Source organism: Miscanthus floridulus, chromosome 11 (genome assembly GCF_019320115.1).
Source record: "Miscanthus floridulus cultivar M001 chromosome 11, ASM1932011v1, whole genome shotgun sequence".
NCBI classification, from domain to species: domain Eukaryota; kingdom Viridiplantae; phylum Streptophyta; class Magnoliopsida; order Poales; family Poaceae; genus Miscanthus; species Miscanthus floridulus.
In genome coordinates, this window is record NC_089590.1 from 52,607,596 (window position 1) to 52,679,684 (window position 72,089).

Genomic DNA, 72,089 nt, shown 5'->3' on the forward strand with positions numbered 1-72,089 from the left:
GACGTCACAACTTGCTTCAAACTTTCTCAATTTTTTACCACGGCCTCCACATGAGATAACAAGACACCTCGACAAGTTTCGTGATTTTCGGACTTCGTTTAGATTTTATATAATTTAAATACACTTTTCTGGCAAGTACATCGCCATGTTACGACAACAAGATGCTCGTAATTTCATGCGAGTTCCTGGATATGGCCTCAACATACGCCAAACATCATGAATACCATTTTTTGAATGACCAAATTCCATTATTTCATGTACATGCAGTTCAAATTTGAAATAGTCGGAAAAATTCAACGAAACAAAAATAATTAAGGAAATATAGTAAAAAAACTCAAAATTGTCCCAAATTCTGAAATGGAGTTTTAATTACTGTAGCAAGACCCCAGAAAAAAATGGGCGAAAAAACAAAAAGAAAAAAATTAATTTGCCAAGCGCCAACCTTGGCACTCGGCAAAGAAGCCTTTGCCGAGCGCCAGGTCACAGGGTACTCGGCAAATAATTTTTAAAAATAAAAAATAAAAAACCCTTTGTCGAGTGCCGCTGGGCCCGGCACTTAGCAAACCTTTTAAACTAAAGGCCCAGAACGGCCCGGCCCAACCCCACCCCCTCCTCACTCCTCTCCCACCCGCCCCCGCGACCCTACCGCACCGCCGTCGCCCCCTGGCCGCCCGCGCTGCCCCCGCTATCGTCCCCCTCCGGCGAGCTCTTGCTAGGCCCGCCCCGGCGCCCCCGTCCCGGCGGCGCTCGGCCCGGCGCCCGGCCGGAGCTCCCGCCCGACCCCGGCGGCCCTGCGCCCACGCCCCGGCCGGGTCCATGGCCGCCGCCCCGAGCTCGCCGGCGCCCCGAGCTCCGAGCTCCTCGGGGACAGCGACCCGGCCGGCCCCGAGCTCCCCCGCCGGCCCCGAGCTCCACCGACCCCGCCGTGCCCTGCGGCCGGCCAACAGAGGGAGAAGGAGAGGAGCAAGAGGAAGAAAGAGAAGGGGGAGGAGGAAGAAGAGGAAGAAAGAGAAGGGGGAGGAGGAAGAAGAGGAAGGTGCCGACACGACCGCCCGTCAATCCTCGTGCCGTTCCGACCGCCCGTTGATCCTCGCACTGCTGCGGTCATCCCCGCCGTCGTTGCCGGCCCTCGCTCTTGCCGTTCTTGCCGCCAAGGTAAGCCCTACCCTTGTAGGGTTAGTAGTAGTAGTTAGTAGTAGTTAGTTGTAGTGTTAGTAGTAGTAGTTAGTAGTGTTAGTTGTAGTAGTTAGTAGTGTTAGTTGTAGGGTTGGTAGTAGTAGTAGTTAGGAAATAGTAGTAGTTAGTAAGTAGTAGTGGTTAGTAGTATTAGTTAGTAGTGTTAGTTGTAGGGTTAGTAGTAGTAGTAGTTAGTAAATAGTAGTAGTTAGTAAGTAGTAGTGGTTAGTAGTAGTAGTTGTTAATAGTTAAGTAGTTCTTAGTATTAGTAATGTTAGTAGTTAAGTAGTTGTTAGTAGTAGTTGTAGGGTTAGTAGTAATTGTTGTTGTACTACTTCAATACTTTCATCTGCATGGAAAAAGAACTAAAGTGCATGGCTCCTCTTGATATATTGGTGGTTGTTGGCCTTCGTGCCCATGTTTGGTATATATGTGGTTGTTGGCCTTCGTGCCATGTTTTTTGTAGGTTTTGGGAACCTCCCCGTGCAAGGGAGGTGCTGCCGAAATTTTGAGTCGACACTAACCATTTTTGCCCTTTTTTGTAGGAGGACCTGTGGGAGGGACTCGGCGACCCCGATCGTCTTCGTTGGCGCTGCGGGTCTTCCTGCACCGCGTCGACTCACCACTGCACCGACTCTCCACCGCCCCGCTACCCTGACCTCACCGGCACCCTAGGTATAACCCCTCTATCCATATGTGGTCTTTGGTCGCATAACCTAGTTAGGTGTCTCCCGTCCGAAAGAGATACGGTTGGAGGTATGCAGATCTTTGTATATCTGTGACCGTATCTGTTTCGGATTGTCCACGTTTTTTAGACAGCCCGCGGATGCGTAGATGGGTTAATTTTCATGGTTCGCTCCGGTCCGAGATGGTGTTTCAGCATTACCCCCTGTTGTTCTCCGGATACACACTCTCCCTTATAGGACATGTATTGGGAGAATAGCGGGGAGGTGCTGCCGAAATTCTGTCTCGGATAGGAGCGGAGCATGGAAACTAACCTCATCTACGTATTCGAGGGTGGGATTAGGACCTATCCTCACCTATTAGAGAGTAGGGACACCACGTAGATGCAATTGATGGTCACCTGTGGAGATGTTATATATGCTAGAGGATGGAGGACCGTCAGTGGATGTACACGGGCCGAACAAGTCAGGGTGATGTTAGCATTGAATGGATGAACAAGACCGATCGTTTCTTGAAGCGTGCATTTGGCAAGGCCGCTAGATACCCGAAAATGGCTTTGTGTCCCTACAGCAAGTGTGGTAACAGGAGAATGCAAAACTAGGAAGTCATGGGTATACATCTACACAAGAATGGGTTTACGCCGAACTACACCCAGTGGGTCCACCATGGTGAAGCCGATCGTATGAGAGAGGAGGTGGTGAGACCATGCGTCGAGGCTTTTGATGCTGATGCCGGGGTAGCAGACATGGTAGATGACGTTCACCAAGCATAATTTGCTAAAGGACGTGAGGAGGTGGAGATGCAGGCAGCCGTAGATGCGTTCAAGTACATGATGGACTCGGCGGCGAAACCCCTTCATGCTCATTCTGAGGTCTCTCAGCTGGATGCCATTAGTCGCTTGATGGGGTTGAAGTCCGATTTGAACATGAGTCGAGAAGGCTTTGATAAGGTGTTGGCCGTGGTTGGCACCCTGCTTCCAAAGGACCACATGTTGCCGAAGACCATGTACGAGGCATAGAAGCTCCTTAAAGCACTGAAGATGCCGTATGAGCAGATACATGCTTGTCCGAATGGGTGTGTCCTATTTTATGAAGAACACAAGGAGGCAAATAATTGTCCGAAGTGTAAAGCTTCTAGGTTCCTAGAGGTAGAGTCTGGTGATGGTGGTGGCCAGAAGAGGCAGCTTAAGATACCCGCCCGAGTCTTACGACACCTTCCCTTCGTGCCGAGGCTTCAAAGGCTATTCATGACCGAGGAAACCGCAAAATAGATGACATGGCACAAGAATGGCAAATGGTACAATCCTGACAAGATGGTACATCCATCTGATGGTGAAGCATGGACCAGCTTTAATGACAAACATCGTCTGAAATTCGATGAGGCTCATAATGTATGTGTTGCACTGGCAACAGATGGATTCAATCCTTATGGCATGATGGCCGCCCCTTACACATGTTGGCCCATGTTTGTTATCCCCCTCAATCTTCCCCCTGGCGTCGCCTTTCAATGACATAACATGATCTTGACATTAATAATTCTTGGACACCTGGGGAAGAATATGGGTGTGTTCATGGAGCTTGTGATTAATGAATTGATCAAAGCTTGGAATGAAGGGGTATGGACATACGACCGAGCTACAAAGCAAAGCTTCAAAATATACATCTGGTACCAATACTCCATGCATGACTTCCTGGCGTATGGGTTATTCAGCGCCTGGTGTGTTCAGGGGAAGTTCCCATGCCCAATATGCCAGGAAGCTATGAGGTTCATTTGGTTGAAGAAGGGTGGCAAGTATTCGTCGTTCGATCAACATCGTCAATTCCTAGATTCCAACCATCCATTCCAACAAGACACCAAGAACTTTAGGAAAGGTGTCGCAGTCATGGACCCTAGACCGCACTTGAAGACTGGTCCCGAGGTTCATGCTTAGATAGATGCTCTCGTGCCTAATGAAGAAGGTGGTTTTGTGGGATATGGTGAGCAACACATGTGGACTCATAAGTCCGGCTTGACGAGGCTCCCCTATTTCGATGACCTCTTACTGCTCCATAACATTGATGTAATGCACACTGAAAAGAATATCGCGTAGGCACTTTGGGCAACACTCATGGACACTAACAAGTCTAAGGACAACCCTAAGGCTAGAGTGGACCTGGCGACGTTGTGTGATAGACCACAGCAAGAGATATGGCCTCCTGCAAACGGCAAGAACTAGAAAAGGCCTAAGGCCGATTTCATCTTGAAACCTGAACAAAGGAGGGAAGTACTACGATGGATCAAGGCGTTAATGTTCCCTGATGGGTATGCAGCGAACCTGAACAGGGGAGTGAACTTAGGCACTATGCGAGTCAACGGGATGAAAAGTCATGACTACCACGTATGGATTGAGCGGCTTCTTTCGGCGATGGTACGAGGCTATGTTCCTGAGCATGTCTGGCTAGTGCTTGCAGAGTTGAGCTATTTCTTCTGCCAGCTTTGTGCCAAGGAGCTATCTCGGACTGTGGTTACAAACTTGGAGAAAGTGGCACCTGAGTTGCTTTGTAAGTTAGAGAAGATCTTTCCACCTGGCTTCTTCTTGTCGATGCAGCATTTGATTGTGCACCTCCCATATGAGGCACGTATGGGGGGGGCCTGTGTAGGCCCGTTGGTGCTATCCAATCGAGAGATGTCTGAAGGCCGTTCGCAAAAAATGTAGAAATAAAGCCAAAATTGAGGCTTCCATTGCAGAGGCTTCCATTCTAGAGGAGGTGACAAACTTCACACAGCTATACAACACAACGAACCTTCCTAGCGTGCATAATCCACTCCCTCGCTACAATGCTGACGAGAATGAATCCAACCTTAGCATTTTCCAAGGGCAACTCAGAAGCACAAGTGGATCGACCAATAAGAGGTTGGATAATGAAGAGTGGCGCAGTATCATACTATATGTGTTGCAGAACCTAACCGAGATGAAGCCGTTCATTGAGTAAGTTCTCAACGAACTTGTTTCAATACGCCGTCACTATTCTGCATCCAACTGATTCTTTCTCGTTTGCACAGGAAATTTATTCGTGTATCCTAGCATCAACCAAGGTGTCCTACCCCATGACAAACCGATACCCTTCTTTCACAGGGTCCAGGAGCAGGAAGGCCTGATTTCATTTCTTGGTTCAAAACAAAGGTATTGTCCAATTTACCTCGTACCTAGTTTGAGATTTCGAGTTTCGCGTACTTAGTCCGGCAATCTTTCATTCTTGCGCTTGCAGGCCCAAACCGATGCAACTATGAGTAAGGAGTTGAGACAGGTTGCAAATGGCTTCGACAATAAGGTGGAAGCTTATTCAGGTTATGATGTGAATGGATATCGCTTTCACATAGCAAGCTACGAGCGAGCTCGGCCCCATAAAAAAACCACAAACAGTGGAGTTTATACTCCCAGCACTGATGGCCTCGAGTATCATGGCATAATCGAAGAAATCTATGAACTTTCATTTTATGGTTCGAAACCTCTTCATCTCGTCATGTTCAAATGCCACTGGTTCAATCCTCGACTAATGAAATGGAGCCCTAATATTGGTCAAATCGAGATTCGATAAGATTCCGTCTATCAAGGAAAATATGTCTTTATTGTGGCTCACCAGGCTGTGCAGGTTTATTATTTGGCATACGTGTGCCAAGGCAACAAGGCTCTTAAGGGTTGGGCTATTGTGCACCAGGTATCGCCACATGGTAGACTAGCTGTCCCAAACGATGAAGATTACAACTTCAACCCAAACACATATGAAGGAGAGTTCTATCAACAAGATGGGCTACTAGGGAGGTTGGTGATAGACTTAACCGAGGCGATCGGAATGGAAGTAGACAATGAAAGGGTCGATGACGAGGAAGAAGGAGATGAGGTGCAAAATGCCAAGGACATAGAAATGCTTGAGCGATTACATTTAGACGATGATGATGAAGGCAACATTGAACCTTCGGACAGTGTTGTTTATTTGGACAATTTTGATAGTGATGACGAGACATATGATCCAGATAATCCCAATAATGATGATTACTTCTAATACATGTAATACTATGTTATTTTGTAATCGTGTTTTGTTTTTTTATTTAGCATCTATTTTTAACACATGTACTAATATGTCTTGTTTGTTTCTTTTTAATTACAGGTGATTGAACAAAGATGGTGGGCAGTCGTGTGCCAAGGAACATGAACTCGAGGTTCATGAGGGCACGCGATGCAGATCCGAATGCAGAAGAGGGGTCGTTGGATGGGAGGAGGCAGAGGGCTAGGAGCAGCGGTAGCAGCAACGGCAGCAGGAGGGGCCAGCCTCCTCTAGTCAGGCCGCGTGACATGCTGGAGGAGGAGCACCGTACCTCGGACTCCTCAGACGAGGAGGAGCTGGATCGACAGACGAATGATGAGCGAGACGAGGCACAGCAGGGCGGCGAGGCTGGAGGCACAGCTGGTTTGGACTCCTCTACTGTGGCCAGCATCTACTTGCGAGGTCCCTCGAAACTCCCTGGGCCTTCGCTTCTTCCCCTATGCCTAGTGATCCGCCCCCAGGGGACAGGTAAGTAACTTTAAATTTTATCACAGCTACTTCATATAACCTGTTGAAAATTGTCAGAGAAACTAATAATGTTTGTTAATGACTTGTGCAGGCACTGGCTGGCTGTGTCGCCTGGTGACTCACGCAACCCCAACCACATCCTGGGTCTTGTGTGCAGGCACTTTTACCCTAGCATTGTCACGCACAAGGGGAACACTAAGCCAACCAAATCATGGGACCACTACAAAGATGCCCCCGACGCATGTGGAGATAAGCAGGAGCGGGTGAGGAGAGAGTTCTGGGTAAGTCTTGCTCGCACAACTTTGATCAATACATCGCATTCATTTGACTTTTTTTGACATAATGAATTGATACATTGTGTCTATCTGCAGACTTTTTTCAGATGTGAAGAGGGACAAGAGGACAGGGTGGAGAAGGTGATGGTGAAAAGTGCCAGTAAACGATTCACCGACATGCACTACGAGGAGCGCCTCACTTGCATCGTCAAGTACTACGCCAAGCACCTTGGTGAGAAGATCACCAAGACACAGGCAAGACAGAGGACGCTGACCCAGGAACAGTACCTTGAGGTAAATGAAGAAGAATAATACTGATTTGTTTTGAGATTAAGTAGCTTTAATTTGGTCTTCTTACATCACAAATTCTTTATGACATGTAGACAATTCCATAGTGGTGTGAGTCGTATCGGGACTGCTGGGAGATGGTCGTGGACAGGTGGTTCACGGAGGGTTATGTCCAGAACCATGAGGTGGGGCGGGAGTGGCGTATGGCAGCGATAGGCCCCACACACCATCAAGGCAGCCGCAGCCTTGGCGCGTACAAGGAAGCATGGGTACGTGAATTTTTAGTATTCTTACGCTCCATTCTGCATGTTTCTTCTAATCATCTTGTTGTCTTTCTCGTAGTCGGTGTCACATGGTGGGCAGTCCATCTCCAATTTCATGGCATATGGTCTGGCCCGCAAGGGTAAGGCAACATCCACTGTCACCTTCACCCTGGATGACCCGCCCAAGTCCTACAGCAACCCGAGCGTCCACACCCGCATCAGTTCGTACGCGTCGGAGGCAAGGTCGGTCCATGGGCCAGACTGGGATCCAAGCACCGACGACATCGATGGGACGATGGTCATGAGGCTCGGACAAGGCAAGAAGCATGGGCGGTACTGGATAGGCGATGGCACCCTTGAGCCCAGCGAGATTCCCTCCCTCTCCCAGATCCGAGCGCAGACCTCGAGCGGAGGCCCAGCCATACGCCAACGGCCGTCCCCTTCACAGCAGCGGGTCGACGCACTCCAGGTTAGTCCCGTTTAACTCTTCATACATTGATCTTTAAATAACTTAGTTACCTTTGCATTACTGAAACATTCGATTGAAATGTTGTAGGCCGATAATGAGAGGATGGCTCAGGAGCTATGGGACCTGGCGGCGAGGACCGAGCAGGCTGAGCAGGAAAGACAGGCCGAGCGGGCCGAGCGGGAAAGGCAGGCCAAGCAGTTGGTGGAGATTATGACATTCCTAAAGAACTTTGGGCAAATGCACGGTGTAGCTGTGCCACAGTTCGCTCCACCGTCGCCGCCAGTTATAGCTAGTCCTATAAGTATGAAACCAAATTGCTTCAACTAGTGCTTTCATTAGATGACCACTCTAACAGATGCAATCTCTTGTCCTTTATGCAGCCTCCATCGGTAGGTTCGAATAACCCATCTCAGGCGCAAGCAAGCGACGACACTTTTCCTTCACCAAGCACTCAGTTTTCTCCCCACCGGTAGTTTGTATCTCTTTTTCACCGCTTGATGGACATGTGATGCACTGTGATCAACTATCAACTTGTTTCGATGGATATTGGACCTATTATGCTTGTGATGTCGTGTATGTGAGATATTGTGTGATCAACATGTGATATATATGTGGTATTGCCTTTGTGATGAGATGGATGTGATATATATGCGCTATATTGTGTTTGTGATGTCACAGATGTTATATATATCTCTTTTATGTTGTGTTTGTGAATATAGAATAAAAAAAATTAGTCTCTTTGTCGAGTGCCCTGACCCTGGCACTCGGCAAAGCTGGGAATTCTGCATAGGGCACTCGGCAAAGAAATTACAAAAAAAAATATTTGCCGAGCGCCGACCTGGCAGGGCACTCGGCAAAGAAATTATTTAAAAAAAATCTTTGCCGAGTGCCTCCCCTGTAGGGCACTCGGCAAAGAAATTTTGAAAAAAAAATTTAAAAAATCTTTGCTGAGCGCCTCTGAGATGACACTCAGCAAAGCATGTGCTAACGGAACCGGTGCCATGATGGGCACTTTTCTTTGCCGAGTGCCGAGATTGCACTCGGCAAAGACTTTGCCGAGTGCCCGATAAAAGGCGCTCGGCAAAGAATTCTTTACCGACGGATTTTTTACCGGAGGCGCTTTGCCGAGTGCTGCCCTCGACAAAGGCTTTGCCGAGGGCAAAGTAGCCTTTACCGAGTGCATTAGGTACTCGGCAAAGCGCCTGAATCCCATAGTGTAAGGAGATAAGTTTTCCAATGGCACTGGCTTGTGTTAAAATTCCATCGAAGCCAATGAAAATCGTTAAGAAAAAGTCTACATCCTGAATTTGTTAGGGAGTTACGACATCATCTTTTGTCCTATTAGACCATGTAGCGTCTTTGAGCCACTAGGGGTGCGTCTAGGGGCTATGCATGCCCAACGACTTTATAATCAGTAGTCGTCCTCCATATTAGGATTTGGGTTTTTACTTCAGATTAAACCGTCTTTAAATAGTCATCATTTATTATTTTGTTAGATCCTGACTTTGAGTGCTTAATCATAATCAACAATTCATATTGAGATTGTGTTTTTTTGAGTTATTGCTCGCGTTCTTCGATTTGTAGGTATGGTTTAGCCTTCTCGGCGAGATCAATCGGGTAGTGACACGATTAATAACTAGAAGACATGTGGTGCTAAGAGCATCCGGAGTGGTGAGTCGATTTATTCAGGAGAGAGAGTGTAACACCCTTGGTGCTAAATACCTGATTAGCGATAGGTTAAAGATAATAAAACTTGATTAGTAAGTTTCATGTGCTCTGTAATGATCTTTTGTTTGTAATACTAAAAATGTGGAGTAAAAGTTCTTTTAAATTATGGCCAACTTAAATCTTTTTAGGGAAAGACAAATCTTTTGTCAGTAATAAAATGTGCATGAATAGTGTTGCTTAAGTGCTTTGCATGAACCTAAGTGTATTTTGATCGTACGTGGTGTTTGCATAATGTTTGAAATCAAAAGAACACAAAATGACAAGTCTTTCTTTGTTTGAATCACCTTTTGTTAATATAGGGTCAACATGTGTGATGTCAACCAACTTTGTTTTCATGCTTAAACATCTCTAAATGAGTTTGTGAACAAAAGTTATTTAGGGTTCATGTTGGAAAAATGTGGAGAAAATGATAAAAAAATGCCAAAAACCTTACCTTGTTTTAATTGCTCGGATAAATAAATATTTTTTTATATAGAAACTATAAAATATATTGGTATGAAAAACTTAGTATAAGTTATGAAAATTTGTGGTGGAGTGCTTGTTGGTGCTTAGTTTGCATGTTTGATAGATTAATTAAGGCTCCAAAGTTTGAATCAAACTTAGTTTTATGGGAAACTTAGAAAAATTTCTATCTCTGGAATCAGCCTGACACACCAAAGTTTGAGCATGTTTGTCTCCTAATCTGTTGCGCTGATGACAGTGGTCTCTTAAGCATAGTTGGAGTTTGCTATGAGTTGAAGATATTTTGTACAGGATACGAGGCCCGTAGCTTGACCAAACTCGCTGCACCGGACGTCAAAGAGGGGCACATGGCCACTGCCGCGCCTATGCCCTGCTCTGACCTCGCCCATGCCCTGCCTCGCCCACATCACGCCCCTGCTCGCACCCATGGCCGCCCATGTCATGCTGCTCCCTCTCCCTGCCTTCTTCTACATGCCCAGCTCGCCCAGCTCACTCACTCGCCCTCGCCCTCCCACCCTCGGCCTCTCCCTTGCTCTGCTGCTCGTAAGCACCCGCCATGGCCACACTGAGCTCTAGCTCGAGCTCCTATCACCGCCGTTTTCACCGCTCCGCCCTGCTCTGCACTCAACAAAGGCACCCCCGGCGCCTCCTCGTTGCGTGCGTGCACCGCCACTGTGTAGCCACCGCGCGCAGGAGGGTTGTCGCGTCCCTTCGCGCTGTTGCCGCCGCGCTCTACCTAACACTGTGGTCCTGACCGCGCGTCACTACCACATGGACCCCGTAGGCACCACGCCCTTGCTTTCTGTCTGCTCCGCCGCCGCTGGCAGCGCCGCCGTCGCTGGCAGCGCCGCCGTCGCCTACCGCCACCGCTGCGCCCGCTGTGGCGCGCGGCCCCGTCACTTCGGGTTGTGGCCGTGCGTGCCATGTCCTCCTGCACCTGTGGCCAGGACTGCCGCCGCCCCTGTGCGCCTCTCCGGCCGTCAAGTCGCCGTCGTCGGAGCTCCACCGGTCGGAGGTGAGCCGCCCGAGCACGTCCTCTGCTCCGTGCAATCGAGAGGAAGAAGAAGACAGAAATAGAAGCTTTTCTAGAGTTCCAGATGTAAATCCATGACTCACATGAATAGTGTTGCATAGTGTGTGATGTACTGCAGGTTGGTTTGATAAAACTACAGGGACCACAGTACAAAGTGTTTGTCTTTTATGATTTTTCCTTTTCTTTTATGTTTTATTCGGCTGAAACTTTGAAAATTCATAGTAAATCATAGAAAATCATAAAAATGCCAGACTAGTTTTGTTACACTCCACACAACTAGATCTATGCAGTAGATATATAATATGACATGTTTTAGTACAAAAGTTTTGCTATAGATATTTGTCCATGCTTTTTAATGCTAAATTCATATCTGTTGTTATATGAATCCAATTGCAGTGAAATTTTTATAGTAAGTTGTTCTTGATGTGTGTGTGTTGTGGGAAAAATTTCATGTCCAGTGAATGCATATTTCCTGAGTTATTGATTTATCACGTGTCACATGCTTTTATTACCATTAAGTCTTAATTAAATGCTAGTAAATAATCTGCTTATCCAAAAAATATGAAATTCATACACTAGCTTTGTTTAGTTAAGATATGCCTTCCATAAAATTTTCACCTCCAAAAGAGATGCTTGGTGCACCACCTTTTTATTTCTTGGTTATAATTATTGAATGCTTTTATATATGTTAGGTGTTTAGATTAGGGTTAAGATACGTTTGTCTATACTACTTGTATTACATGATGACTAGGCAAAGTGTGATTAGTAAGTAGAAGTGCGCTTGGCATGTTATGATAAGCTTTCACTTGTATGTTTAAAATGCAAATGGTTGTTTTACTCGCTTGTGTGATAATAGTAACTCGCTAGTAGAGGCTGAGAGTCGAACGTCGAACGTCCAACGTCCAACGTCCAACGTTTAGTTACCCTTCACCGTGATGACGTGTTGCTTGTCTTGTGTTTGTAAATGCCTTGCTATGCTTGTTGACTTAAGCATGCATTGCATTATTGCATATCATTTAGGAACGATGATCGATCGATGGATCAATTGAAGGATGTTGGCGTCAAGCGAGAGAGGGTGTCATGGTGATCAATCCTAAAGATGATGGTTGATCATGTTGAAGATGGAGCCAACTAACTCAGTGTTAATAAGTTACCCAGGCAAGCCCCAGTGTATAACCCTTATTTTCAAGCATTTGTTATTATGTTGATGTGCATTAAGTTACAAGAGTTGATTGAAACCCACCTGCATAAATATTCTGTCCTAAGAGTCCTACTAGTATGATAGGAATCGTGTAGTATGTTATGCTATAGGACTTACGGTAGAAGCCGAGTGATGGGCTGTCACTCGCGAGAGATAGGTCCTTATACTACTACTATCACAGGGTTTTGGATTCAGAGATGGATAATAAATTGGAGACCGGGCAGGACTAGAGACTTTGGATGTGGACTTGGTTGGGCAACAGAGCGGGGCTCTAGTTGCATTAGTCCCGCCTGTGTCGATCAATGACCGTACCATTGGCTAGACCACTGGTTAAGTTTGAAGGTACTGAACACATAACATGGCCCTGAGTTACAGTTGACCATGAAGCTAAGAACTTTCCTACGACTTAGGGTCCCTAAAAAGTTTATTGGAGTGTTACACTGACCATTCGAGGAGTTGTTAGGAGGCGGGGAATGTCCATGGTAAAACTTATGAGGGGGAAACCCGTCGTCGCTCGGCGGGGTGGGCCTCATAGGGTGGGTTCCCCAGGATGGTCGGGTCGCTTTCAGACTTGGGTCGTACGAGGGGAAAGGTAGCCTCGTACTTGCTCCTTCGAGAAGTACGGGCGTGTGTTTGGGATTGCCCAGCTGGATGTACATCGATTGTAATCGTCGCCCTTCTCGAATATGGATACCACTTGCCACTATCTAGCGTCGTAGTAACAATTGGAATATGGGGATGCTGATGAGGCTACTGCCGGATCATGAAATATATTCTGATTGCTTACCACATGCTTGAAAGTAGTTCAGGTACTTACCTAGAATGGTTAAGTAATGAACTTGATGTGGCTACTAAAAAGTTTGAACACAAGGATGCATTATTAGTAAGCTTCTCTACAAAAATAAAATTAAACATCTAGCCAATATAGCCTTAGCATATTCTTGAGAGTCGGGAGACTACTTCCACCTAGTCGGGTAAGTCTTGCGGAGTACATTGTGTACTCAGAGTTTTATTCCTCTGTTGCAGGTAGCAGGTGGATGCTGGAGCTAACTGTTGCTGTGTGTGGACATCTTCTGGTGGGCTCAGCGAGGCTTCCTTTATCGTCGCGATCGTAGCATTTTATTCTTATAGCTCTACTTCTGCTTCAATATTCAAAACTGTTTACTTCCGCTGCTTTTGTAAAATGATCTTTCTTCCGCTGTTTTTATGAAATTGCTCTGTCAAACTCTGATTTTTGTTATCTTGTGATGTATGAAATGATTAATAAATGATGTAAGCTTTATTCACTTGTTTATGATCATGACGAAAACATGGATTTTCGAGTTCTCCCGCCGGGTGTGGTCGACAGACTACCGGGTTTAGCTTAGTCTCTTATATACTTAGTGTCAAATGGCTAACAAGTATACTTGAGATTAAATTAAATTAGGTGGTTGTGCAATCGATGCATCCAAAAATTGACTCAATGTCCTACAATGGTGAGTCGACTTGAGCTGGGACATTGGGGCGCTCCGACGGGACAGCAGCAAAGAGGAGACAACCTCCTTGGCCCTTTGTCGGATGAAGAAATCATTTTTTATTGCTGATGGCCGTTGATGAACCGATGCAAGAGTTTGCATCGACTCTTCTCTCTCCTTCATGGGTCGATATACTCCGGTTCATCACTCATTCCATTCTGGTGACACGTAGGACGTTGCATTGGTTTGTTTTTGCCACTGGAGAAGCCCTAAGGTTGTTGGAAACTTGGAATTTGGTCTTGTGATATGAAGTCGCATGGATATGTCAAGCCTTCGCCGAATTGTTGTTTATCTTTGCTTAGCCGGAGATCGGTACCTCCGTTCACGTTAGCGGCTGAGGCGCACGAAGACATGGATGGCGGCTTGACCACCGATGGGGATTGGGAAGGAAATTGAGAGGAAATGTGGGTTTAGGGGTGATATGCGGAAGGAAATTGAGCGACCAAACTTCTAGTCAGATCATGGGAGGAGGCAATGAGCGTAGTGTTTGGCACGTGTTTTAACTGTCGACGTGGCAAGTGACAAGGAAAAGAGGGATTATGTACATATTTACCATCGTTATGATGTGAGTGGTATAAAAAGTACTATGTCAGTGACTCATGTGTCAGTGACATAGTGTAAGATGTCATCCGTAATAATGGTAAATATGTAAATGCCCCGGAAAAGAGAAGCTCTGGCAGCAAGGAATTTTGGTTCCTAGGTGGTGGTGTGCTAGGCCTTCGCGCACACGGCTGGCTATGATGCATGGTCCCGGTAGAGCTTGACTCAGGACCGTTTTCACAAACTCTGCTCCATAAACTCCATCGCGGAGCAGCTTTAAAAAAAACTGGAGTTTGTGGAATACATCTTTAGGTGCTCTCACAACTCTATATTTATTTTCTTGAATAGAGTGCGTAGAGCTGAAACCGTTTGGCTAAAAAACATGGAGCGGCACCTCCTTAGTTTTCAATGCATGTGAATAAAACAAAAGACTTACAATAAAGCTTTATTCATCAGTTTCCAAAATATTGACAAGTTGGTAAAGGTGTGCGCTAGGTCCTGTTCGTTTGAACTACTTCAGCGGTACTTTCAGCGAATAAATAATGTTTTTCTCTCACAACAAATCTGCATAAGCATCAGCGTAAGCCAAATTTCAGCTAAACTCATCTTCTCTTTCTTCATAATTTATATGCCATATTATTATTTTTAGTGTTGTTATTAAATAAAAATGAAATTCTGGACTAGCCTACAAGAGCATGTTCCTTCATCCAGATGGTTTGGTTCTTTTTGGGATCAAGGCCTGTTTTTTCGGCAAAATATTTGGTGGAAATCACCTACTAGGTGGAACATAGAAACCAATTAAAAAATATATCTTGGTTATTCAAAAATTTGAAACTTGCCACATCTATAGTACATACAAATATGTACTCACATACAAAAGTTGAAATTTAAACCCACATTTAAAAAATTCATACAAAAATGATATTTTTTTTTTGCTCATGTGCACTAAAATACAAAATTCCTGGATTTCATCTTTTAGTGCACGTGAACCTCATATTTGTGTGATTTTTTTCTAGTTTCAGTTGTCATCTCAATTTTTTTGTGTGAGTACATATTTATATGCTCTATGGATGTGCCAAGTTTCAAAAATTTTGAATGAACGGAATACATTATTTGAGTTGATTTCCATATTTTCACTGGTTTCCATAGATATTTTGCCTTTTTCTGTGCCGGTCATCGAAGTTTCCAATCGCGTTGCGCACCACCCGCATAACATCGCGCTTCTGCACGGCCGAGACCTTCTGTGACGGTTCGGGCACCGACGTCCCGTCCCGGGCCCGGCTGTGCGCGAACAGCGCGAACGCGTGACATATCGCAAATGCAATGGTGTCCGGTGTCCTGGTGCGGATATACCCCCACAGCTCCAAGAGGTCAGGACTCAGGGCCTCCTGAGTCTCTCTCGAGTCTCGACCCACAAAAGCAGAAGCGGCTCGACTCGCCGAGTATACGCGACGCGACACGAAGCCAAGCGCGGACCAAACCCTACCCCTCCAGTCCTCCACCCCGATCCACCCACCTCGTCGGCGATGAGTTCCTCTTCCAACGGCGGGAAGAAGCCGGCGGCCGGCGGCGGCCGTGGGGGGCCCACCATCCGCACGCTCTCCGACTTAAACCGCGGGCCCGCCGGCTTCCCTGGCGCCGGAGGTGGCGGCAGTGGCAGCGACGACGACGAGCCCCAGGAGTACTACACCGGCGGCGAGAAGAGGTATATCTCAGCCCCTCTCGTGGGCCAGTATTTCCTGATTGACTCTGCTGGGATTTGCCTGCGATCGTGCGTACGGGCATCGGAATCGCCGCCTCCTAGTTTTGTGATCTAGTTAGGTCGTCTGGCTAGAGTGACAATTGGCTTCAACCTTCAGGGTGAAATCTCGGATTCTCTGAACTAGGTTTTTTTATGGTGTTTCGCGTGTTACTTTTGCTCGGATTTGACTTTGTTTTCCATGTGAGCTGTGCTATATAGGGCGGCCGTGACTTGTGTAGATGTGGTATGAGCAGTAGCAGTAGCCTTTGATGCTCCCAAGTTGCAACATACCAGAAATCTGTGTCTTTCAGTTTATGTCTGTTTTTTTATTCTTCAGAAGAACTATGCACTATTTGATTATCCTTGGCGTGCTTTGGGAGTGAGCCTTCTTATAGATTTTGGATTACAGGATATTTCTGTCTCTGGACACGTATCAGGTGAAATTGCGAGTGATCTGAACTAAAGTTGTTTGCGCATTGAACTGACAATGCAAAATCAATACAACTGGTACATAATAAAAAAAACATGGAGCTCAAACTTGGGGCACATGTGCTGACTGAAATCGAATGGAGAATTGTCCAAGCCCTGTGGTGCATTAAATTGTACATACACCTCAAATCATGATGATGCAAATTTGGTTACAGATGTTCCATTCAACTATTATTGTCTTTAACCCATAATGTACTTATCCTTATTGCTTTTAAATTGCATTGTGCTTTCCGCGAGGAATAATAAACATCCGATGCAGTTAACATAGTCAGTAACATGATTGATTTAAAAGTTGCAACAGAGGAAACTTGGCCTATGCATTTATTTGGGCACATTGCTTGATTATTTAAATTTCAGTGTAGCTTGCGCACAAATACAATTATATGAAAGAATACATGTCATTCCTCTGGCGTTAAGGGAATGGATTTGGGTAATATCGAATGCCAGTTCGAGGGTGTGCTTTTAGGTCTTGATCGAGTGTGCTTCCTTTTGTGCCTTGGTTAGCTGAACTGGAAATGCCAGGACTATGGGGAAGGGTCCCTCGGGCGAGACGCGAGATGGCTAAATGTGTGTGACGAATTGTCTATCTGAGAAAGGCGCTGATTACAGCTCATTCCTTGGATGGACCATAGGCCTGGTGCTAGAATCTGGTACTGTCGACGGACTTATTGATCTGGTTGACACTCTTAGGTGTGTTGCTGGAGGAGGGTTTTTATGTGGGAGTAAAGCCAAAGGGCGCCTAGCTCGAATGGTTAGGTGACCCAGCGGCACTCCTCAGGTCCTGGGTTCGACTCCCCGTGGGAGCGAATTTCAGGCTGAGGTTAAAAAAATCCCCTCGTCCGTCCCCATAACCAAAGCACTAGGGGGGGCACCGGCCCAATTCTCACTTGGGCGACGGAAAGCCACCGTGTAAGGGTGGGGGCGGGGGTTCGGGGGTTTTCTCGGCCGGGTGAGAAGGTCCTTCTTCTTATTTGTAATGCTGCAGGGGCAGTCTTAACACCCCCGGTCGAGTTTTTTTTTGTGGGAGTAAAAAGGAAGGCAAATCCCCAAAAGACGAACAACAACTCTTGAGCTTATTTTTTAGGCTTCAGATTGATTATGGAATGAAGGGCTATCAAATAGAAAGTAATATTCATAGTTAGTGTTCCACTTAAAAGTGGTTCTTTTTTTCCTTTGAATGACAAGGCAATATATTGTAGCTTTACGGTCCATTACTTGCCTTTCAAAGGCATCTTGTTCTATATTTTTTGGACCACGCTTTTTTCCATCTAGATTTCATGCAGAACATTGAAAAGAAGATCTCCTTAATGTTGAGCTCCGCATCACAAATTAATTGGGGATTTAAGTTTGTATAAGTTGACCTTGTGCTCTTTCTTTTGTTGCATGAGTAATTTTATATTTATCTTTGTAATGTGCAGTGGAATGCTTGTTCAAGATCCAACACGAAGAAATGACGTGGATGCGATATTTGAACAAGCCAGGCAGGCGGGTGCTATCCATGGAATGCCCCCTTTTCTTGGCGACGAGTCTTCCAGCTCTAGGAGCTTTACAGGGACTGGCCGACTTCTTACAGGGGAGACAGTGCCATCTGCTGCACCTCAGGAACCAGCACCAGTTCGAATACGCCACAATATACATTTGTGGAACAATGGCTTTAGTGTGGATGATGGTCCACTGAGATACTACGATGAGCCTGAAAATGCAGAGTTCCTTGAGGTGATTCCTTTTACATGATATTTCTGAATGATTTGATCTATTCCAAGTATTCCCTCTTTTCTCAATAAGATACTCTTTAAGAATTTGTGCCATCGAACTTTAGAATATTTGAATACTGTGTGTTGTTCCGTAGATGACTATTTAAATACTGTGTGTTGTAGAAATTTATTTTCCCCATTAGTCCTGATTAACTAATTTTTGAATACTGTGTGTTGTTCCGTAGATGACTATTTAACAGTAATCACTTCACTTTATTATGCTTGTACTGCTCATCTCATGCTGTTATTTGCATTTTATTGTGGAAGGTTTGGACCATTTGCCCTTCAGATGTTCCAGAACATTTTGGTTGATGACTTAATTAGTGAGCTATCATGTTCAGAATGCCAATTACTCCCTCTGTCCCAGAATAGTAGACATTTTAGGATCTAATATCACGGATACCATTGCTCAAGGCAAAAGACCTTAGTACCCCTAGAAATATAGATAGAGATGTATTGGGAAAAGAAAAAAATGGTATTGGGGAGAAGAGAAAGGTACATTGAGATGTAAGAATGACAACTATTTTGGGACAAAATTTGAATGGTATAAGGTCAAGTATTTTGGGATGGAGGGAGTAGGTTACTTCCATTATTACTTCAATTGAGGGAGTAGGTTACTTCCATTATTACTTCAATTGGTTCTCCACCTCTGCAACTCAAAACTTGACAGACAGATCTCAACTTTACTGTGCCATATTGCTATCTCTTGTGCCATAAAATCATGAACTGATTTGTCTACATCCTATGGTTTCGTTTTCCTAATAGGCCATGCCTTAAAGACCATGTATGCTCATAGTGTTGGGCTGTTTGTTTTGTTCTCTTAGGCATAAAGATTTGTCGAGCTATTATTAAGTTCTTAGTTAAGTAACAGGACATCACAGTATTTTTTGAATGGGACATGCAAACATGAATAATTGAATGCCTTCATCGTTCTTACACTAATTGTATGCTGTTTCGGGTTTTCAGAGCCTTAAGATGTCAAAGTGCCCCAGGGAGCTGGTGCCTACTGATGGGGAACATGTTGATGTGTCTGTTATTAAAAGGATGGAAGATTACAGGGTGAGCCCTCTTAACTTGCATCCTTGCATATGGGCATATGACTGTATTCTCATTGATTTATGTCCCTTCTGGTTTTGTTCATGTAGGAACCTGTAAGGCCTCGATCAGCTTTCCAGGGTGTTGGAAGAACCCTTGGTGGTGGACCTTCCCCAGATGAGAGTGCAACACCTGCTCCTGCATCAGCGGCCCCTGCTGCTTCGAGGTCCGTTGGCATTGTTGTGGATGACTCCCAGCCATTTACATCCATACAGCTGAGGCTGGCTGACGGCACTCGCATGGTTGCCCGGTTCAACATGCACCACACCGTGGGAGACATCAGGTCCTTCATCGACGCATCTCGGCCTGGAGCTGCAAGGCCTTATCAGCTGCAGACGGGTTTCCCACCCAAGCAGCTGGCTGACCCAACGCAGACCGTGGAGCAAGCTGGGCTGGCAAACTCGGTTATCATGCAGATGTAATTCTTCAGCAACCTGGGAACTCGGATGCTGCATCATACTGCGTCTTTTGAAAACTGTCTTATTATGGTTGATCATGTTATCATCATTCATGGTTATAGTGATGCCTCATTGAGAGCTTAAGAGTTTATAATTCATCGATGAACTGAAGTATGCTTTCTGATTTACAGCAGATACTGAACTGACGAGTTAAAGACCATCGTTGCTTGCATGACTGTTTTCATTTCTTATGTTATGGTATTATATGATATTTTGTGTTGACATCCTTTGCAACTTTGCAAGTTGAAGCGCGACTTGCTACATATAACATGAATGGAATAGGGAATGGCGAATCGATTCAAGTTGAAGCGCGCGACTTGCAACATATAACATGAATGGAATAGGGTAAGGCGAATCGATTCAAGTTGAAGCGGGACTCCAGCAATGGGAATTGTATTGGGAAGGACGAATCGATGGTTAGGTTTGGGATTAGAGTCTTGAAACCTTTCCTTTGTTTGGAACTTCGCTACCTTTTCGGCCCAAGACTCGACATTCGTCCACAATCCCTGGTGTGGCCGAGCGCCCTCTGAGAGGTGGAAGTGGAAAGCTGGGAGTTTGGAAGCATGCCATAGAGGCAGATCGCAATTCTTCCCCGTGCGACCTCCTCCCTCATGTTGCCGCCGCTCTCGCACCTCCAGCGTCGCCTCCTCGCGGCGGGCCCAAAACTCCTTGCTCCGCCCTTCTTCCGCTCATTCTCCAGCGCCACCGCACCGGCGGCACGCAAGCCGACCACCGCCGTGGCCGTCCTCTGGGACCTGGCCGCTTCCCGTCCCCCGTCTACTCTTCCGCTCTACGACGCAGCCGTGCGCCTCCACCTCGCCGCCACCTCCTTCGGCCGCCTCCGTCTCTCCGCGGCGTTCCTCCACCCGTCCCACCGCCTGCCGGCCCCCGCCGTGTCCGCCGCCACGACCCACCTCTGCCGCGTCTGCGGCCGCCGCTTCCGCGCTCGCGACGCGCTGCTTCGCCACTTCGACGCCATCCACGCACGCGAGCACGCAAAGCGCGTCGCCCGCATCGACTCCGCCCGCGGCGGCCGCCGCGTGCGCCTCGCCGCCGCGCTGTCCCTCAAGCTCTCCAAGTACGAGAAGGCCGCGCGCGAGCTCACCGCCGGCGCGGGCACCGCCTCCCCGTCCGACGAGCTCGGGCGCGCCGGCGTCCGAGTCGAGCTCTCCCGGACCCCGGCGGCGTCCCTCCGGGAGCACGCGCAGCTGGTGCTCGACGAAGGGTCCGCGCGGTGCTTGGTGCTCGTCTCGGGCCACGAGGAGCTGGCACCCCTGCTGCGGGTGGCGAGGGAGAGGGGCGTGCGGTCGGTGGTCGTCGGTGGTGAGTCCGGCCTGGCGAGGTGGGCGGACGTCGGGTTCAGCTGGGCGGAGGTGATCGCCGGGAAGGCTAGGAAGGCCGCGCCGTCCGTGTCCGGCAAGTGGCGGGATGGAGACGTGCTCAAGGGGCTGGAGTGGAGGTACGATGAGGACGATGACGAGGAAGAGGTGGTGTTCGAGGACGATGACGGCGAGGAGCTGGCACGGAAGGCCAAGGGGAAGCCGTGGTGGAAGCTGGACTCTGACGACGAGGACTCCAGCGTTGGTGGTTAAATTGAACGATGATTTGATTTGCACATAATGTGTTTGCTCGTTTGCCGTTTTGGGATCTTTGATTTTGTGCGTAATGTAGTGGTTGCACTAATGATCTTGTAACCCTGCAGTTGCAAAAGGCAAATCTGTGCGAGAGCGCAAATCTGGTCTCCCTGGTACAACATTGATCGGTGCTGCAGCACCTTTCCAGTGACGCGTACCAGCACTGCAGCAGAGCGCAGGCACACGATTGGCATACGCTAGTTGTTTGGATAATCTATTCACTACTTGAATACGAAGTCGACACGCTGAAGTATCCGATCGCATAAGCAGTATAACCAAATACAACCTCGCCTCTTTGACGCAGTATACAAATTTTTTTGTTAACAGTGGATCGACCGATCGTATAAGCAGTATAACCAAATACAACCTCGCCTCTTTGACGCAGTATACAAAATTTTTTGTTAACAGTGGATCGACAGTACAAAAGCGCGGTTAACTGTGCAATCTCTGCAGCCTGTTCAGCGTGTTCAGTTGGTCATAAACGATCGTTGATTATAAGATAGAATGGTATTTTTTTCTCACACCAAATCAGCCAACAATAATAATTCATGATTGTTTCAGCTCAAACGAACATGTTGTTGTTACATCTCAGTACATGCTATGTTACATGTACCAGTATTAGTGTACTACCCAGAGGTTCAAACCAAATGTGCCATCGCGGTTAGATTCCGGCCTGCCCGCTCCAAGAACGCCAGCATCCCCTCGCACTCCGCGATGATGGCCTTGTCCAGCCCGCTCCGGATCACGGGCGCGAAGAAGAGCCACGACCCGGTCCCCGTCACGAACGCCAGCGTCAGGGCCGTCGCGACGGGCCGCGGCGGTCGCCACACGGCGCCGTGCTGCCGCGCCAGCCACCGCTCGGCCACCGCGCACGCGCCGTGCAGCGCGAAGAACGCGGTGACCTCCCCGGTGCCGGCCTCCAGCGTGATGTAGTAGAACATGACCTCGTGCATGGCCCCGGACACGAGGAACGCCGCGAGCACGCCCGCCGCGGCGCCGAAGCGTGCGCGCACGGGGCGGTACACGCAGGGCCGGAGCACGCCGGGGACCATGAGGTTCCACCGCCGGCCCCAGAAGTCGCGGAGGGAGGAGGCGAGGTACGGCCGGTCGAACTGCGGCTCCAGCTCCGCGCCCAGCAGCGCGCGGGCGAGCGCCGCGGCGGACGCGAGGAAGAGCTCCAGCATCAGGTACACGTGCGCGCCGTCGAACACGGGCACGGCGTATGCGGGCATCCGCGCCCTGTAGCACCGGACGGAGACGAGCGCGGAGAAGAGCGCCGCCTTGGCCGCGTAGGACAGCAGGAATCCGGAAGGGAGAGAGGAGCGGGATGCCTGTTGTTGTTGTTGCTGCTGCTTCTCGGTCTTGTCCCGGACCTTGACGGGCAGCGCGGCGCACGCGACGAAGCGCACGAGCGGGAGGGCCGGGTGGAGCGGCCCGTGCCCCGCGGCGAGGAGGAGGAGCTTAAAGCCGCAGAGCCAGACGAGAAAGAAGGCGGAGATGGTGCGGAGGTGGATCGAGGAGAAGGCGAAGGGGAGGACTGGGAGGAGTAGGAGCACCGGGAGTAGCGCCGCGAGGCGGGGGATGCTGGGGGCCAGCCGCGAGGTGGCGAGACGAGCGTAAGCCAGGGCCACGGACGCGGCGGCCGAGACCACGGCGAGGCTGGCTACCTCGGATGCCATGCCTGCCTTACTGACCACGGCGGCCACCGGCCGATCGAGATCCGGACGAAGTCGCGTGATTGTCGATCGAACTGGTGATGGAATATGTTATTAGTAGGAATGGCGATCAAGGAAAGGATTAAAAATACATCATGTGCTACGCAAGGTCCAAGGTGAGCAAATTGTATCCTCAAGGGGGTGTTTAGATCCCACCCAAAATCCAAAATTTTCCAAGATTCCCCGTCACATCGAATCTTGCGGCACATGCATGGAGCAATAAATATAGGTAAAAAGAACAACTAATTGCACAGTTTGCCCGTAATTGACGAGACGAATCTTTTAAGCCTAAATAGTCCATAATTGGACAATTTTTGTCAAATACAAACGAAAGTGCTACAGTGTCCATTTTCCAAACTGGAAGGGATCTAAACACCCCCCAAGTATCATCTGCGGTGTGCATCTGAAACCGTCGTGTCTTCTCCACCCTTTGACCCTGTTCCTTTGCTGGTTTCTGGACGGATAAATCTAATACTGATTTATTATAAGAGAAAAACACTTTTAACTAATTGATAAACCTTGACTTAAAGCAACTAGCAAAGTCGTCTGGTTGAGCATGACGATGAGTCGATGACGATGCCTCGTGTCGTGCCACTGCGGAGCACTGAAAGCTTCTCGTTGATCTCAGTTAGGGCCTTTTTAGCATGGCTTATGCCGGCTTCGGCTTCATCTATTTTGCGCAAATCGAGACACTGTAGCGTGAAGTCGTTTTGTAAGCCGGGGTTAAAATGAACTAGAAGCCGGGAAGAACCAGTTTTTCTGGCTTCACCGGTGAAGCCGTTTTGGATGAGCCGTGCTAAAGGGGCTTTAGTCAGTTGAGCCCTTTTTTGAATGTCAGATTGGGACTGTAAGTTTTAAAAAGGTATGGGAAGAATTGTAGTACCGCAGTATGAAAAAGGTTTAGGGCACGTTCGGTTAGCGGTGAATCTTTCCATGGATTGATTTTTGCCTGGATTGGTTATCAAATTTATATAAATTTTGAGTAGTTGAATAATTCCTGATGCATTTTTGATCAAATGGCAGGGAACTAATCCTGGATCCATTCCTACCGGAAATACTTCACTAATTTATACTAGTTTTGATTAGCTGGGAGAGCTGTTGGATTTCACCCAACCGAACAAGCCGAAGAATTCCAGTTCCGGCATCGGCACGTCGCTTGTTTCAGCACTCACAACTCAGCTATGGAGCCGGACTGTCCGGATTTTTTTTTATTTTTAACACTTTTTTTAAACTAATTTTAAATCTAACATTGTTTTTTTCTTCAAAACTAATACTTTTGGCTGCGCCTATTGCCATGGCGTGGCGAAAAGCCTGTGTCGCGCCATGCATAGTGACGCGGTGAGAGGGGTGACGTGGCGACGACCGAGGCGCTGATCGGTGACGTGGCAGGGTCTGTCGCGTCACCGATCTTGGCGCGGCAGTGACACGCCATAGCCCACAGCGTGGCAGGACCAGATAAATAACGCCCGCGAGCCGCCCTCCCTCCCGCCTGCCCACGAGCCGCCGGCCCTCCCTCCTGCCTGCCCTCCTACCCACAGCGTCGCCGCCGCCGCGCCTGCACACCGCCCGCTGCGCCTGCCGCGCCACGCACGCTAGCGCGACACGGACGCCCTCACTGCAGTTCAATCATCGCTGATGTGAAATTTGGTGCCTATTTCTTCATAATCAAAACCCTCATACCTTCACTACCTCTTTATATTAATCGTTAGCCATTAGATTGAGAGATTCTTTTAAAATATACTTTAGCCGTTAATTTATCTTACATTGTATTATTATTTATATACTTTAATTGTTAATTTTCTTATAATGTATTATTAATTATAGCGAAAACAAATGTCTAATTAAAAGAAACGTGAAATATAAATCTATTTATGTATTTTTGTGCACTAGACATACATATATATAGCGACAAATTTGGTTGGTTGAGTTTTTATGATTTAAATTGTTATATGCTTGTTTTCTTATATGGAAATATTAATCCAAATGATCATTTTACTCAAGCATATATTGAAAGCACTAGAACCTCCAAAATCATGCACAACATCGTCGATATCGTACTGCTATGAATCCATCATAGCATTGTGCGAAAAAGTAGACAACTTGTATTTTTAGACATATTAGTATAGAGTATAGGACTAAGTATGACACACATGATAGTTCTCAATCAATTCATCTTATACTGGGCTACTCATCCCTAGGTTAAAATTATAATGAGCTGCTCTAGCAGATGCAGACAAGCTATTGTAATAATTTAATAAGAAACACGGGTGGACATCAGATCCATACATAGAAGTTGGTTATTTTCCTAGTGAAGCTGTTTAATATGTTTGTTAATGTTACTTTGAATATATACATGTGCTTTCATATTATGTTCCTATTGCATAACAAGTAGTTCAAATTTTACAATGCGAACATTAATTTGAATATTGTAAATTTGAATACTCTAACCATTTTGTTTATCAATTTGTAACATGATGACCCCTCCCACGCAGCACCCGTTGTACCCCCATCTTGAGGTGGAGTACGACGAGCCGCACCGAGTACACATCTTGAGTGACACCGATGCAGAGGTGTCCTTGCCTCCTCTGAGGCCCGCACGCACACCAGGGCGCACCAGTGGGACGAGCGTTATGCGCCGTACATACGGCGTGCCGGCTTCCTCGAGCTTATCCGTGTTGTCAACTACGGTCTTCCGCCCCTTGACCCAGCACTACTTACTGTAGCTGTAGACAGGTGCGTGTGCCTTCATTGTACGTAAACATTCTTATAACAAATTTGAGGCAACTAACAGTCGTTCTATTCTTATAACAGGTGGAGGTCTGAGACCCACATGTTGCACCTACCTTGCGGCGAGATGACCTTGACCATGCAGGACGTGAAGGCTATCTTTGTCCTTCGGTTGGGGGGACGTCTAGTGACAGGTATAGTTGACGACGATCACTGGAGAGAGCTGGTGGCTCAGTTCACTGGCTTTCTTCCACCGGACGATGATGTTTCAAAGAAAAATAAGTGAGCAATTCAAGCCTATTAAATACTTGCATTGCTTTCCTGCAGCCATCGGGTCTCATTTTCTTTGGTGAATTTCAGGAAAAGTTCATGTGTTTTGTCGTCGTGGATCACAGAGCGCTTTGATTACTTAGACCCACAGGCTGATGAGGCTCAGATCGACAGGTTCGCTAGAGTGTGGCTCTGGCACTTTCTTAGTGCTTTCCTCTTCCCAGACACCTCGGGCAACACCATCAGCTGGATCTTCCTTGACATACTACGTCAGCCATGGGATAACATAGTGGCATACAGCTGGGGCAGCGGAGTCCTAGCATGGACGTATCGACAGCTATGCGTTGCCTACCATCGCACCTTAGGGTATGCGAACCTTGGAGGTTGCTCCTACCTACTCCAGGTTTGGTGTTGGGAACGATGGCCCATTGGGAGGCCCCTTGCTACTAGTTTACCGGTAAGTACTTCGGTTCACTATATTCTTCAAGGCAGTTACATATGATTAAATTATTAATGGCTAATTCATTATCGTGTTGAATGCAGCATTGGAACGGGCAGGATACACTCCCTACAGCTCTGTATATCTGGACGCAAGTAGAGTTAGTTAGAGGGAATGTGAGACGTAAGTATAGGGAGTACACGGATGATCTCAACATCCTAACACAGCACCGGGTTACGCTCTCTTTACTATCATACATGTGTCTTGTTCGATGTACACTATATCACAACCTAACTCAATTACAAAATGTTCAGGTGCATTGGTGTTCTTGGGATGCTCTAGAGCTCGAGTACTATCTAAGTCCTATCACTAGGGATGAGTCAGACGAGTATCGCTGCAGCGTCCCTCTTATTTTCTTCCACGTGGTTGAGATTCACTTGCCCATCAGGGTTTGCAGGTAGTTTGGAAGAATGACAGGCTACCCACCACCGCTTTACTCCACCAACCAAGAATTGCACAGGTGTGTTATCGATTAATAACAAAGCTACAATTCAGAGATGTGTATGGTACAACTAACAATCATTTTGTTGCAGGTATGACCGCAGAAAGAGGTACAAGACCAAGGATTGGTGCGTGACACACAACGCATACATCCAGTTATGGCAGAATAGGGACCGACAGCCAGTCGATGCGGGTCCCCCACACGACCAGCACACCTTCGACGAGTACCTGCGGTGGCTTCATAGGTCTATGAGGACACATATCAAGCCCCCATACACTGAGGAGGCGATTGACGAGGACGGCGAGGAAGATGTGATCGAAGATGTGTACGACGTTTCCACTAGGGATGACACACAACTACAGAGAGCCTCACTTCAAAGATACATGGTAAGATACTCGAATGGTACAATTTGTTATCCATTTGGTATTAAGTATGTGTACTAAAACTATCCAACCATATTTCTATACCCAGGCGACACAATTGTCAAGGCTGTCCAACGAAGCAGTGTTTCGACTTTACGAGTCTAGAGGGCTAGGGCCAGGCGTTCTTGAGGAAGGCGAAGGCATTGGGGTCGGAGCTGTAGGTGCCGTTTAGCTATGACACGTCGTTCATTGCAATTGAGGCGGGTCTTCAGTCTGTGTCTAGGTCCTGCCGCGCCATGGGCTATGGCACGTCAGTACCGTGCCAAGACCGGTGGCGTGACAGACCCTACCACGTCACCGGTCAGCGCCCCGGTCATCGCCACGTCACTCCTCTTACCGCGCCACCATGCATGGCGTGGCATAGGCTTTTCGCCGTGCCATGGCACTAGGCGTGGCCAAAAGTGTTAGTTTGAAAAAAAATTAAACAGTGTTATATTTAAAATTAGTTTACAAAAAGTGTTAAAAATAAAAAAATCACTGTGGGAGTACTTCAGCAAAAGCGAAAAATGGTACTATACTCCTGTTTCGATCGACACCATTTAGATATACTAGAATTAAATATGTTCCCCGGTCTTTAAACTAAAGTAGCTACGCCTTATATACTAGAACGGAAGGAGTAATTTGTACTAATATATGAAGAATGAAATCATATCATTAAAAATTGGGTTATTTGGACCCATGTCATTATTATTTTTTGAGCTTTATTACTATTCACTTATTTGGAGGAGGAAGCAACACGCAACAGGAAAGATGTGAAAGCATCAAGGCCCCTAGTTGGGTTTCGGTGATTAATGACAATACGTGATTACTATGACTAACATGTGTTTTGCAGATGCAATTAAGTTAGGTCATGGTAATAGCAATTGATTGGGCAATCATGGTTGTCATGCCCCTATGATAGAAGTTGTTTCGGTTTTCAAAGGATAGACGACAAGGTTAAGGATGGACTAGTTCTAAGTGTCGCTTGGTGTTGAAGAGACACTTAGAGTAGTTTAGGACTTTGTTTTTCCTTTAGCCGTACTATTAAGGGGGGTACGGACTAGTAGCTTGACCTGGGTGAGTCTAGTGGGTTAGGTGTGGTGTACACTTATTAAATCTAGCACTAGGTAGCTCCTAAGTAGCACTAAGATCAATTGGAGCGAACTTCATTCACATATGATTACGAGTTGGAAGTGAATAGAGGGTCAAATATTGACCAAACACTGGTTTCGGTGTGACCGGACGCTGGCGCAGAGTTCGGTCAGTTCATTTGATCAAGGTGAAGTCGTCTAGATGCAACCGGACGCTGAGTGAAATGTGACCGGACGTTGGGTGCCAGAGTCCGGTCAACTCCAGTAAGGTTCTAGAGAGGGAGAATCCTGATCGGACGTGTTCGGTCAGTGCTGACCGGATGCTGGTCAGGTTCTGGCTACTGACCGGACGCTGAGCAGCAAAGTGACTAGACACTGGGTGCTAGAGTCCGGCCAACATCAGTAATGTCCTGAAGATACTGTGAGATCTATTAGGATATGTATGATCCCTAGATTCTTGTAATCAGTTATTACTTTCTAGTTATCTCCTAGATCTATCCGACTTGTGTTCCTATCACGCGCACCTCCACCGATCAATCTACCTTCGTGGGATACCCCTCGGAGGACTGCCGAGCATCTTTTATCGATAGTTGGCGCGCCAGGTAGGGGTGTGCGCTTGATCCATGGCGAGCCAGATAGACCTCAAATCAACAGTGCGTTCTCGTCATCAATCTCGTGGAGATCCATGTCGGTCCATGATGACTATTCATCGCTGGCTACATCAGCCGCTGCGACTGCAGATCCGATCTCAGAACTACCTCCGAGGTCGTCTTCACCAACAACTCACTGCCCGCCAGGTGCTCGCCATCAACGCCAACCAGATAACGCCATACGTCGCCAACCAAACTTTCTATCTAAAGCTAAGTCACGCTTTAATATTTTTCTAAATATTCTCCAATCTTCGTATATCGCCATAATGTTTTTCCGAGCTGTTTTTTCCATATTTGCTCTCCAAACAATTTTTCGAACCCTCGAACAGTCATGTTGATGCTCAAACGCCTCCAGAGACGGTCCTGTCTCTGGCTCCTCCCTACACGTGCACGAGCATCTGCCCTCTGCGTTATGAGTGGTCGGCAACGGCTCCTTAGCGACGCCTGTTCCTCCTACATGTGCACGGGCTCCACGCTCGACGTTATGGTTAGTGGGCTAGCTAGGGCTGGAGACTCAGCTACACACTAACTGTTTGGGCGGTTTATATTAAACAAAAATATATTTTTACACTAACTGATTGCCAAGCTGCATACGCCGTGTCATCACCATTGCTAATTTTTCTCTAGAGTTTATTTATTTTTACATCATGTACTACCCGTTCTACATGTTTGTATTACAGGATCATCGTCTAGGTGATCGAATCACCTGGTGCTCGGGCTTCTCCACCGATCAACTGGTCGGACCGCTCGGTTCATGGACTCCATTATCGACCAGTTGATCAGACTGTTCACCGGTCGCTTCTACTCAATGCTCACTTCACCGCCGACTAGTTCACCAGACTATTCACCGCTCGTGCTTCATCGCCAGCTATGCCGGTTACTCCTTAGCGCTCGGATTCTTCATGCTCGAGGACTAAGTGGGCACACTTCACCGCACGAACATCGTTAGCTACGTCGGTGCTCGGACCTTGCCGCCTATGTCGGGGACTCCTTGTTCCTCGATGCTCGAACATCGCTGCCTACGCCAGGGACTCCTCGCTCCTCGGTGCTCGGTCATCGCTAGCGACATTAGGATTCCTCGCTCCTCGGTGCTCAGACATCACCAATGATGTCGGGAACTCCTCGCTCCTCAGTGCTTGGTCATCGCTAGCGACGCCGGGGACTCCTCGCTCCTCAGCGCTCGGACATCGCCGCCTATGCCGGGGACTCCTCGCTCCTCGGTGCTCAGTCATCGCCAACGACATCGGGGACCCCTCGGTGCTTGGTCGTCGCCAGCGACGCCGAGGACTCCTCGCTCCTCGGTGCTCAGACATCACCGCCTACGCCGGGGACTCCTCGCTCCTCAGTGCTCGGTCATCGCCAGCGACATTAGGGACTCCTCGCTCCTCGATCATCGCCAGCGACGCTGGGGACTCCTTGCTCCTCTACGCTCGGACATCGCCGCCTATGCCGGGGACTCCTCGGTCCTTGGTGCTCGGTCATCGTTAGCGACGCTAGGGACTCCTCGCTCCTCGGTGCTTGGACATCGCCAGTGACGCTAGGGACTCCTTGCTCCTCGGTGCTCGGACATCGCCAACGACGCCGGGGACTCCTCGCTCCTCGGTGCTCGGTCATCGCCAGCGGCGTCGGGGACTCCTCGCTCCTCGGTGCTCGGACATCGCCAGTGACGCCAGGGACTCCTCGCTCCTCGGTGCTCGGACATCGCCAGCAATGCCGGGGACTCCTCGCTCCTAGGTGCTCGGACATCACCAGCGACGCTAAGGATTCCTCGCTCCTCGGTGCTCCCTTGGTGGTCGGATCTTGCTACGTCTCGTCGGTGTGCTATCAAGCTGCTCCATGCTATTTGGATTAGTGTGCTGATCTTGGGTAGCACGTCTAGGGTCTTGATATGCGCATATCAGATGATGTCAGCAAGCTTTCAGACTTCTTTTTCTTTGACCCTGCTACAAGATTCATTCTTCATCTTCTAGTAGGCTCGGAGACTAAGTGGGCACACTTCACCTTGCAGTGAATGTGTGCTTTTCTTATCTCGAGGCTATGCCTGGGGACTGGCTGCCTGCTCAGCTGGTGTTCTACTTTCTGACCCTGGCACCACGTGACTACGTCACCTACTGTTAGGCTCGTGGACTAGCTATGGGGGGTATGACCCTGGATACCCATGGCAGACCACATGGGCTGCGCCCCTAGGGGTGGCCCAGCCCATAAGACAAAGCCTTACAAGGCACGGCTCTGCTCAGTGTGTCCCGCAAGATATCTGGAGGATGTCCTAAAGATACTATGAGATCTGTTAGGATATGTATGATCCCTAGATTCTTGTAATTAGTTATTACTTTCTAGTTATCTCCTAGATCTAACCGACTTATAACCCTGTCCCTCCAGACTATATAAGGAGAGGCAGGGGTCCCCTAGCGGACAAGCTACTTGGTCGTCTAGATCAATACAATACACCAAAGACACAGGACGTAGGGTATTACGTCGATCAGATGACCCGAACCTGTCTAAATCATTGTCTCTACGCCTTGTGTCACCATCCGGTTCCTGATTATGCGCACCCCACCGACAAATCTACCATCGTGGGATACCCCTCGGTGTACTGCCGATGATATTCTGTCGATAGGGGTTATAAATACTTCCTCTATTCACTCAAGGGATTAGTTTTGCTCATTTCAACAGCTGAGAAACACCCTTGAGAGTGCCAAGGAGAGCAAGGTCCTAGTAAGGTGATTGTGATTTGAGAATACAAGAGAGAGGCCTCATTAGTGAAAAGAGAGTAGCAAGTGTACATCCACCCTTCTCATTAGGCTTGTTGTGGTCAAGTGAGAATTCTTGCTTGTTACACTTGGTGATCGCCATCACCTAGATGGCTTGGTGGTGATTGGGAGTTTGGTGATCATCCGATGGAGCTTATGGATGACCCAACTCAAGTTGTGAGCGGTTGTGGGTGATTCACCACGATGGAGTGTTGAAGAATCAACTTGTAGAGAGCACTTGATCCTTACATGGATCAAGGGGGAGCTACACCCTTGTGTGGGTGCTCCAACGAGGACTAGTGGGCAGTGGCGACTCTCCGATACCTCAGGAAAACATCGCCGCATTCCTCCTTCTCTCTTTACTTTAAGCATTTACTTTGAGCAATTCAATTCTTGTATTTACATTCATAGAATTGCCATGCTAGAGTAGGATTGGAACTTAGGTTGCAAAACTTTTGTGCGGTAGAACATTAGAAACACATTCTAGGCACAAGGGGTGAAGTGGACTAAGTGTAGGGTTTAATTATTGAAAGAATTTTAGAATTAGCCTAATTCACCCCCCTCTTGAGCATCTTGATCCTTTCAATTGGTATCAGAGCCTCGTGCTCACGTATTTAGGCTTAACCGCCTAGAGAAAAATGTCTCACGGGGATGGACCTCCTCCTATCTTTGAGGGAGATGATTTTCCTTATTGGAAAATCCACATGGAGGTGTATTTAGAAGCTCTAGATGTTGGAATACTTAGAGCCACCTCACAAGGATTCTCAAAACCTCGGGATCCCACGCACCTTCAAGGCGATGAAGTAAACTACGAAAAATGGAATGCAAATGCTAGAAACACCATCTTTAGAGGCCTTTGCAAAGATGGGTTTAACTGGGTCAGGAACCACAAAGATGCCCATACACTATGGTTGGACATTTGTGCGCCCTATGAGGGAACTAAGAGCGAGCGTGAGGAACGCTATCATTTCATAATGAAAAAGCTTAATTCTTTTGAGATGCTTCCTAAAGAATGGTGTGGGGTGTACGACCCTGGATACCCACGACAGACCATATGGGTTGCGCCCCTAGGGGTGGCCCAGCCCACAAGAAGAAGCCTTGCAGGGCACGACTCTGTTCGGCGCCTTCCGCAAGACATCAGGAAGATATCCTAAAGATACTACGAGATCTGTTAGGATATGTATGATCCCAAGATTCCTGTAATCAGTTATTACTTTTTGGTTATCTCTCAGATCTAACCGACTTGTAACCCTGTCTCCTAGACTATATAAGGCGGACAGGGACCCCTCTAAAATCATGGCATATCATACGATAGCTAATACAAACCAGCAGACCACTAGAGTAGGGTATTACGTCATACTGATGGCCTAAACCTGTCTAACTTGTGTGTCTCTGTTGCCTTCTTGTTCTTGATCTCACACTCCTCTGTCGATCAATCTACCTTCGTGGGATACCCCTCGGAGGACTACCGATGATATTCTATCGACAGTTAGCGTGCCAGGTAGGGGTGTGCGTGCTATTTCCTTGTCGAACAAGATGACTTTTTCTCCAGGCTCGTCGTCCCTTCTGCAGCCTGGCCAGATCTTTATGGTTGGATCCATCTCATAGGTCATCAACACTGACGGAGTCGGAGAGCTCCTCGAGCCAGGGCAGATCGGTTTTGCGCCGGCCACCCCCACACCTGCAACTGTAGATCCGACTTTAGAGCCGATTCTAAGGTCTCCTTCGGCGATGACTCGTCGTCCGCTTCCTCGCTACTAGAAGAGGCCGATCAACAACGATGATCTGATCGAATCCATCGATCGAGTCGGACTAAAGCTCACTGATTCTCTCTTCATCGCCAAATTGGCACTGGACACTCTGGTTTAGCGCCAACCACCCTTTGATCTAGATCTATCGGAGGCTGCTCAGGAAACTACAGGGGTTACGGCCCTACCCTTCAGATTCACCAACGCCGCCGCCGCTTACTAGCATGCCCTAAGGGGCAAACTCGCTGACCAGGTCACCATCCAGCTTCCGCTAGCCATCAACACGCTACACTTAGGCCGAAGCCTCGGGGCGCACCTCTAGACCATCCCGAAAGAAACTCCGGGCTCTGAGTCTCAGGGCTCTACGGAGACCCTTGCCAAAACCTTCTCCGATCAATTTCTTCTTCCACCCTTCCGGGGTGGTGCGATCTTCAACGTCAGCATCGACAGCCCTCCTAGGAACGGCGAGACCGAGGAGGAGCGCGTTGCTCGAGAGAACCAGAACATCAACCGCGCGCAGCGGCGAGAAAACAAGGCAGCCATCACGAAGGCCGAGGCTGCTCAGAATAATTGGCTCGATTCTCAAGGAAGATCGCTTTCGCTCCACCGTGACCTCGATGAGGAATTTCTCCATGTCGATGGCCATGATGTCTTCAAGACTCCAAGCACCAATTTGGCGGTAGCCACCAACGAGCTCGCACATTTCCCTAAAACGCCCGAGCTCACCAAGATCGCCGCCATGCTTAAAGCGGCTCACTGTCAGGTCAATGAGATTTGCGAGGATTAGAGACCTTCGTGCTCTACGAGCACGATTCACCGATCAGCTGCGCCGAGATCCAATCGCTGCCCTAGTTAAAGCCGTTTCGCCGACCAGTCGCTACCTCTCCAGGGGGACCCGGGGAACATCGCGCCGAACACCATCGCCAGCATGACCAGGAGGTCAAACAGGATGCTAGAGTACATCTCAGCAACCTCCGGGATGCACGATGGCATATCGAGCAATGTCGCTTTGGTCGCCATGAAGACAAAGCCGATAGGATTACAAAAAGGAGTACGACAACCCAGACTCAGCCCTTGAGCCTATCCCCGACCACAACGCCACAGATGATGGTGTCGACAACCCTGAGGGGCCTCCAGCTTTCACAAGGGCACTCGAACGCTTCGGTGGCTCCGTGGTTTTAAGATCACTAGGGTCGTGCCCTACGAAGGAAGAATGAACCCAACTCAGTGGCTATAGGCTTACACCACTGCTGTCCGTGCCGTGGGAGGAGACACCAGCGTCATGGCAAATTTTCTCCTCGTCAAGCTCACGCCACCTGCCATGAGCTGGTTTACCAGCCTTGCGCTGGACTCCATCGAGTCATGGGAAGAGTTGAAGAAAGTCTTCACCGACAACTATATGGCCACATGTACTCGACCCGGCACGAAGCATGATCTCAGCCGCATTAACCAGAAGCCATCCGAGCTCCTCCGTAGCTACATCCAGCATTTCTCTGAGATGAGGAACTCTATCCCAACATCACGGAAGCTGAAGTCATCACCGCCTTTATCCAGGGACTCGACCATCGCGAGCTTTGCTCCAAATTCAACCACAAGCCACTCACCAGTATCGATGAAATGATAACTACCGCCAACCAGTACGCCAATGCCGAGGAAGCTGAGGTGCACTTCAACAAGGATGCAGGCACTCAGCGCCCACCTCACCGTTATGACGATTGCCCCGACAACCAACGTCACAGCGACTGCTGCCCCGATGACCGCAGCTATCATCGCGATAGCGGCTGTGATCGAACGGGAGGACACAGGCCTGGCCAAAATTACTGCCGCCGGCCAGAACACATCGTTGCTGCCATTAGTCAACCTTGCGCCAAGCGTAACTATGACGAACAGTACCAAAAGATCCTTAATGGCCCATGCCCTCTTCACAAGAATGTCAAACACAAGATGAAGGACTGCATTGGTCTAGCTAGGGAGTTCCAGGACAAGAGGCTCGATGATGACACCAACGATGGAGCCAGAGGTCACCGACCACCTGGGAACAACAACAACGCCTTTCAGGACCACGATAAGGTGGTCGCCACCATCTTCGAGGGCCTTGCCTCCACTGAGAGTAGAAGGGAATGGAAGCTCGCCGCCTGACAAGTGCTCACCATCGCTTTAGAAGAAACTACCGCTGACCCCAGCTATCGCCCATGGTCTGAGGTCCCCATCACCTTTAGCAGGGCCAACCAGTGGGCAGACATACCCTACACAGGGCATTTCCTCCTCGTCCTCGACGCAACCGTCCAGAAGGTGCTCTTCGAAAAAGTCCTTGTTGACGGTGGCAGTGCTTTGGACCTACTCTTCGCCAGGGCCCTAAGGGAGTTGGGCCTCGCAATATCAGATCTCACACCCTCAGACTCCTCCTTCTAGGGTGTGGTACCTAGAAGGGCATCCAGACCACTTGGAGAGATCACCCTACCAGTACAGTTCGGCATGGCAAGCAACTACCGCATTGAGCATATCAACTTCTACGTCGTCGACTTCGACACCGCCTACCATGCCATACTTGGCCAGCCAGCTCTAGCCAAATTCATGGTCGTACCGCACTACATGTATCTAGTGTTGAAGATGCCTTCACCTGCAGGAGTCCTGACTCTATGGGCCAACCTCTCCGTTGCCTACGCCTGCAAGACAGAGAGTCTTGCTCTCGCCAAAGCCACCGACCTCTCCATCTAGATGGCTAGCGTGGTCGCCGAAGCCAAGACAGCACCCACCGATGACATGGAGATTCTAGAGCTAGAGCTTCCCCGCGCCCCTGCCAAGTCCAAGGAAATCAAGGAGGTCGGCCTCGGCCTCGACGACGCCTCCAAGACCATGAAGATTGGGGCTCACCTTGACCCCAAATAGGATAGCACGCTCATCTCCTTCCTACGTGCCAATATCGATGTGTTTGCTTGGAAACCCGCTGACATGTCGGGGGTACCACGGGAGAAGATCGAGCACTCCTTGAATGTCTCGCCGACCGCCAAACCGATCAAGTAGAAACTCCGCTGATTAGCGCCAGAGAAGGAGGCTATTAGGGTAGAAATAAAATGGCTCTTAGCTACCGGGTTTATAAAAGAAGTGTATCATCCAGATTGGTTAGCGGTCCTTGTTCTCGTTCGAAAAAAGAATAAAGAATGGAGAATGTGCGTTGATTATACTGATCTTAATAAACACTACCCTAAAGACCCCTTTGGCTTGCCTCGGATAGACGAGGTTGTAGACTCTACCGCCGGCTACGAACTACTCTCCTTCCTTGACTGTTACTTCGGCTATCATTAGATCTCCCTCAAGGAAGAAGACCAGATCAAGATGTCGTTCATTATGCCTTTCGGTGCATACTGCTACAAAACTATGTCCTTTGGACTTAAGAACACCGGGGCTACCTATCAAAATGCCATCCAGATGTGCCTCGACCAACAAATCGGCCACAACATCGAAGCCTACATCGATGATGTGGTCGTCAAGACCAAGACAACTGATAACCTTATCGCTAACCTCGAAGAAACCTTTGCCAACCTGAACAAGTACCGATGGAAGCTAAACCCTTCAAAGTGCATCTTTGGAGTTCCATCCAATATACTGCTGGGCTACATCATCAGTGCTTGAGGCATCAAGCCTAATCCTGACAAGGTCTCCACCATCACCAATATGAAACGACCAACATGCGTCAAGGATATACAGAAGCTTACAGGTTGTATGGTTGCTTTAAGCCACTTCATATCACGCCTTGGCGAAAAAGGGCTACCTTTCTTCAAGCTCCTCAAGGCCTCTGAGCGCTTTTCCTGGTCGGAGGAGGCAGACTCAGCTTTCGAGCAGCTCAAGTTGTTCTTAACAAAGCCACCGATCATGACAGCGCTAAGGCTAGATGAGACTCTGCTAATATACATCGCCGCCACTTCTCGCATCATGAGCATAGCTATTGTCGTCGAACACGAAGAGGCCGGGCATGCTTATAAAGTACAATGTCTAGTTTACTTCATCAGCGAGGTACTTAATGAGCCCAAAACTCGTTACCCTCAGGTACAAAAGCTGTTATAGCCATTCTTATTACGTCGCGCAAACTCCAACACTACTTCAAATACTACAAGATCGCCGTGGTCACTGAGTTCCCTTTGGGGGACATTCTCCACAACAAAGAGGCCAATGGCCACATCATTAAATGGGCTATTGAGCTTGGCACCTATTCCATCAAATTCAGAAGTAGACCTACCATTAAGTCATAGGCGCTCCCTGACTTCGTTGTTGAATGGACCGAGATCCAAGAGCCCATCACTGCTGCTTGCCCTAAACACTAGGTGATGTACTTCGACGGCACCCTTAACATCAATGGTGCTGGTGTGGGCATTCTGTTCATTACGCCGACCAAGGATAAGCTACGTTATGTTCTCCGGATACACTTCCCGGCCTCCAACAATGCCGCAGAATACGAAGCATGTCTCCATGGTCTTCATATAGCCATCGAGCTCAGCGTCAGATGCCTCATGGTGCATGGGGACTCCACACTAGTTATCAACCAGCTCAACAAAGACTAGTCCTATTCCAGCAAGAAGATGGATGCTTACTACACTGAAATTAGAAAGCTTGAAGGAAAATTCTATGGCATCGAGTATCACCATGTGGTACGTGACCAAAATCAACTCACTGACCACTTATCTAAGCTAGGTTCTTCTCATGCCATGATCCTACCGGGGGTCTTCGTTCAAGATCTCCTGGCGCCATCCATCAAAGAAGATAAGGAAGTCGAAGAAGTTCCCCCTGCCGAGCAGTTGGTACTTGTGGTACCTTCGCCGGTCGCTGATTGGAGGGAGTAATTCATTAAGTACCTCACCAGCGCTGAGGTACCCACAGACAAGACTAAAACTAAATGCCTAGTTCATCGAAGCAAGCTCTACGTGCTGGTGGATGATAGCTTGATGAGGAAAAGTGCCAAGGAAGGTATACTGCAGAAATGCATCACTTAAGAGGAGGGAGTGAAGCTACTTCTTGAAATTCACTTTGGTTCCTGTGGCAACCATGCAGCCTCGAGAACATTGGTCGGCAAGGCTTTTCGAGCTAGTTTTTATTGGCCCACAGCCATCACTGATGCAGAGGATCTTGTCCAACGTTGTGAAGGATGCCAATTCTTCACTAAGCAAATACACGTGCCGACGCAAGAGCTGCAAACCATCCCAGCTTCCTGGCCCTTTGCATGCTGGGCACTAGACATGATCAGGCCTTTCAAGCCAGCACCTAGTGGTTTCTGGTATGTATATGTCGCCATTGACAAGTTCTCCAAGTGGATTGAATATAAACCGCTCGTCTCAGCTACTACAAAGCAGGCAGTTGAGCTCTTTGAAGATATCATCCATAGATTTGGTCTACCAAACAGCATCATCACTGATCTAGGAACTACGTTTACTGGCCATCACTTCTAGGACTTTTGTGAAGACCATTGCATCTTTGTCAAATATGTTTCTGTTGCCCATCCAAGAGCCAAGGGTCTGGTCGAATGGGCGAACGGTATGATCCTTGATGCCCTAAAAAGCGACTATATTAGAAAGAAGAAAAGCACTCGGGCAGATGGCTCAAGGAGCTTCCAGCTATAGTCTAGGGACTACATACTCAAGCTAGTCGTAGCACCGATGTGACTCCATACTTTTTGGTCTATGGCTCAGAAGCCATACTACCAGCGGACGTTACTTTCCAAGCACCTAGAGTGGGAAACTATGATGAAGAGCAGGCCAAGGCTATTCGGTCTGAGGATGTCGACAGGGCCGAGAAAGAATGCCTAATCACCTATGTCCATATAGCTAAATATCTGGAAGGCTTGCAGAGGTACTACAACCAAAACATCAAAGGTCATTCATTTGCTGTCGGCGATCTCGTTCTCCGTAGAAAACAAAAAACTGAAGGGTTGCACAAGCTCTCTTCCCCCTAGGAAGGGCCTTATGTCATCAAAGAGGTTACTCGACCAGGTTCTTATCGCCTAAGTGACTTAGAAGGAGTTAATGTTCCCAACTCATGGCACATCGAAGACCTTATATGTTTCTATCCTTGAAACACTCTAGATATGTACTCTGCAATTTTATATTCAGTAAAGTTTTTGGTCTCCATAACTTGTCTCCATTTTGTCTCTATTGTGGTTTAACATCCACTTGTGGTCGCCGAGCTATATGCTACTTCATGATGAACTCCAATACGTAATCGCCGTAACTGCGCCGACCACTTTTCTCCAAATCACCGAACACGATTTCTCCAAATCGCCGAACACGATTTCTCCAAATCGCTGAACATGTTTTCTCCAAATCGCCGAACACATTTTTTCCAAATCACCGAGCATGTTTTCTCCAAATCACCAAACATTTTTTGATCGGAGAGCAACATCCTTTCTTTTCTGTTCTCTTCATAGATGACCCAGTCTCCGATCCCTCCCTACACGTGCTACGGGCTCCGCACTCTACGTTATGGGTGGTCGGCTGTGGTCCCTTGGTCACACCTATTTTTCCTACATGTCTACGGGCTCCGCGCTCGACATTATGGACTATGGGTCAGACAAGGCTGAGAGTTCAACATAGAATACATTGCTCGGATGCCGCTTATGTTGCCTTTATCTCCAAGTTCGTATAACAACTGCCGAGCAACACATGTTCTGCGCTGTTTTTATGGAAAAGACCCATTCACCGATTTTCCCTACACATGCCACGGGCTCTGCGCTCTGCGTCATGGGTGGTCGGTTGTAGTTCCTAGGTCACGTCTATTACTCCTACACGTGCACAGGCTCCGCGCTCGATGTTATGGACTATGGGCTGGCCAAGGCCATAGGGATCAGTAGCAGACCAACTGTTCGATGTTATTTGAACTACGCATAATCGTGTCAGGTTTGAAACTACGAAGACTATTTTGCCAAACTATAAGCAAACTTCATATATTACATATACATGCACCTTATAGCATTTATTCATCGAATAATTGTTTCTTGTGCTTTCGCGCATTCTAATTACACTGTCAGGCCTTTACAGATGATAATCTATGAGCTGATTACTGAGCTTCACCGTTACCATCCATTTCACCAAACAGGTCTATATCATCGACTAGCATCTTCGCTGCGTCCTCCACTTCGTCCTCCAGCTGCTGTGTCCTTGCGTCGTCTAGTCCTTCGGCAAACCCACCCCCTGTCGACTGAAGGTCGATGGTAGGGTAATGGGACTGAACAACTGCAAGGACATGGGTAGCGACGGTCATAATGGCGTCACAGTTGAAGGTCTCCCATGCTGCCTTGTACCTCTAGATTATGGTGTCGGGACATTGACGCCTATCATCGTGCTGAGCAGCCATTTCTAGATCGATGCAGTCAAGCACTAGCTTAATTGCGGTGATTACAGCGTCGAAATTCTCCTTTTGGACCTAGGCCTCCTACACCAGCACATTGAACTGCGCTTTGGCTTTATGATGATAGCCTGCGAGAGTTACAATGATCCATTATACAAGGAAGCTACTCCAACAATAATTCTGACCAGGAGGAATTCACCTTTTAGCTCCTCAGCAAGTTTGTCTGCCCGCTCTGCTTCCTTTGCTTTCTCCTAGCAAAGTTGATCGATGGCCTGGCGCATCTGCCGAGCTCAGTGTCTTGCTCTACAAGCACACCAGTTGTTAACGGAAATGTGGCTGTTCAGCAATACCAAAGTACATTCATTGATGTACCGTACCTGCTTTCTATTTGGATACACTGTTGAGCTATTCGCTTTTCCTCTCTAGCTGCTCGAAAGCACTTCTTAGTTGGTCGGAGATAGCGGCCAGCTGCTCGAACTGGCTCCACCCTTGCTTAGACACAGCCGCCAGCTTTTCGGTAAGGACCCCCCTCTGGTATTCTAGGTCCCGCGCGTTCGACTCCGCAAGGTCTCATTCACGTTGGGCCCTCTAGATATTCTTCTCCGAGATGTTCCTAGCCTCTTTGAGTTTTTTGTTCTCTGTAGCAAGGGGCTCCATTCGCTTTATCAGTTGGCGGCGCTGCTCGGCAACTCGAGATATTTCCTACAAAATGCATGATGACATTATCGTTAACCAATTCCAATAAACAAACAGGACCTTTCCAGATGAAATATTCACCTTGTTCTATTTTATCACACCAGTAAGAGAAGTCTCCAGTCTCCTGAACTCCTTGGTGGTGTCCTCCTCTTCGACAATAACTATTTCATCGTCGTGCTTTCGGAGGATTCAGACTGCTTGGGGTCGAGGTTCGTCACGCACGATCTCCTCCACCTCGTACTCCTCCATTGCAGCCAGGGGGACCACCTTGGGGCTCAGTGGTCGGATAGCAGGTCTGACTACGCCCTCTAAAGTATCAGGGACCGCCGTTTGCTCCTTTGGCACCGAAAGCTCTTCCGTTACTGATTCCACTATTGTTGAAGGCACTGTCGCTAACTTGTTCGCCGTAGTAGGCAGTCGCTCATAGCTATCAAGCCCACCAGGGGCAGCAATTGGCTCCCCCACGTGCTCCCAAACACTTGGGGACTCCTGGATGTGGTCTACTGGCATCTCCACTACTCTAGGGCCAGTTTCTGGTTACTGCTCAGTCTGAGCAGGCTGGGCTAGATTAGTTGTTGGCTTTGCACTATACCAAATCAGTTATTCAGTAACAACAGAAGTAAGGAAATTACAGCAAAGTAATGTCAGCACAAGGCCACTTATGGTTTTGTCTGACGGTTCAATTTCTTGAACCGACGGTGCCAGCCTGAGCCTCTGGGCGTAGCCACGGGGTCTACTCTTGTGCTCGGTGGGGGAATTCTTGGCTCTTCCTCGGTCGGCCTTGGTTCTGCCTGCTACTTCGGGGTCACTGCCATTTGTTGCTCAGGGATCTCCGTTGCCTGCCCCATGGGGATTTCCGATGTCTGCTACGCAGCAATTCCCTCCGCTCGTTGCTCAGGGACTCTCCTTGTCGGAGCTTCACAGACTTCTTTGCCTACCCTAGTTTGTTCCTTCACACATGGGTTGCGTGGAGGCCCTTTCGTGCTCGGGGGAGGGTTCATAAGAATCTCGTCGTCATCTAACCAATCGAACAACGTGGGTTTTCATGTTCGATTGGTCTAGTCATCATCTAGAGAGATCCCGCCTAGTTTGCGAGGTGCAGTCGCTGCTGTTTTCCTCTTCTTCTAGGCTGACTCATCTTTCGCCGGCCTCTTCCCCTAGGTTTTCACCGACACCAGGGGCGGACTCTCCGTCCGACCAGTATCCATTCCTCTAGATTCCTAGGAGACACCGACGGAGCTTTCTTCAATTTGAATAGGTCATCGTGCATCCACTAACGATGGCTAATCGTTTCTCAGCACGCCCAAGAAATACACCGCCCTGTCCTGCGAATGGATCTTCACATGAGTAGGATCAGTTTATTGCTTGGCAGTATAAATAAACTTCTTGGAAACATATAGTCAGGACATTCACCTGAGGAGGCAGATTCTTACAATTGAAGGGCTTTGTGTACCCTAACAGCCTGAAGGAGGATAGCAGAGCGAACAGCTCGTCAATTCACTCTTCGACGTCGCTCCTAGACAGTATTTCTAGCCTCTCTCGAGTACCATCGGTCTCCCCTTTGAATTCAATGCCTGGGTGCACCCTCTCTTTACAGGGTTGTATGCGGCACACTATGAAACTCACCGCTACCAATCTGCCATTGGTCTTCATGTCCTTTATCAAGCCGAGGAGTTCATTCACTTGCTCCATGTCGTCCTTGCTCGGCAGCTTCGACCAACTCCTCTGGCTTTCTGGGATGTGGTCGGCATTACAACAAACCACTGGGTGGCTTTGTTTCATGTAGAACCATCTGGTGTTCCACCCCTTCAGCGATGTGTTCAGCGGTATGGTAAGGTATTCACTTGCCATCCCATCCCAAAGCTGGAGATACACCCCATCGACCACCTTGGAACCAGCACCGCCTCTCTTCTTCAGCCAGAATAGGTGACATAAAAGATTGAAGTGGGGTAGGATTCTAAGGTATGTCTCACAAAAGTGGATGAAGATTGAGATGTGCAAAATGGTATTGGGGTGGAGATTGCACAGAGTAACCCCCCAGAGCTCCAACAGATCCCTCAGAAATGGGTGAACAGGAAACCCTAACCCACGCCAGAAGTAGTCTTCGAATACCACTGCTTCATCAGTGTGTGGCATGGGAAAGGACTCACCGAGAGCTGGCCGCCATCCGCCGGTCACATAGTCAGGGAGAACGTTGGCTTCCACCAATCGGTTCAGCTCAGCTTCTCCTGTTTGCGATGGCACCCACTCCTCGTCGCATCAGGCCACACCATCCGCCTTCTTGGGACTCGTCTTCTTCAAGTTCGCAGCTCCTCTCTTCAGCGCCACCTCTCAGATCTGGTTAGGTTTCGGCGGCAGAGGCAAATGTGGTTGCGGATTTAGCGGCGTAAGAGATGAGGAGGAAGATGAAGTGGAAAAGGTGGGAACGGGGTCTGTGGCGGCACTATTATATAGGATTTCCCCCACCGTTCCACATTCAAGGGTTTTTTGGGAACCGTTCCCATGATCTGCGCCGCTCTGATTTCTCCGATGTGGCAAATGGGCTGTTACCTAGGCTTCTACGCAACCATAGCCCATGGCGCTCATTTATCGCTGCCTTCAGTTGCTTCTTGCTGAAATATCGCCGACTTCTCCACCATTTATTGAGGCTAAGTAACTGACACTGTACAGCCGTTAGTCTGGTTTTTTCTCCACGATTTGATTTCTCCGATAACTCTGCCTGTAGCTTGGGGACTGGTGGCCTGCTCCATTGGTCTTTGATTATTTTTCTATTTCTGACCCTAGCACCACGTGACTGTGTCACCTACTATCAGGCTCGGGGACTAAGTGGGCACACTTCACCTTGCAGTGAATGTGCTTTGTCTCTTTTTGGGCCACGCCCGGGGACTGGCTGCCTGCTCGGCTGGTTTTCTAATATTCTTCAAGTTTCTGGCCCTAGCACCATATGACTACATCATCTGCTGTCAGGCTCAGGGACTAAGTGGGCACACTTCACCTCGCGGTGAGTGTGCGGGATTTTTTCTCGAAGACTAAGTACGCCTATAGAGGAAGATTGACTCCTACAACTTTGTTCGGACTCTAAGTGGGCACACTTGGTCCACTATGGAGAAATTTTTGATTCTAAACTTGAGCTCCTTACACCCTTATGGCAAGCCATACTTGGGTCACTCTGCTCGGCGATGGTTAATGGTGCTCGGCGATAGGCCACGCTGCTCGGCGATAGGTTATGCTGCTCGGCAACAGTTCACACTGCTCGACGATGGCTCACACAACTCGATAGTTCATCATGGTGGTTGGACCATGAGCTTGACTGCTCGGCGTTATTCGCACCTACTCGGACAAGCTCAAGACGATGTTGCACAATGGGTACAAGGTGCTTGGGGACTAGCTGTGGGGTATACGACCTTGGATACCCATGGCAGACCATATGGGCTGCACCCCTAGGGGTGGCCTAGCCCACAAGAAGAAGCCTTGTGGGGCACGACTCTGCTCAGCACCTTTCACAAGACATCAGAAAGATATCCTAAAGATACTATAAGATCTGTTAGGATATGTATGATCCCAAGATTCCTGTAATCAGTTATTACTTTCCGGTTATCTCTCAGATTTAACCAACTTGTAACCCTGTCTCTCGGACTATATAAGGCGGGTAGGGACCCCCTCTAAAATCATGGCATATCATACGATAGCTAATACAAACCAGCAGACCATAGGAGTAGGGTATTATATCATACTGATGGCTTGAACCTATCTAACTCGTGTGTCTCTGTTGCCTTCTTGTTCTTGATCTTGCGCTCCTCTGTCGATTAATCTACCTTCGTGGGATACCCCTCGGAGGACTACTGACGATATTCTATCGACAAAGAGTGCTAATGAAATGTACTCACGCTTGAATGTTCTTATAGAGAAAGTCAATGGGCTTGGACTTACTCAATGCAACCATCTGATGTTGTAAGAAAAATCTTGAGTGTCCTCCCCATTGACAAATATGGGTATATTGTGACCATGCTTCATCAAGGTGATCTTTCCACCACTACACCAACTCAAATCTTGGGAAAGATCAATGCTCATGAGATATACATGCACATCACACCACAAGATGGCTCATCCTCTACCAAGAAGAAAGACAAAGACTTAGCATTCAAGGCTAGCCAAGAGAAGGGTAAAGCAAGAATTGAGTATGAGAGCTCAAGTGATGATGAAGTTGATGATGCAAGTCTTGCTCTCATGGTGAGAAGAACCACCAAGATGTTAAAGAATCTCAACAAAAATGGCATCAAGTTTGATGGGAAGAAAAAGAAGTTCTTCACTAGCACTAGAAGGAAGCCAATCTCTGAGATGGATTGCTACAATTGTGGAGAACTTGGTCATCTAGCTCATCAATGCACCAAGCCCAAGAAAGACAAGTACAAGGGCAAGAAAGATGACTCAAGTGATGAAGATAATGATGAGAAGAAGAAAAACAAGCCATACAAGAAGAAAGATGGCAAGAAGAAGGACTTCCACAAGAACAAGAAAAATGGGAAGGCATACATCGTTGATGATTGGCTCATGGACATTGACTCATCAAGTTGCTCATCCGATGATGATAGTGAGAACGAGAAGGTGGTCGCTATTGTGATTGAGTCTTCATCATCTTCACCGACACCACTGCCATCATCCTCTACACACCTTTGCCTTATGGCCAAGGGTGAACGAAAGGTATCAAATGATGATGATAGTAGTGGTGATGATCATGCTAACAATGATGATAGTGATAGTGATAGTGATGATGGTGAATTTGAATCACCTTCATATGATGATCTTGTTAAATTGCTAAATCAATACACTAAGATCATTAGAAAGTCAAGAGCTAAGAATGAAAAGCTAGAAATTAAGAATGACTCTCTTTTAGCTAAATATGACATAGTGGAAAGGCTAGTGTTGAGCTTAGAGAAGCAAATAATGCTATGTCATCAAAACTCAAGGAGCTTAAATCTTCTAAGAAAGAGCTTAAAAATAAACATGATAAACTTGAGGGGATGCATAAAAAGCTCATAACTAGCTACAACATGCTAAAAGAAGAATATACAAACCTCAATGTTAATCAAGATAATCTTGTTATCTCTCATGAGTTTTTATCCAATGAGCCACATGATGCTACTAACAATGTTGTTAAGATTGATATAGCTACATCATGTGATGATTTAATCATTGAGAGCTTTGAGCAAGGTTCTAGTAGCAAAGGCAAGCAAGTGGTTGAGTCTAGTGACTATGATGAGTATGTCAAGATCAAAAATGAGAATGAGAAGCTAAAAAAAGATCTTGAGAAGCTATCAACCACCAACACCATTGTGTTAGAGAACCTTGATCATGATTATGATGTAGAGCTCAAGGAAGAGAACGAGAAACTCAAACAAGAGAACAAGAAACTAAAGATGGAGAAAAATCATGATGCGCTAAAAGAAGAGAACAAGAAGCTCAAGTTGGAGAAAGAACATCTCAAGATTGGCTTGAGCAAGTTCACAAGAAGCAAGCATCTTCAAAGTGAGCTACTGATGAACACCATCATGAAGATGGATAGAAGTGGAATTAGATATTGGGCAAATCAAGAGAAGAAGGCTCAAGCTCAACAACAATAACAACACAAGTCAAAGCCAAAGCCAAAGAGGTGTTTTGAGCGTGGACGAAAAGGTCACTTTGCCCATGAGCGTCAAACTCCACCTCCACAACCCTTGCCCAAGCATGCTAGACCATTTGCTTTCAATGCTCATTACATGCTTAGAAAGGACTCTAGTGGAAAGATAAAAGTTATGTTCTTAGGACCTCCCAACAAGAATAGGCCTAAGAAAATTTGGGTAGCAAAGTCACTTGTTGAGAAAGTCAAGGGCCCTCAACAAGTTTGGGTCTTTAAAGCTTGATCTCTTGTGTGTAGGTGAACTACAAGACCGGTGGAAGTCACTGGGTAATTGATAGTGGTTGCACACAACATATGACCGGTGATCCTCGTATGTTCATCTCCCTAGATGAAGAAGTAGATGGCCAAGAAAGAATTACATTTAGAGATAATTCAAAGGGCAAAGTCAAAGGATTAGGCAAAGTGACAATATCAAATGATCATTCTATCTCAAATGTGTTATATGTTGCTTCCTTGAGTTTCAACTTGCTATCCGTTGGACAATTGTGTGATCTTGGCTTCTAATGCTTGTTTATCGAGAAGGAAGTTATTGTATCTAAGAAGGATGATGATCAAGTGATATTCAAGGGATTTAGATACAACAACCTATATCTAGTGGATTTCACCTCTGAAGATGCTAACTTGAAGACATACCTACTCACCAAAACATCACTTGGGTGGCTATGACATAGAAGACTTGCTCATGTTGGAATGGGTTCACTCAAGAAGCTTATGAAGAATGAATTGGTGAGAGGGTTGAAGGATGTGAAATTTGAGAAGGACAAGCTTTGTAGTGCATGTCAAGCCGGCAAGCAAGTTGCAAACACTCATCCTACAAAAGCTTTCATGTCAACAACAAGAGTGCTAGAGCTCCTTCACATGGACTTATTTGGACCAACAACCTACAAGAGTTTGGGAGGAAATCTTTATTGTCTTGTGATTGTTGATGACTACTCAAGATATACATGGGTGTTCTTCCTTCATGACAAATCCGAAGTTGCATCATGCTTCAAGAAGTTTACCAAGAGAGCACAAAATGAGTTTGAGGTGAAGCTCAAGAAGATTAGGAGTGACAATAGAAAGGAATTTGACAACACAAACATTGAAGCTTATTGTGATGAAGTTGGGATCAAGCATGAGGTCTCCGCAACATATACTTCTCAACAAAATGGTGTAGTAGAGAGAAAGAATCGGACACTCATTACACTTGCAAAAACAATGCTTGATGAGTACAACACACCCAAAGCTCTATGGGCGGAAGCTATCAACACCGCATGTTATGCATCCAACTGCATATTCCTTTAAAAGTTTCTTGGCAAGACACCTTATGAGTTGCTCAATGGGAAGAAGCCGGACGTCTCCTTCTTTAGGGTGTTTGGTTGCAAATGCTACATCTATAATAAGTGACAACACCTAGGAAAGTTTTAAAGATGTTGTGATATTGGTTTTCTTGTTGGTTACTCATCAAAGTCCAAAGCATATCATGTATTTAATCATGCCACCGGCTTGGTTGAAGAAACATATGATGTGGAATTTGATGAATCTAACGGCTCCCAAGGAGCATATGAGAATCTTGATGATGTAGGTGATGAACCATTGAGGGAGGCCATGAAGAATATTCTAGTTGGAGACATCAAGCCACAAGATGATGAAGATGATGTACAAGTGATTAATCCACCTTCTTCATCAAATGTGCCACAAGATAGTGATAAAGATGGAAGAGTAGAAAATAAAGATACTCATGTCTCCCATGATCAAATGGTGGCACAAGAACAAGATGTTGATGCTCCACAACCTCCCCCTCAAGTGGTTGATAGAAGAAATTCACCTCTACTATAAGCTCATCCACGAGATCTCATCATAGGGAGTCCATCAAAGGGCGTAATGATTCGATCTTAAAAACTTGCTTCTTTTATTGAACATCACTCTTTTGTCTCTTGTATTGAACCTAAGAATGTAGAAGAAGCTCTTCAAGATTTTGATTGGATAAATGCCATGCATGAAGAGTTGAACAACTTCGCCCACAATGAAGTTGGACTCTTGAAGAGCGACCACAAGGTGCAAGAGTCATTGGAATAAAGTGGGTGTTCCGCAACAAGCAAGATGATTAAGGCGTTGTTGTGAGGAATAAGGCAAGACTAGTTGCAAAGGGGTTCTCTCAAGTTGAAAGGTTGGATTTTGGAGAGACCTTTGCACCGGTTGCAAGACTTAAAGCCATTCGTATCCTCCTTACATATGCATCGCATCATGAAATGAAATTATATCAAACGGATGTTAAAAGTACATTTTTAAATGGCTTTATTAATGAACTAGTCTATGTTGATCAACCTCCCAGGTTTGAAGACCCTAGATATCCTAATCATATTTATAGGTTGTCCAAGACTTTATATGGGCTTAGGCAAGCCCCAAGAGCTTGGTATGAGCGCCTTTGGGACTTCCTCATTGAGAAGGGCTTCACCATTAGGAAGGTCGACACCACACTATTCACCAAGAAGCTTGATGGAGAGATCTTCATTTGTCAAGTATATGTTGATGATATCATCTTTGGATCATCAAATGAAGATTCTTGCAAAGAATTTGGTGAATTAATGTCGAAGGAGTTCAAGATGTCTATGATTGGAGAGCTTACATTCTTTCTTAGTTTTCAAGTCAAGCAAATGAGAGAAGGGATTTTCATCTCTCAAGAAAAGTATACCAAGGATCTTCTCAAGAGGTTTAATGTGGATGAATGTAAGCCAATCAAGACTCCAATGCCTTCTAATGGACATCTCGACCTAGTTGAGGGAGGTAAAATAGTTGATCAAACTCTCTACTGCTCTATGATTGGTAGCTTGTTATATTTAACCGCATCTAGGCCCGACATCATGTTTAGTGTGTGTATGTGTGCTAGATTTCAAGCTAATCCTAAGGAAGCTTATTTGATTGTTGTTAAAAGCATCCTTAGGTATCTTAAGTATACACCAAGCATTGGCCTTTGGTATCCCAAAGGAGCTAGATTTGAATTAGTTGGCTATTCCGATTTGGATTATGCTGGTTGCAAAGTTGATAGGAAAAGAACAACCGGAGGGTGCAATTTTCTTGGTAGATCACTTGTGTCTTGGTCCTCCAAGAAGCAAAATAGTGTGGCTTTGTCCACCACCGAAATAGAATATATTGTCGCGGGTGCTTGCCATGCACAAATACTTTACATGAAGCAAACTTTGCTAGACTATGGTATAGTTCTAGAAAAGGTACATTTTTTGTGTGACAATGAGAGTGCGGTAAAACTTGCTAATAATCTGGTTCAACACTCTCGCACCAAGCACATAGATATCCGCCATCACTTTCTTAGAGATCATGTTGGTAAGAATGATATTTCACTAGAAGGTGTAAGGACCGAGGATCAATTGGTGGATATCTTCACTAAACCGCTAGATAAGGCTACATTTTGTCAGTTGAGGAATGAGCTCAATGTGCTTGATTTTAGCAACTTCACTAGAAAATGAGCTTGTGTTGTTTTTGCATTGCATTGTAATATACAACATGTTTACTTCTTGGTAATGCATTTAGGGCTTGTCAAACATGGTTAAGATAACCGCCGAAAAGTATGTGAAGAAGCTTAACCTTGGATCAAACTTGACAAGCAACTAGAATTACTTTCAAGTATTGCATTGCATATGCATGTATATTGTTCTGTCGTTTCTCTTCAATCACCCTTTTATTGCCTACTTTTCTTAAAAAGAATTATAGCCTAAGGCAAAATACTTTAAAAATTTTGAGAGTTTGAGAGAGATCACTCACATCAGTCTCAATTGGTGTTTATGTGGGTCTTATTGAAGTTGGGACTTGATTGGGAACAGGCAACATGAAGGAACTTTGAAGATCTACTGAAAAAGAGTGACCGGATGCTGCACCAGACTCTGAAGTCCAGCGTCCGGCCAGTTCATAGGAGGTGAACCATTGTTGCGAAGGAGTGACCAAACGCTGAAATAGTTCTTTCCCTGCATCCGATCAGATGACGTCCCTATGTCCGGTCAAACAAAGAAGAAGATCTAAGGATCGACCGGATTGTAGCTACGTCCGGTCAGTGGTGATCGGACGTGTCAAGTCATGACTCAAGGGGATTTGGACCTCTCTAGAGTCGATCAGACTCTGGGTGGCAGCATCCGGTCGTTGCCACCGGAGCGTCCGGTCAGTACAAATCGTACAGAGTCTGAACTCTTCTCTATTTCCTTTTCAATCACGTTGGGGGCCACCATATAACCGCGCTGGGTTTGACCTAAGGCCGCATCCCATCTACCATCACATCAACTTTGCTGTGTCCACGCTCACGCCGCCGCAGCCCCTACAGTCGAGCTCTTGTTCCTGCGCGCCGTGCCCTAACCCTCGTGCCGCCGCACAGCCACGCCTCGCTGCCTGCCGTGCCCATGCTATTCGTGCTTGTGCCACCGTAGCTTGCCGCGCTGCCTTGGTCTGAAGCCCATGCCGACTTCATTATTCCTGAGCCACCACGCCATGCCCAAGTCACCGAGCCTATGCCCATAGCCGTGCCTCCAAGCATCACGCCATGCCGCCTGCTACGCTGCCTGACCGAGCGCCTGTGCCTCTGCTCTGCCATGCTGCCATCCGCCATAGCTCGCCCACCGCCCGTAGCTCGCTCACACTGCCACCTATGCCTCCCCTACAGCAACAGCACCGCTGCGCTCTTGCCCTAGCCCGTGCCCGTGCCTCTGCTCCATGTGCCCGTGCCACATTGCACCGCACTGCATCTTCTCTGCCACCGACCCACGCCGCATTACAACCGTAACCCTAGGCGTTTTCCTGGTGGTGCCCTCGTGATTCGTTCCTCTACTTTTTGGATCACCGATTCATCAGTTAGCAAGCCCTTGATTCAAATTTTGTACCTATTGCTTGCTTCTGAGGGTTTCGTATCTCTAGATGTATATTGAAATTATTCATATATCCGATCTATTCTATCATGCAGCGAGTCGGTGTTTCTGAGATCACTTTGGTAGTTGTCAGTCAACTCGAGGCCAAACTCTTGAGTATGGATCGAGGCCAAGCCTCGGAAGTGTCTGTGATAGTTGGTTCTTGTTCATGATTGTAGTTTGTTTTAGCTTCAGCAATGGCTTGTGTCAAGAACACCAAAGGTGATCTAGGTGATGAGGATCCGAGGCCTCTGCCTCGCTTGCCTACTGATGTGAAAGGCAAGGCGACAAAGAAGATCACATCGAAGAAGTGGAAGTATGCAGATGCTGATACAGTGAGAGCAGCAATAGTGGTAGACGCCGCAGAGCGTGCAGAGAGAGGAGGTGCTTGTAGTGAAGTCCAGATTACAGATCAGCTTTCCCAGCACAGAGGGTAGCCATTGAGCACATTGAGCATTGTCATGGTAGTCCAGCTGGGATTGTCATGCTTGAGGGACGACATGTTGCTATAGAGGAGACTCAGCCTCAAGGGGAGCCATAGCAGCAGATAGAGCAGACATAGGAGGCAGAGTAGACTAAGGAGATAGAGCAGACACATCAGCCACAGTTATGCTGCTCTAGTCGTACTCGTACCTAGGTGACACTGAGGCTAGAGACATAGAGGAGGGGTTCTTGTCTGCCTCCTAGACCCCAGGGTCCACCTCCAGTGACTCATCTGGATTTGAGGGCCGCCATGGCCAAGTAGGTGCAGCAGCTCAGGTTCATGCCGTTTGAGGACTGGTTCCCACTAAGGAGGGATGAGTGTGCTTTAGAGGGGTTCTATACACCACTGCAAGAGGACTTCTACAATGCATATCTGAACAGTGGGGTGGTCTTCAGATCTCAACGAGTTTGTTCTATTAAGGCCATTGTAGCAGCAGCTGGAGAGCAGATCCGTCCTCATCTCTCTTACTTGCTAGGGCTTATAGATCTACTTGGATGGACAAATAGATATGTTCCATCATGGGTCCATGAGTTTTATGCTACACTTTATATTGACCCGGGCCACAGGTTCATACACTTTGCATTCTAAGGCCATGACTACAGGCTAATGAGCTTCAGGGTTAGAGAGATTCTCACGTTATAGGAGTCACCCATCCGCATTCACGAGATTTGCTATGGACACATAGAGCCTCCTAGACGCCCTCACGGTGGTCTTGTGCCTCCCACTGATCTCATCCGACCTTGCTTCATAGAGCCATTCGATGAGGGGTCGAGTAGGACACCTAGAGATCTTACTCCTATAGCTAGACTACTTGATGCTATCTTGAGGAGGATCCTGCTACCGAGGATGGGATATCATGAGGGATTGACTTGCATTCAGTTGTGGCTACTGAACACCCTGATGCAGCAGACAATGTTTGATGTATAGGATGTCATTCTTTCTGAGATGGAGGATACACTTGTAGAGGGATTCAAAGGTCACAGGCAGCTGCCATATGCACACTGGATTACATTTCTGATTCACAGGGCAGTCATAGTGAGGCCACCTAACATGTTGGCAGAGTATTCTGGTGCTACTACAGAGTTTCTAGCATATAACATGACTCAGATGCTCTGCCATAGTGCAGCGAGGACACCTAGCCAGCCGCATCGTCGCCCATAGGTGCCAGAGTCTGTAGCCCAGCAGGTTGAGACTATCAGGGGCATAGCAGCTACAAAGGAGCAACTAGATGCTCAGTAGGAGGGTATGGTCAAGAGCAACCCCAGCGATAGTACAGATGATGATTATTAGGATATCCCTTGGATGCCTCCTCGATGACATGATGGTGAGGCCAGTGGTTCTAGCTCAGCTCCACCTACACCATAGATAGACCCCGCTCTCCTTGCTGTTCTTGAGCGGATAAGGCAGGATCAGGCTCATCAGGCCTAGGAGACCGTAGCTGCTCTAGCACAGGTTCAGGCTAGACAGGATGAGTTCCAGCGACAACAGCAGGTTATCTAGTAGCAGCAGCTTCTCATGTGGTAGCAGTTACTTGGATTCATGCAGCATGTTGTTACTGCTATTGGCGCTCCACCGCCATAGATTACGCCTTAGCTTGGCCAGCCTGCCACCACTTCACAGACTTCAGCTGTACAGCCTAGTGGGCTTCAGAGTCAGGGACAACCAGCGACTCAGTTTGCTTCACCTATAGAGCAGGTGTCCTAGTGGTTTGCCTCGCCTTTGATAGCATAGGGTCTTTCTTTCACACCTCTACATACGGGCTTCACACTGGCTTAGACCTCGTCAATGCTTGTGATAGATACCCTAGTTTCTAGGAGCCTTGGTGCTACCTTCAGCGAGTTGACAGGGCAGCCTACACCACCAGATCTACATGTCCCTGGTCCTTCTATAGTTGCTCCTGTTACTAGGACTATAGAGACGCTCCCATTTTCAGTTGCATCATCAGAGCTGCCTGCTTTAGTGATACCTGCAGAGTCACAGGCTGCACCAGTCCCAGATCCAACCCAGACCACTTTAGCTTCACTTCCAGCGATAGAGGGTCATACAGCTCAGAGCTCAGGATCAGATGATGATGCTGCCCAGTTCTAGATCGCTCATCGCACCTCAGCGCCCGACTCGTCCGCTGCAGCCCCACCGATAGACCCTTAGGTTTTGGTGTTTGACGCCAAAGGGGGAGAGGGATTGAGTATGATAGACATAGGGGAGTGATATATCTAGGGGGAGCATATTTATTACATTTGGCTTTTTATGTGTGATACACTATTATGCATTCATGTTTACTTTCATGCATCGAACTATATACGAGTGATCGTGATATTTATGCGTTATGTGACATGTGTGCTCTCTACTTTGATCTTTATATATGTCATGTCACTTAGTTATGCTAATTTGCTTTGCTTCCACATTTTACTCTGATGCAAATGAGATTTATTTCTTGTACTCATGCTTATTTCATATCTATTGAGTACATCATGTTGGCTTGGGTCATATAAGCTTGCCTAACTCTTTTGTTCTTATTGTCAAAAGCTTATATGAACCAAGCATGTTGAAAACCTCATCTCTTTTACATACTCAAGGTTGTATTGTCATCAATCACCTAAAAGGAGGAGATTGAAAGCATCTAGGCCCCTAGTTGGTGTCAACGAAATATGGTCGGCAGTCCACCGAGGGGGGTGCCCGTGGTGGTAGATTATCGGTAGACGGTGCGTGTAATCAGGAACCAGATGGTTACAGAGGCACAAGACACAAGATTTATACAGGTTCGGCCGCCGTGTTGGCGTAATACCTACGTCCTGTGTCTCATTATTCTGTATTGATTGAGGTAAGATCTGTTATGATCTGTATAATCTAGATGATCTGTCCTCTAGGGGGACCCTTGCCCCTCCTTATATACTCTGAAGGGACAAGGTTACAAGTAAAGTATCTAATTTGGTACAATTACAATATAGCATGCTCCGCACGCTTCATCTTGTGGACTAGGCCACCTCCGGTGGTGCGGCCCATGTATACCCATGAGGGTATAGGGGGTCTATTCCCCTACAGCTAGTCCCCAAGCACCTTGTATCCTTCGAGTAGCGCCGTCTTGAGCTTGCTAGAAGGATGTAAGGGGCTCAAGATAAAATTTGAAAAATATTTCCCCCGAAGTGTGCCCACTTTGACTTTGAGTCGAGAAGAGACATCGTCGTCCTTGTAGAATCGGAGACATTTGATCCATCAGATCGAGCACATTCACCGCAAGGTGAAGTGTGCCCACTTAGTCCCCGAGCCTGGTAGTAGGTGACGTAGGCATGTGGTGCCAGGGTCTAAAAAGAATTCTCAGTTAAGTTAAGAATCCAATCGTCGTATAGGCGATACGAGATGCATCGGCAGGTGCATCGTACTGATGTAGTCCCCGAGCTTGCTGGAAGGCGAGGTATGAGCCTTGTAGCAAGGTCTAAACGAGAAAGAATATCCCAACTGTATGCGAGTCGCCAGTCGCATGTAGTTGAGACGCAAAGTCCCCGAGCTGTGGTCGGAGAGTGGTCGAGGCAGTCCTTGAGTATAGGTCGAGGGGCGAGCGGCGAAGTCCCCGAGCTGTGGTTGGAGAGTTGTCGAGGAAGTCCCCGAGCACAGGTTGAGGGGCGAGCGGCGAAGTCCCTGAGCTATGGTCGGAGGGTCGTCAAGGCTGTCCCCGAGCACAGGTTGAGGGGCGAGCAGCGAAGTCCCTGAGCTGTGGTCGGAGAGTGGATGAGGCAGTCCCCGAGCACAGGTCGAGGAGCGAGCGGCGAAGTCCCCGAGCGTAGCTCGAGATCCCTGCAATATAAATATATAGAACGGTAGTATATGATGTACAAACTAATATTTTAAGGAGAAAAATCAACAGTGAAGAAATAGTGTATGACGCTCAGCAGTCATTTGCAAATGAGCATGATGTGATAAAGCAGTTGGTGCTTTGTAAACATCAGTGTTAATGTGTAGTTTGTGTTTATACTTAATATAAACTGCCCGACCAGTTAGTATGTAGCTGAGTCTCCAACCCTAGCTAGCTCGTTAACCATAACGCGGGGCGCGGAGCCCGTGCACATGTAGGAAGAATAAAGCGTCGCTAAGGAGCCGCTGCCGACCACCCATAACACAGAGGGCAGATGCTCGTGCACGTGTAGGGAGGAGCCGGAGACAGGGCCATTTCTGGAGACATCGAGCGTCAACATGACTGGTCGAGGATTTGCATTAAGTATAGCTGTATGTTATATTTAAGATTGTATACATGGACAAATGTTATTTGAAGAACAATCGTGATGAGAATGTTGTGGAGAAACATCATAATAAAAATTATATTAAATATAAATATTAGAAGTGTACTTATCTTTGGATAGAAATCTGGTTGGTGGTGATGAAGTTGTCTGGTCCTTGAGCTTTCTGACCTGTCGTCATGACGGTGGTCGCGGTTATCATAGCGCCATTCTTCGTGGCGATCATCATTGCGATGTGGTCTGGTGGTCGAGGTGGTCGGAGCTCGGTGGAGCCGCTCGAGACGTGGTCGACGTGGTCCGTGGTCGATGTGGTCGGAGCTCGGCGGAGCCGCTCGAGACGTGGTTCGTGGTCGACGTGGTCGGAGCTCAGCAGAGCCGCTCGGGACGTGGTCGACTTGGTCCGTGGTCGACGTGGTCAGAGCTCGGCAGAGCCGCTCGGGACGTGGTCCGTGGTCCCCGAGCCTATACATCCCGGTAGCCTCTGGATCGCGTAGTCAATGGATGAAAACAGCAAGTAGGATTAGACTGTACGTAATGCATATACACGTATATGCATGATTAGCTTGCATGCCTTCTTCTATCTTGCTCCTTCCTTATTGGCTTGTTGTCGTATATGGAAACTATATTTAACTATATGGTGGCATAGATCATCACGTCATCTATTGATCGAGTCTTGACTCTTGAGGCTACGGAGACCAAGGCATCGTGCATGTTGCCATGTAGTATGAGTCCTAGAGTCCTAGCCGGTTGGATCTTGTGTGAAGGGTGGCGGCGCTGTTGGTGGCTGCCCTCCGTGTCATGCCTAGAAATTAGCTAACGCTTGCCAATTCGGATTTGGCATCTGCTGGGACGCCGCAGGATATCGCCGTGGAATCACGTCACGCGACGCAGTGAGAAAAGCCGATGCTCTGGTTGTTGAAGCTTGTCACCGTGATCCGCCGAGTTCCACGAACGACGAAGATCTTGAGGTATGCCATCTGGCTCGCCATGGGATCAGCGCGCACACCCCCTACCTGGCGCGCCACTGTCGATGAAATATGGTCAGCAGTCCACCGAGGGGGTGCCCGTGGTGGTAGATTATCGGTAGACGGTGCGTGTAATTAGGAACCAGATGGTTACAGAGGCACTAGACACAAGATTTATACAGGTTTGGCCACCGTGTTGGCGTAATACCTACGTCCTGTGTCTCATTATTCTATATTGATTGAGGTGAGATCTGTTATGATCTGTATAATCTAGATGATCTATCCTCTAGGGGGACCCTTGCCCCTCCTTATATACTCCGAAGGGACAAGGTTACAAGTAAAGTATCCAATTTGGTACAATTACAATATAGCGTGCTCTGCACGCTTCATCTTGTGGACTGGGCCACCTCCGATGGTGCGGCCCATGTATACCCATGAGGGTATAGGGGGTCTATTCCCCTACAGTTGGGTTTCAGTGATTAATGACAATACGTGATTACTGTGACTAACGTGTGTTTTGTAGATGCAATTAAGTTAGGTCATGGTAATGGTAATTGATTGGGCAATCATGTTTGTCATGCCCCTACGATGGAAATCATTTTGGTTTTCAAAGGATAGACAACAAGGTTAAGGATGGACTAGTTCTAAGTGTCGTTTGGTGTTGAAGAGACACTTAGAGTAGTTTAGGACTTTGTTTTTTCTTTGGCCATACTATTAAGGGGGGTATGGACTAGTAGCTTGACCTAGGTGAGTCTAGTGGGTTAGGTGTTGTGTACACTTATCAAATCTAGCACTAGGTAACTCCTAAGTAGCCCTAAGATCAATTGGAGCAAACTTCATTCACATATGATTGCGAGTTAGAAGTGAATAGAGGGTCAAATGTTGACCAGACGCTGGTTCTGGTGTGACCGGACACTGGCACAGTGTCCGGTTAGTTCATTTGATCAAGGTGAAGTTGTCTAGATGCGACCGAACGCTGAGTGAAATGTGACCGGACACTGGGTGCCAGAGTCCGGTCAACTCCAGTAAGGTTCTAGAGAGGGAGAATCCTGATCAGATGCGTCCGGTCAGTATCGCCATTACCTAGATGGCTTGGTGGCGATTATGAGTTTGGTGATCATCCGGTGAAGCTTGTGGATGACCCAACTCAAGTTGTGAGCGGTTGTGGGTGATTCACCACAATGGAGTGTCTAAGAATCAACCCATAGAGAGCACTTGATCCTTGCGCGGATCAAGGGAGAGCTACACCCTTACGCGGGTGCTCCAACGAGGATTAGTGGGGAGTGATGACTCTCCGATACCTCGGCAATACATCGCCGTGTTCCTCCTTCTCTGTTTACTTTAAGCATTTACTTTGAGCAATTCAATTCTTGTATTTACATTCATAGAATTGCCATGCTAGAGTAGGATTAGAACTTAGGTTGCAAAACTTTTGTGCGGTAGAACAATAGAAACACATTCTAGGCACAAGGGGTGAAGTGGGCTAAGTGTAGGGTTTGATTATTGAAAGAATTTTAGAATTAGCCCAATTCACCCCCTCTTGGGCATCTTGATCCTTTCAAGATGCACGGGCAGGCTGCTTGGATTGGAACCAAAAGGGAGGGAGGAGGGAGTGAGATGCACGTAGCAAGGAAGAGATGCAGCTCAGCAACTACACACACAGCAAGTGCAGCTAACGACTAGAGAGTGGGGGTGAGGATTGTGGAGGTGAGAGAATGAGAGTGTGTGGGGGTGGGGGGGGGGGGGGAGGGAGGTATAAAAGAGAAACCCTAATGGGCCTGACCCAAACAAATATAGCCCAATAAGTTGAAACAGTCCATCTGCCTATTTGGTACTGATCGGTCAAATAGGATGATTTATCATGAATAATCAACGATAAATCGGATGACCAGGTTTCTATTCGCTCTGATCGAATCAGAGGGCCTAATCGAGTGCTAGGTACCAATAAGGACGATTAATTGCAATTAATAAGACGATCTGACAACATTGAAATAGAGAGAATTCCGTCATTACCATTTAAACCTATAACAATTTCTTCATTGCCATCCAAAATTATAGACCTCGCTGCCGGCCATAACAATTTCTTCATTTAAACCTATAGCAATTTCTGGCGCGGCCTGAGACGAGAAGAAGTCCTCGCTGCTGGCCATGAACGCTTCAGCGACATCCGCTCCTCCGTCGCCTGCGGCGGCGGCTAGGGTTAGGGTTTCGGGCAACGGGGAGCAGGCCTCCAAATCCGGCGGCGGCAGGCCCGGTCGCGGTGTGGACAAACAATCCATGGGCAGCCCCGAGCGCAGGGGCCATTAGCCGCTAGACCGGGCAGCAGAGCCACGGGTGTCGCCGCGTCGTGCGGGCTCAGCGCTACTGGGCTGGATGGATGCACTTTGGCCAGTCGCAGGCTTGCTTGCCTGCTCTTCCTCCTCTTCGGCCACCCCTAGAAAAATCTCACCATTCAAGAAGCCCAGTGCCATGGTCAAGAAGGTCCATGCGGAGTTGTAGCTCGAGGGACAGGGCACCACGGTCCTGACACCGGCAGGTAAGTAAAAGCTAGCCAAGTCCCAATTTTGTTTGTGCCGATCCTCAATTGGGCATTGACTTCTCCTCGGCACCTTGAGCATGCATGGATGAGCTCAAGAACCTGGACTCGGTTCCTCCTGCTCGGCGAGTTCTCAGGTACGTGGTGAGGATCATGACTTGTTTTTGCCCAAAATTCCACTCTTTGCAAATTAAATGCTTGGATCATTAGAATTTTTGACTTGGCTCTAAATATTGCTCACCCTCTCTGTTGATTCGTCTTGCATTCCCAAAGCCTGCTTGTTTCCCTGACCACCCCCAAAAGGGATTCGAGACGCCCGTGAGCTGTTCCTTAAAATGTCCACTTCTGAATATTTCCTATAGCGGATTCTTGCCTTTTGTCTCTATCAATCAAGCTTCCTGTATTAGCTGGGCTAGCTCATGTGCTCATTTATCATGTACTCATTTAAGATCTCTACTCAAACTGATTTACATTGGGTTCTCCTTGTGGTTTAAAATTTTAGTTTTTTCCTCCTTTTTCAGTAGCATCCCTATGGTGAAGATCCCAGAGCTACATCTGCTCAGAGGCGTGTAGAATGGTGTGGCCTGTGAAGATTTATTTAATTATAGTTGACTGAACATTCTCTATCATTGGTTAATACAATCTCTAAGTTCTAATGAACTAATCTAGTAGCAGCCGTAATACTCCTAGAAAATTGACATGTATAATGTTTTTTCTTACCTGAAACAATTATATTGCCTTTTTTCTACAATGTAATTTGGTTGTTTTAGTATGCATATATTTCAATTTTAGTATGTATATACCCGAATGTTGTTTTGTGGATTATTTGTTAAAAGTACCATTCACACGCATCCTATACACATGTATAATTGTGAGAAACTGCAAATGTGCAAAAGCTTATCCAGAGGTCCACACAATTGCTATGGCAAAATAGGTGGATCAGTGGCATATAGACTTCAGTATCTTTAGATATTCTTGCTTGGATATTTTGAATTTTTTCTCTTCAGGATTTTTCACCGACTGACTGAACATGTGTGTGCGCTATTGGAATTTCATTCAGTGTGTTGAGAAGTCCCCGGTGGTCTGAAATGGTAGTAGCCATAAACAGAGCACCTATGGGATATAAATGGCCATCAAGTGAGAAGGCAAGAACCACTCTTCTAAATGCATGCAAGAGAAACGTGGAGCAGGACCTAGCGCGAGTTACAAATATATGGTACGCAGTGATTTTATACTTTGTCATCTTCTTTTCATCACAAGTAAATAATTGTAGAAGCTAAAAACTATTATGCTTTCAATCTTTAAAAATTTTGAATTATGTTTTCCTAGGTCCATAAATATATTTTTTATTCATCATGGGTAGTGCGTAATGTGAATATGATGTTTAAGGATTTAGCCGATGCACTTCCTTGGATGGAGACATCATGCAAGGCTGGTAAAAGCTGTAGTGACATTTGTTCTGAACTTTATAATGACGTTTGTTCTGAACCACCAACATGGCCTAGCAATTGCGCTGCCCGGCTCATCATCGACACATGGTTCATCCATGACTATGAGTTTCAGCCATGAACCGTGCAGTAACTAATGCTATGGCTATGAGTATTAGATAACCATCATGACACATGGTTCAGCCATGACTATGAGTTTCAGATAATTAATCTGACATTTATCAACCTTGAACAACCTAGCTTCCCGCGTGCCCTGCCTCTCTCCCGTGACCGCATATCACGTCGTGTCTCTCGGTGGACGTCTTTCACGCGCCGGTGACGGCGAGCCCGTGACCGCCGACCTCCTGCTCCTGGGGTACTACCTGCCCGTCGGATTTTCCACCGACGCATGCATCGACCGATCGATTTGCCGCCGGACCCTGCCTTATCTTCTGCGGTTTTGTATGCAGAGAAACTACGACCAATCCAGCGCCCCGCCGGCCGGCGCCGTGCCAACTGCCAAGCTCACAGCCGCGGTGGTGCATGCATGCCACCGCATGATGGATGCTCGCTACCTCCGGCGGCTGAACAGCTGAAGCAGCATGGACCGGGCGTGCGCGACCATCGCGGCGGGCAGTCGGCGGAGCGAGCGCCGAGCGCGGGTTCAATCAATTAGATGGATACAGCTGTGCCTGCTTGCTACCCGAAGGAAGCCGCATACGGGCGGCCGCGCGTCTCGGGCGAGTAGTACGTACGGGCTCGGCGCGTGGCGAGATCCATCATGTCATGTGAAGGCGCAGGCGCTCCTTCCGGACGGTACGCGAGTACCTGGAATAGTGACGGATCAGCGGCCGGGAGGGGGTCCATTTCCCGTGCAATTACGCACAGCTAGCGAAAACACTGCCCCACCGGCCGGCGCCTAACACGCACGCACGCACTCCTGGTCCTGCCTCACGCTAGCTCCGTCGGTCGTCGGCCGGAGGACGGAGCACACGCGACACGCGAGGAGTATATACTACTACGTACACGTACCTGCTAGGCTGCTACAGGATGCACCGTCCACGTCATTTGTTACGGTAGTAAGTACTACTCCGGCCAATGCGTTGAAAGTCGAAAGCTATACGTATATGAATCGATAGATTCCTTTCTTCATTTATGGATCTACCCCGACCCCGACCTGATCGAGACCCGGCGATCTCGGGCGAAGGATGGTCACGCCCGAGACTTGCCCCTGCGAGGTCCTACGTCCACTGCCGCAAAATGACATACTCCGTATACTCCATGTAGCAGGAGTAGGGTACCAGAGTATAATTCCTCTGTCCACACGCATATGATTTGTGCCAATCAAATTAACTTTAACTTTGACTAAGAATCTATTTGGATTTTCTGGTCTAAAGTTTAACTAGCTAAAATTCAACACTAAAACTTTAGACCACACTTTAGCTCACTTATGTGATCTAAAGTTTTTGTAATAAAATTGGCTAAACTTTAGATCTCTTGTTCAGAGCCTTAAGAGCTAAACTTTAAACCATGCATGGGATCTAAACAGGGACTTCAGCGTGTAGCGAATAATATTAACATTTATGCGTCCAACAATTACTACGAAAATATATTTTATAATTAGTTTAATGATACTTATTCTATATCATAAATTCATGAATTTAGTATTTTTTTTATATAATTTTGGTCAAACAAGCGGCATGTACAGTTTTTGTTTTCCAAAGAACGAGAGTGAATTATAAAAGGTTCAGAGCTTACAAGTAACTAAACGCAGACCACGCATGCGGGATCAAGTTTGACTTCACAGAGCCCGCATGACCATAGACGACAGATATGTACTGGTTTCCAAACACGCATACGATCGGCTCCGTTCGCGTGCCCTTCAACCCGGCTTGATCCGCTTATTTTTTCATCCAGAACAGTATTTTTCTCTCACAAATTTATCCAGCATTCCTCCAAACCATCCAGATTCCTCCAGAATTCAGACAAGCGAACAGGGCCGATACATCTTGTTCTCATATGCGAGCACATGCATGCGAGATAATGTCATAATAATGTGGTATTACCAGCTATATAAACACAACACTTTCTCTGGATGACTGGATAAATGGCTACACATTTTAAAGGTCAATATCACTCTCGCTAGTCACAAATATCACATTCTCTGGATGACTGGAGTAGCTGTAATTAATTGGGTTGCAAGCACACAGGCAAGTTTGAAGACTGAAATATGGACGCCAATATTTCTTTGGACACATTTCAAAATGGTATTGCTAGATTTGTGTTGAAAAAATAGTTTAAAAGAATCATAACATTATTTGTGTATCTATAGGTTTCATACTAGCTATTATGCTCTAATGGCCAAACTAATGTCTTAGTGACTGTGTTCCTGTCGTAAAAGACAACGGATTGTGATTAGACAGAGTATTAATCACCAAAAGGCATCCCAGATTTCCAGATGATTGAAAAGTCAATATCTACTCTCTTCAAAACTGATTTAATCTTCTAGCAAAGAGCAAGTATAATAATAGTCTTATTATAGCTAGCCCAACTAGTCAGTATTTTTCTATGTGGAGGAGGAGAGAGGAGAGCTTGACTCTCGTGTAGGAAACAAGTTAGAAGTGAGTCTATACAGAGATAGGCCCAGACATCAAAAGAATTATGAAAGAGAAGGTGAGACATATACAAAGGTAATAATAAAAAAAAACATAGACAAATAAAAGACAACTATTGTATAGTCGCCTCCTACAACTTCTCTTATAGCTAAACATATATATGGCTCTATTGTTAGGCTGCTCTAAGTAGTACTTGCAACAAGTTTCCATTTAACTGTGCTACACTTGTAGTGTCTCCAGCATTGACATCAGATATTATATATCATTATGTTAGCGCGGTACGTATATGTGGAAGTAACTAGGCATATCTACGTAGTACTGGTGGCAATAAAGCATGCATAGCGCTGCACAAGAAATAACTGGTGGCAACAAAGTTAGTTAAGCATATAGACGATCGAGTTCATCTAGAAAACAAAGTACGTGATGTCTCACCGGATCCCATGAACCAAAACGTTCGCATTAGAAATAATTCTCAAGTTTGATTCCACTCTTCCTATCTTGCAGCAAATTAACCAATGCAAATTGTTTTAACCTAATGAGCGATCGAGAATGCTATAGACCTATCTACTAACTTAGAAATCCGTTAGTTAGCAAGATATCATGTACGAGACAATAATTAGGATATTTGTAGTACACATACATGACAATGTTTTAACCAAACACATTAGTAATAAAGGTCAATAGTTTATACATGGAGAAACAAAAGTAAAAAAATGTGATGCTTATAACCAACCCAATTCACAGTTTATTCTATCAAAAGAAGTTGTCCAGATGAAGCTTCGTCGCGCATACCAGGGATGCACAACATCTAGGTAAAAGTTTAAAAAACCAGACCATGCTTATATCACTACGAGGATACATTATTTTCCAGCCATTTAATATCTTTTGCATCATATCCTAATAAAAAGAAAATCACATGCTAGTAGAAAAAAACTATTTTATAATAACACTAGCTAGTAGATCAGAGTTGATTTCCTAATTACTAGAAGTTCTCCACCCAGTGATCTAGTAACAAATAAGTGACCTGCGCTGGTAATGTTCTTCGTTGCTCCCTCCATTTCAAATTGTAAGTCGTTTTGGTTTTCTAGGTACATAGATTTTATTATGCATATAGATATAGTGTATGTCTTGATGCATAGCAAAATCTAGATCTGCATGAGCAAAAAACAACTTACAATTTGGGATGTGTGTGGGTGGGTGGTTTTTGTGTGTGTGTGTGTGTGTGTGTGGGGGGGGGGGGGGGGGGGGGGGTGTTAACAAAAAAACACTTTTCCAATGTTATATAAGTAACGAACTAGCTCGCTACCAGTACCTTAAACAGATGAAAACGATGAAGCCTCGGCTCATAAACTGAACAACTGTTTCTTCTTTTAAGAAACACTAACTGAACAAGTATTTGATACATGAATCCATAATAATGAAATTACACATAGTATTTGAGATTATACATGAGTTGATAATAATGAAATGACAGATAATATATATAATATAAATCACGCATATTTGTCTACTCTTCAATGATTTTCTCTTTCATTTTAGCAGTAAACATTGGGGGTTGTTGCGTAGGAAAAGAAAGACTCAAAGAGGTGCATGCATGTGAAGCTAGAAGTACTGCCTCAGCTAACTGGCCAATAAGATACCATGACATGCTAGCAGTAGCAGGGGCTAGCTCATGCTAGCTTTAGCTTGGCACAGCTGCACCTGCACCTCTCAATCTCTCATGCATAGATACTACAGTACTAGTATGCAATGCCCAAAAGAGATTTGGGGCAGTCAAAGAATCTTGTTTAACAGGCTGCTGGTCTTTCTCAAGCTCGTGAATCGTGAATACTGTTGGGCTTTAGTTAATTTGTTGCATATGTAGTAGTATAGAGTACTAGCTAGCATGTAAAATGAATCTTTTATTAGCTTATTGCTTCTTCTTCTTTTTTCCTCACAAAAACAAAATACATTAAGGTAAAGCTAAACTTACAACATCTTATAAATAAAGCACACGTGTTTCATAAGAAGATATCAAGGGAAGGTATATATGGATCGAATAAGCTTGAAGATGCACATATATTTCATGTTGTTCATGTGATCTAATACTAGCTATGTGATCCTCTCTCTCTCTATAGGAAACAGCTGGGCTAGTTATGGCCGTATATGTTCGGATCATGGATCAATCAAGAAACACATCCGTTTAAACTGATCTCTGAACGAAGTTCTAGAGAAGTATAGAAAAGCTCAAAGAAGAAATCCACATAACTAGTGAAATATTACATGAATCAAACTCCAAATCAAAGAGTGATCGAAATAAATCAATCAAAAGACTGCACAAACCATATATAGAGACAGAGAAGAACAACATGTAGGAATAACATATAGCATAGCATGACATACTCTTGCACAAGTACGTAGATCCTAGCTAGGAAAGAAGACGGATTTCGGACCAAGACGCTTGATTCCCCAAAGCCATGCCGGCGCAGTGTTACAAAAGAAGCTGAAGAGGAGCTGGAAGGAGGAGGAGGAGGGAGAACTGCACCGATCTGATGATGGCTTCTCGACTCGATCGAACGATAGATGTACTAGATCGAAGAGATCAACCACGCCATCATCATGCACCATGCACCTCTCTCTCTAGCTTTCTGTCACCTCCCCCTCTCTCTCCTCCGCTGCCCCCAGTACACCGCCGCCCCTCCGCTTAATTTCTTCATGGACTATAGCTTCTCCGGCCTCTTCCTCTTGGAAGTAGGTGGAGGCGACTCTTGAGAGGCTGTGAGGCAATCATGGCGGCCGAGGGCCCGAGGAGCTTGGGGCAGCATGATTGCATCTTGGAAGTAGGGGGAGGATGAGAGGCAGAAGAGGCTCCTCACATCACATGGTGTGGTATGATGGAGGCACATCTCACTAGTAGCCGGCCGCACACATCTCTCTTATTGGTTTATTTTGGGCTCGCGCGACCTTGCTGGTCTTCTTTCTAGGGGTCTCCTCCTCCTTCCTCCTGTATGGTGATATTGACGGCAGTGGATTATGATGGACTTTGGCCAATCTCCGAAGCGAGCTAGGTCATTTGCATTTCTACGGCCAACCTTTGGCTTTGGAGCCAGTAAAAGCAAAACAGCTATGAGAAACCAATAAAGTATTGGTGCTCTGACAAATGATTTTTTTATATCACGGTTTTCATCCATATATAAATCGAATAAAAGCTGGGATACATTAGCAATGAAATATTTTTAAAGAAAAACTAGAAGTCCAGTTCATGCAAATAAATCAAAGGGACGTTCAATTTGTTGTGTGGTTACCTAAACGATTTGTGGCTTGAAGATTTATTTAGTAATCATATATCATACGTGTTTCAATTCGTCTAGGAATCAAACTCTGTGTGGACGCGAGTTACTCTAAATCGTATAGGTAAGGAAAGTTTAGGGATTTATCAATGATTACGTCATGCCTTCTAATTCGTTTTGGATCAAACTCTTTAACACTTAACTCGTACAGGCACAGGAGAGCCATGGAAACATTTTGTATTTCAATTCTTTTTGAAACGAACTCTGTACCATGTGCTTGGACAGTGGACACACTAATCTAACTCGTATGAGCACGAGAGAGATTGAATACGACAGATGCGCGACTGGCTATACGAGAGCCGACCAAGAAAAACCTTGCGGTGGACCTCCAGCCTATTCGGTTGGATGGTTCATATCGTTACTGGTTTGTGAAGAAATACTATTGGCTGGTTTGTGTGAGAGAAAAATACTATTCCGGCTGCAAATTTACGATCATTTATGACAAGCCACAGCCAAACGAACATGCTGCTAGTTTTTTTTAACCAAACATTGTTAGCTATCGGAGAAAGTAAAAAAAAAACACCTCACTACTCATTTTTGCCGCTTGATTTGAAGTAATCAATAATTTTTAAGTGTTTTTTTAGAACTCTTGGAGATACTAATAATATCCTAGAGCAACCCCAAAAAACTCTTTATGGAGTACAACCTTCCTAAGTTATAGAAATAGAGATTTTGGATAAAAGATATACCCTCCAACACAGCCTCTTTAAATGGACATCTAAATATAGGTATCTTCTATTTCAAACTTCTCGTAGCTAAAGATGGAGAGCGAGGCTGCCTCTCCAGAGTATGCATAAGATATAGAAAAGTTGTTGGAGGATATAGAGATATCAAAAATGATTTTTACTCAAATGACCTCTAAAAAATGATTTAGAAAATAAATTTTTGAAAGACTCTTGGAGATGCTCTTGGTTCTTCTAATTTTTCTGATAAACTTGGTGTCGGTGTTTCGGATCACCGGCTAGTAAATTTGTATCTGCGCGTTTGGCTCGGATGGTGTGCTCGGATGACACAATAATTTATACTGATTCGGACAAAATGTCCCTACGTCTAGTCTGCTACTGCTCGTGTTACCGACATTGGTTTGTAGTAGGGGTTACAAACAGGCGAGAGAAGGAGAATGTCCCAAGTCTCTGGTGAAAAGATCGGATGGAGTTGAGCCTTGTTGAGCTCGTCGACTGTGTGCTCGTTATCTGTCTCCCTCTCAGCCATGTGCTCCCGCTTCCCCTTTTATAGGTGAAGGGAAAGGCGCATGTTACAGAGAGAGAAAAGGAGAAAAGCGAGAGAGAAGAAGGCCTCTAGGGCCGCTGCGTCCTTCTTCTTCTTCACACGGGTCTCGCCGATGCTGTAGATGGTGACGAGGATATGAAAGCTCTGGTTTGGTTTTGATTAATTGATGAAACCCTAAGTGCTAACCTAGTTTATCAAAGTGATTATGAGATAGGTAGCACTACTCCAAGTGATAAAGTAATGGCGAAGATCATGACAATGGTGATGGCATAGTGATGATCAAATGCTTGAACTTGAAAAGAAGAAAGAGAAAAATAAAAGGCTCAAGGCAAAGGTATAAATAGTAGGAGCCATTTTGTTTCGGTGATCAAGACACTTAGCGAGTGTGATCACATTTAGGTTAGATAGCCATACTTTCAAGAGGGATGAAACTCGTATTGAAATACGGTTATCAAAGTACCACTAGATGCTCTAACTCATTGTATATGCATTTAAGATCTAGTGGAGTGCTAACACCCTTGAAAGTATTTGTGAAAGTATGCTAACACATGTGCACAAGGTGATACACTTGGTGGTTGGCATATTTAAGCAAGGGTTAGAAACTTCACCGGCGCCCTATACAGAAAAGACAGGGGTTCACAGAGTGACCGGACACTGGTGGCGCAGTGACCGGACGCTGGGGTCCTATCGATAGAATATCATAGGTAGTCCTCCGAGGGGTATCCCACAAAGGTAGATTGATCGGCAGAGGAGCGTGAGATCAAGAACAAGAAGGCAACAGAGACACACGAGTTAGATAGATTCAGGCCGTTAGTATGACGTAATACCCTACTCCTATGGTCTGTTGGTTTGTATTATTTATCATCTGATATTGCGTGAGTTTGGAGGGGGTCCCTGCCCGCCTTATATAGTCCAGGGAGCAGGGTTACAAGTCGGTTAGATCTAAGAGATAACCGAAAAGTAATAACTGATTACAAAAATCTAGGGATCATACATATCCTAACAGATCTCGCGGTATCTTTAGGATATCCTCCAGATGTCTTGCGGGAGGCGCCGAGCAGAGCCGTGCCTCGCAAGGCTTCGTCTTATGGGCTGGGCCGCCCTTAGGGGCGTAGCCCATGTGGTCTACCGTGGGTATCCGGGGTCATACCCCCCACAGCTAGTCCCCGAGCGCCTTGTACCCGTTGTGCAACGCCGTCTTGAGCTTGTCCGAGCAGGTGCAAACAAAGCCGAGCAGTACGGACTCATGGTCCGACCACCGTGATGAGTTGCCGAGCAGTCGTGAGCAGTTGTCGAACAGCATATACTAACGCCGAGCAGTGCGACCCGTAACCGAGCAGCATAACCCAAGCATGTCTTGCCATAAGGGTGTAAGGAGCTCAAGTTCAGAATCAAAAATTTCCTCGCAGTGGACGAAGTGTGCTGACTTAGAGTCCGACCACGAGTGAAGGAGATATTCTTCTTTAGCTTCAAGCGGCACAGAGTCTTTTAGAACAAAGCAAACACATTCACCACGAGGTGAAGTGTGCCCACTTAGTCCCCGAGCCTGACAGTAGATGACGTAGTCATGTGGTGCTAGGGTCAGAAAGTAGAAAACCAGCCGAGCAGGCAGCCAATCCCCGAACGTAGCCTCGAGATGAGAAGAGCGCACATTCACCGCAAGATGAAGTGTGCCCACTTAGTCCCCAAGCCCGATAGTAGGTGACATAGTTACGTGGTGCCAGGGTCAGAAACTAGAAGAAAAGCAGAAGACTGGCCGAGCAGGTGACCAGTCCCCGAGCCATACGCAAAGATATCGAAAAAAAATCCAACCATGGAGAAAAAAATTAGAGTAATGGTTGTACAGTGTCGGTTATAGAGCCTCAATAAATGGTGGAGAAGTCAGTGATTATTCAGCGAGTAGCAACTGACGGCGGCGATAAATGGGCAACGTGGGCTGCGGTTGCGCAAAAGCCCACGTTACGGCCCACCTTACTGTTGCGGAGGATTTGGAGAGGCACAAATTGCGGGAACGGTTTCCCAAAAACCCTCGACTACGAAGAGGTGGGGAAAGTGCTTTATAACTGCACCGCCGTATCCCAAGTTTCCACCTTCGCTACTTTGCCATTTCGTCTTCCTCTGCAGTCCTCACACTTCCAGATTCGCACCCACGCACGCTATCGGAGCCAGCCCCCATCTAGATCCGAAAGATGGCGCTAAAGAGGAGAGTTGCGAACTCAAAGAGAACGAGCCCAAAGAGAGCAAGTGCCAGAGCCAAATGTGACAAAGAGTGGACGTCGTCGCGCACAGGAGAAACGGGGCTCGAGAGATTGATGGCGGCGGGCGTGCTTCCTGACTGTGTCACCGTCGGATGGTGGCCAGCCAGTGGTGAGCCCTTCCTAATGCCTAACACTGATTATGTTGTAGTCTTTGAAGATTATTTCTGGCATGGGTTGGGTTCCCTGTTCATCCTTTCCTTTGAGATCTGCTGGAATTCTGGTCGATTAGTTTGTGCAATCTCCACCCCAACACCATATTACACATTTTGATCTTTATTCATTTCTGTGAGATGTTTCTGGGGGTTCTGCCGCACTTCAACCTCTTTAGACATCTCTTCTGGTTGAAGAAGAAAGGCGACGGTGGCTCCAAGGTGGTCGGTGGTGTCTATTTGCAGCTCCAGGATGGAATGGCCAGCGAGTATATTAACGTACCACTGAACACTTCTCTAAAAGGGTGGAATTCCAAGTGGTTCTAAATGAAACAGAGCCACCCTGCAATCCTCTACGACGTCCACCATATCTCGGAGAACTAGAGGAGCTGGTCGGAGAAATCGAACAGTGCTAACATGGAACAAGTGATGGAGCTCCTCGACCTGATTAGAGGCGTGGAAATTAGAGGCAAACTAGTGGCAGCAAGCTTCATAGTGTGCCGCGTCCAGCCTTGCAAGGAGAGGGCCCACCCGGGCTTTGACTATGGAGGTGATGACGATGGGACCCAGGAGAAGATGGAACGACTAACGAAGAAGAATGTCCTGGAGCGGGCCGTAGA

At 46.9% G+C, this 72,089-nt stretch overlaps 3 protein-coding genes across 3 annotated transcripts; 2 read left to right on the top strand and 1 right to left on the bottom strand.

Annotated features, from left to right (window-relative positions):
- Positions 1–15,565: 15,565 nt before the first annotated feature.
- Positions 15,566–19,899, top strand: LOC136493101 (plant UBX domain-containing protein 4-like). The gene is made up of 4 exons (XM_066489145.1): positions 15,566–15,891; positions 17,835–18,132; positions 19,137–19,229; positions 19,316–19,899. The coding sequence occupies exons 1-4, from the start codon at positions 15,713–15,715 to the stop codon at positions 19,685–19,687; spliced, it is 942 nt and encodes a 313-aa protein (XP_066345242.1). The 5' UTR covers positions 15,566–15,712; the 3' UTR covers positions 19,688–19,899.
- Positions 19,900–20,188: 289 nt separating this feature from the next.
- Positions 20,189–21,599, top strand: LOC136494571 (uncharacterized). Its single transcript, XM_066490721.1, has one exon. It carries the CDS (start codon positions 20,335–20,337, stop codon positions 21,313–21,315), a length of 981 nt encoding a protein of 326 aa, XP_066346818.1. The 5' UTR covers positions 20,189–20,334; the 3' UTR covers positions 21,316–21,599.
- Positions 21,600–21,914: 315 nt separating this feature from the next.
- Positions 21,915–23,182, bottom strand: LOC136494154 (probable long-chain-alcohol O-fatty-acyltransferase 5). Its single transcript, XM_066490312.1, has one exon. It carries the CDS (start codon positions 23,034–23,036, stop codon positions 21,996–21,998), a length of 1,041 nt encoding a protein of 346 aa, XP_066346409.1. The 5' UTR covers positions 23,037–23,182; the 3' UTR covers positions 21,915–21,995.
- Positions 23,183–72,089: the final 48,907 nt, after the last annotated feature.

Coding starts and splice junctions, on each gene's coding strand:
- LOC136493101 (XM_066489145.1), top strand. CDS start 15,713: ATGAGTTCCTCTTCCAACGGCGGGAAGAAGCCGGCGGCCGGCGGCGGC. Junction 15,892..17,834: donor TACACCGGCGGCGAGAAGAG/GTATATCTCAGC, acceptor TGTAATGTGCAG/TGGAATGCTTGTTCAAGATC. Junction 18,133..19,136: donor AAAATGCAGAGTTCCTTGAG/GTGATTCCTTTT, acceptor TCGGGTTTTCAG/AGCCTTAAGATGTCAAAGTG.
- LOC136494571 (XM_066490721.1), top strand. CDS start 20,335: ATGTTGCCGCCGCTCTCGCACCTCCAGCGTCGCCTCCTCGCGGCGGGC.
- LOC136494154 (XM_066490312.1), bottom strand. CDS start 23,036: ATGGCATCCGAGGTAGCCAGCCTCGCCGTGGTCTCGGCCGCCGCGTCC.